Below are 64,384 nucleotides of genomic sequence, written 5' to 3' on the forward strand. Positions count from 1 at the left end.
TAATACTCACTACTGAGTTCCAAACTGCCTCTGGAAGCAACGTCAGCACAATAACTGTTCGTCGGGAGCTTCAAGAAATGGGTTTCCATGGCCGAGCAGCAGCACACAAGCCTAAGATCACCATGCGCAATGCCAAACATTGGCTGGAGTGGTGTAAAGCTTGCTGCCATTGGACTCTGGAGCAGAGGAAACGCGTTCTCTGGAGTGATGAATCACGCTTCACCATCTTGCAGTCCGACTCCGACGGACGAATCTGGGTTTGGCGGATTCCAGGAAAACGCTACCTGCCCCAATGTATAGTGCCAACTGTAAAGTTTGGTGGAGGAAGAATAATGGTCTGGGGCTGTATTTCATGGTTCGGGCTAGGCCCCTTCGTTCCAGTGAAGGGAAATCTTAATAATACAGCATACAATAACATTCTAGAGCAGGCCTGGGCAACTCCAGTCCTCAGGGGCCTGATTGGTGTCACACTTTTGCCCCAGCCCCATCTAACACACCTGACTCAAATAATCAACTATTCATGATCCTCAGTTAATAATGCAATTACTTTCAATCAGGTGTGTTTGCTAGGGATGGGGGAAAAGTGTGACACCAATCAGGCCCCCGAGGACTGGAGTTGCCCAGGCCTGTTCTAGAGGATTCTGTACCTCCAACTTTGTGGCAATAGTTTGGGGAATACCCTTTCCTGTTTCAGCATGACATTGCCCCCATGCACAAAGCGAGGTCCATACAGAAATGGTTTGACGAGACCGGTGTGGAAGAACTTGACTGGCCTGCACAGAGCTCTGACCTCAACCCCATTGAACACATTTGGGATGAATTGAAATGCCAACTGCGAGCCAGGCCTAATCGCCCAACATCAGTGCCCGACCTCACTAATGCTCTTGTGGCTGAATGGAAGCAAGTCCCTGCAGCAATGTTCCAACATCTAGTGGAAAGCCTTCCCAAAAGAGTGTTATAGCAGCAAAGGGGGATCAACTCCATATTAATGCCCATGATTTTGGAAGGAGATGTTCGACAAGCAGGTGTCCACTACTTTTCGTCATGTAGTGTATTTTCTGTTGTGCCACTCCTCCAGAACAATATTGTAGATCTGTTTACTATGAATCATTCAGTAAATCAAATCTAATTGTATTTGTCACATGCGCCGAACACAACAGGTGTAGACTTAACGGTGAAATGCTTACGAGCCCTTAACCAACAAAGCAGTTAAAAAGTAAGAAAAAGTAGGTAAATAAAAAAAGGATATAGTAACACAATAAAATAACGAGGCTATATTTATTTTTTATTTAACTAGGCAAGTCAGGTAAGAACAAATTCTTATTTACAATGACGGCCTACGCAGGCCAAACTCTAACCCGGATGACGCTGGGCCAATTGTGAGCTTCCCAATGGGACTCCCAATCACGGCCGATTGTGATACTGGAATCGAACCAGGGTCTGTAGTGACACCTCTAGCACTGTGATGCAGTGCCTTAGACCGCTGCGCCACTCGGGAGCCAATATACAAGGAGTACCGGTACCTAGTCAATCTGCAGGGGTACGAGGTAGTTGAGGTGATTGATGTCATTTGTACAGTACATATAGGTGGGGGTAAAAGTGACTAGGCAATCAGGATAGATAATAAACAGTGTGAAAGTGTGTTTATGTGCGTGTGGCYTCAATATGCATGTGTGTGTGTTTGTGTGTGTGTTTTGTGTGTGTGTGAGCGAATGTAGTGTGTGTGTGTTGGAGTGTCAGTGTAGTATGTGTATGGGTAGAGTCCAGTGAGTGTGCATAGAGCCAGTGCAAGAGAGTGAAGTATGTGCCTCAGATGAGGGAAACTTGCTTCTGACTTCAACTAGATGATCAGACAGATCCCTTTCTGACAGTTATAATCATTTATGCCCTTCCTCAATGACACTTCACCATTTTTATTTTCAGTACTTAGATGCTGTACATAGATTCCATGCAGGGAAAAAATGACTATATAGAGTTGAAATGAATATATAAAGTTTGAATTGGTCAGCTTCAGCTTCACAGATGTGCACTTAAATGCACTAGGCTACACCAGTATATAATGCTGGGCTTAGAAAAATGCACAATTTCCAGGGTTAGGGAAAGATCGCATGCGACAGACAGGTACTAGAATATTAATGCACAGTGACAGGTATCATTTGACAATTTTTCTTCTTTTGCCACATTTCTGAACTCATCTGACAGTCACAGATATAGACATGATTCGTAATAGGTGATGGTCAGAGGGGGAGGTGGATTTAAAAGAAATGATTACATTAAAATTAAAAAGCAATCTATTTATCTTTGAGAATATAGCTAACCTCTTTGGAAGTATATAAGTATAGTAGAAACATGTCTTTAATCATTTATTTCTCCTTATATTAGCTGGAGTGGGTATACGTGTTGGCGTCATCCCTGTTTATTAGTCAACATCACACATGTAGATTCCCCTCGATGGTATCTCCAAAAGCCCCAACTCACTGCAGAGGGCATCATGCAGCTGGGGTTAGTGCAATGGCCAGGACAGTCCTGTCTAGGTGGGAGGGCTGGAGATCCAACCTCATAACAAGAGGATTTCATTACCAAACTGAACCTGAAGCTCTGCTAACAGACCATGCTGCTGGGCCTTGCCTTTCCAAGTGTATTGTTCCAGGAACACACCAACACACAATTAGCATGGCAGCGTGTAATTAAGACTCTTTTTTCTGAGCCTGTCATTATCACATGGCTTCAGCCCAACATGGTTCCTGCATGCTGCTGCTGGGTTCACAGCTTGGACAGGAGACAGGGATGCATGGGATGACATGAGCATGAGGTGCTGCTGATGGGTTCACAGCTTGGACAGGAGACAGGGATGCATGGGATGACATGAGCATGAGGTGCTGCTGATGGGTTCACAGCTTGGACAGGAGACAGGGATGCATGGGATGACATGAGCATGAGGTGCTGCTGCTGGATACTGTATTTATTTTCTTTGTGCTGCTGTATCCATCAGCAGCACGAAGAAAATAAATACAGTGTTGTTGGAGGATTAGGTATTTCTAAAGATTACTGTATAGTATTATCATATCATAATATTTGGTCTGCTTGATAGAAACCCCGACTTCTCTCTCTGTCAGAAAGTGAAATTCTGGCAGTAAGTGCCCACTGGAACAAATGTTTATGAATATTACTTTCTTTATTTCGTAGAACAATTTGCCTAAAAATAAGATACAACAAAAAGTAGCTACTGCAGGCAGGCTACGTTGAATTTTAAAGATTTAAATTAAAGTATAGACCTATTAGTTGACATTGTCATGGATCTTGGAAGCATTGTTAGTCACATAATAACCATTGATATCTTGCTGATGTTGAAACAACAGGATACTATTTCCATATGAATGGTAACGTTGTAATGTGTAATATGGTCAAACTGTTCCTTTAAGCATACCCGTCTACATGGTGAATGAAGTGTCGTTTTTCAGCGTTAACTCCTCCTTTGCATTCTGAACAAGTTGCGCTGTTTCTTACACTTGAACAACCAAGTAGTTTCTAAGCGCATTCCCCGTTAGCTAATGTGGAGGGAAAGAGGGTTCTTTTTTTACCTACCAGAAAATATKGATTTGGCACCGGATATCATTTGACAGTTAATATAAGAACATACGAAGGTCGGTTATTAAAGGTAAACTTCCTCGAAGTAAATATAGTTTTGATCGAAACTCTTGACTGAACGAGAGTGTCCTGCGAAGAAAGCAATAGCTGTGGTTCGATTTCCATGCTTATAATAAGACTCATCTTTTGCCTGTCGAATTGAAACTCACATATGATATTAGGAAGTGAAATTGGACGTCATCCTTGAATTTAAATTGGTTCGTGCCCAGTTTGTTTGCCTGTGAGCGTCTCGGGAAGAATATCGAAGTTGCATTCTTCAGCACCCATACGGAGGGAGAGTGGGTTGCAACTAACCCACTGGGTAGAGTGAAGAAGACACTTCTGGGAAGTTGCTTTATCCGGCTATTGACGCCGAAATTAAAACAGTTGCATTTGGTGGATTATTGGAGAGTTCATCATCATGGAAAAGTTGGAGATTATTCAGTATATCAAAATGGAGATGTGAAAACGTGGCATTTTGTTTTCACACTGTCAGTTTTGGGTTTATTCTAGTGCACAAACTGGACGGTCCCCCCCTTTGCAAATAGACGATTTATTTCGGTTTGTTGGAGCGATCGTGCATTCTTGTCAACTTTATCAGGGAYAAACTTTTTCATCAGCAAAATGCCACAACTTAACGGAGGTGGTGGTGATGATTTGGGGGCGAACGATGAAATGATATCATTCAAAGATGAAGGCGAGCAAGAGGAAAAAATATCCGAAAATGTATCAGCGGAGAGGGATTTGGATGATCTGAAGTCTTCGTTAGTGAACGAATCGGAAAACAACAGTAGCTCGTCAGACTCCGAGGTAAGGCCGTTATATGCTGATCTGAAGTCTGATCTATTGCAAACGCGTGTCTATAGCCTATAGGCTTTATACTACATGCCCATTAAAAAAAAATATATTTTTTGGTATAGCCTATTGCTGAAGTAGACTACTATTACAAGTTTTCCCCTTTTTGTTCTGTGTGTGCCTCTGTCCTTGTCAGCAAGCAGAGCGGCGCCCTCAACCAAGACCAGACTTGGACAGTTACGAGAAAACCAGGGATTACTTTAGTGAAGGTAAAATCTGTCACTTGCAATGCTACATTGTTACATTTGCTTTACTATTGTTTAATGCATTTCATATGTATGTGATGTCCCTTCTCTTTACTGATATTCATGCTCTGTCCTTGCAGCACTCAGAAGACAGCAAGATGGTGGCTTTTTCAAGAGTCCCCATTATCCTGGGTACCCGTTTCTTATGATCCCAGATCTTACCAACCCCTACCTATCCAATGGGGCCCTCTCCCCTAGCGCAAGAACGGTGAGTGACCATAACAAAATGAATCTACAATGTAGGCTACTCTTCAGTGTTGCCAGTTATCCGCGTTGCTTTCCACTGAAGGCATGTGTAAAAATTGGTTATGCACAACCAGACCGCCATATTCCCTTCGAGTGGCCTCTCAAGGAGTAGGCTAACTAGTTCTTTGTTCTTTTGGGATATTTTTCCTCCTGTCAGCCTTCTGTAGGGTACTAACTGCACATTTTTAGGCTCGATCTCTAATTCAGATGAAGTGCATGATTTATCTATGTGTTGGTCTATTTATTTCGAGGCAGAAGTGATTATGATAAATATGAGCAGTAAAGTGTTTTGTAAATGTGATTCTTCAACGGAAGCTGTGGCATTCGGGTGGTTAACAACTTATTAGGTACTAAGTACATACTACATTGAGGACCATGAATTCCAAAGCCCATCTAATGTTCCATAGAGCCCAAATTCAACAATAAGTATGAAGGAAAACTTTGCAATAATGATAACTTGTGGGTGATAGCCAACATGTACTCTTACAAACAGACACTTTATGCACAGGGCATCATCAGATGTTGCAGTCAAGAGACCTAAGCAAAACATGTAGGTGGCCACAGTAGTGTCCAATAACCTGTCATCCTGAATGTGCTTATTTTCAGGAGTTGACTGTCCTGTCAAAATTTGTTTTCGCCCAGTTATTTACCCAAAATCATATGCCCATGACTTAGAAAGTCATTTTCTTCTTTAAAATTATGCCTACTGTAATTTTCCATATACCACAATGTATTCCAGGTTGTGTGGCATATTATGAAAAAAATACTGAGACCTGCTTGTTCGGGCAAATTAAAGTTTTCTGCATAAAATATATATTTTTATGAAATAATATAACTTGTTACCTTAGATATCTGTATGCTATCCATTGTGTATATAATTCACAATTAAATAATGTGCATCATTATCAACTAAATAATAGTGCAAACGTCATTAAAATACCACCTAATGAAATAATGTTGTTGTTAGGAGCATTTCCATCCCCCAGTCCTTCTCACCCTGAAAAGCGAGTGATTTGGATGGGACCAGTCAAGCATTTCAGTGAAAAGCAATTACTCCCTTTCTTTCTCTGCTTTTCCCTGCCTACTTTGCACTGTTCCAAACCAACTCTCCCTGCCTCCTTTTCACTGTTCCAAACCAACTCTCCCTGCCTCCTTTTCACTGTTCCAAAACCAACTCTCCCTGCCTCCTTTTCCTGTTCCAAACCAACTCTCCTGCCTCCTTTTCACTGTTCCATACCAACTCTCCTGCCTCCTTTTCACTTGTTCCAAACCAACTCTCCCTGCCTCCTTTTCACTGTTCCATACCAAACTCTCCCTGCCTCCTTTTCACTGTTCCATACCAACTCTCCCTGCCTCCTTTTCACTGTTCCAAACCAACTCTCCCTGCCTCCTTTTCACTGTTCCATACCAACTCTCCCTGCCTCCTTTTCACTGTTCAAACCAACTCTCCCTGCCTCGCTTTTCACTGTTCCAAACCAACTCTCCCTGCCTCCTTTTCACTGTTCCATACCAACTCTCCCTGCCTCCTTTTCACTGTTCCAAACCAACTCTCCCTGGCTCCCTGTACCTTCCATTCAATTAGGGAGGCGTTTGTTGACCATTGTTATTCTGAGCAGGCGCTTGATGGCTTCATTGGAGGTCTCCATTGGGGCTCATTAACTAAATGGCTACTCTCTACACACAAGTTGCATACCACTGTGGAGATCCTCTTTTGTTCCTCAAGCCATTTGTAGGGATAGGCAATTAGCATAATTGTTGCATTTAATTAGCATGCCTGTGTTTTTTTCCATGTTTAATTTTCATCCTCATGGACATTATCTAGATCTATTTCAATTCTTGCTTTAATTTCGGTTCCTTCGATCTATGGTTCGAACAATACTCATTTTTTTGTACACTCCTTGCCTGAATTTGGCAATGAGATTTCAAAAAGTTTTTCAAATTAAGATAATTTTCTTTACAAAATGTTGTATGGTCCATGTTTGTGCAAGCAATCCATGCTGCTCTCTCACGTCACAAAAATATTAATTGTGTGGACAAATATACAATATTTTCCTTCTTACTGCTTCCTTCTTGATGTTTTTCATCACTTCCTCTTTTTTTGTGTGTGAGTTGACCAAAATGTAAATCCTATCCAAGGTCAGTGATATCAGAAAAAATCGGGGTATTTTTTGCAAACGTGCCAGGCCCTATTTACTAATAACCTTCCATGTTGTATTCCTTACAGCACTTGGTATTTTAGCAGAACTTGTGATCAAATAGCCTATTTATTATGTTGAGTTAGCGAAATAATAAGTAAGTACATTTTACTTAACCCTGTCTTGAACTCACGTTGTTCCTCATTGACCCCTCACACAAAGCATGCTGGGACCTAGAGCTCCACCGCCGCATGGTTTTGATTTGGTTTAGAAAAACAAACTCTTAAACAAAAAGTTAGTTAGGATAGCTGTCAGTTTTCTTTCTCAATGTTATACGCTTTAGGGAGGGATCCACATTCCTTCTAAGCCTTTCCAATTTGGAGCTATATCCCCTTAATGACATGAGGAGGACAGAATCAGGTCAATGGGATGTATTGAGCCCACTCTGTCAATCAGCACCACCATGGTAGAGAAACTACAGTGAGACAATGGCTGGCTGGAATACTCAGGATATTTACTGAACAAGTAGTCCTAAACTGCACATTTACTGGTATTGCCCCATTGAGCTGAATAAAACTCATTGCCTGGGACCTAACAGAAAATGCTCTGAATTCGAATAATCTGATAATGTATCATCTTTTAAGCCTACAATGACAGTTTTTGAACCGTTATGCCAAGTTGGATACAGCTGCATTTAATAGAGAATACTTGTCACTGGTCTCTGCTCAAACATTGGGTTAACAAGTTTGTTAAACTAATGAGTTCCACAGTAACATTTGCTCTGTACATACCTTCAAGGTTTCCTAATTGGTTAGTTGGCTGGAGAGTGTGACTGAGGTCTCTATACAGGCTCATATAGTAGATAATTAGTCTTGTTGAGTTTGACAGCATTGCTCCAGATTTGGGCAGAAATGAATTAAGGGCAGAAAGATATTATACAGTACTTTTGTATACTTCTTAGCCATTAGTTCTGAAAGTAGCGCCCACAAGCCAAAAGTGATCCCCGAAAATTGGATACTACGTCACAAATGTGCAGATATGTGCACCACATCATTTGTCGCTCTCTCTCTCTCTCTACTGTGTGTGCATCTTACTAGCAGTCACTCAAATTGCGTGGGCTGAAGCTCGTGGGCTGAAGCTCATTGGCTGAAACTCGAATTGCTAGGGGGCAGGCCCATGTTGGGGGAGTAAATGTTGCTTTCAAACTAGGGATTTTGTGGCTAATTGAGGTAAAACTGTAATTCTGCTCATAGATTATGCATGTATGAACTACACATTGGCACATCCCAGCCTAAAGCGGGATGTTTAAAAAAATATTTACTAGTTGCCAAAGTACCGGAGCATGTCTTCAATTTCAAATCAGTTTCATACAGTAGTTTGGTGTTGCAAATATTCTGTTCTCGAGCTCAGTTAAAACAGAGCTCAGAATTAGAATAAGGAATGTAAACACAGATACTGGAGCAGTAAAGGTACATTAACAACACGGTCTCCCTTGCTTTGAACCAACCAATTGATAACAAGCGTAATAGATGTATCATAACTTTAGTAGTAATTAGTGAATGTTTAAATCTCTAACCTTTAGGTGGAATTGTTTGGGAAGTCTTGCTTTTTCTCCCCAAGGTGCATTCTCTCTGTCTCTGGGACAATGTTGTCGACAACTCCCCCTTCTGGCCTCCCCCAGTAATATAGATACTATGATAGTACATGGGCATTTTCAATCAATTGATATGCCATGTTTTAGAAGAAGTAGTGTGATGTCCAGACGAAGAGAGCAGTTACAGAGGCTTCTCAAGAGACCACCATGCTTTCTCAGAATACGCCTTGTTTCTTTTAGTGTTTCTGGTTTAATCTAGTATTGTATGTCAATTGTTTTGAGGGAAAACTTGAGAATGTGGATATGACAACCCTATCGTGAGCAATGGTAAGACACTTTGGCTCAGCACAACACAAATCCCTAGAGGGAGAAGCATAACTGATTTAGTGGCTGTTCTGAGCTGAAATTCCACTGTAATCCGCTGAGGGTTCAGGAGGAACTTTGCTTTTGGAATTCCGTTTTACTAGACTTTTGTCATGGGTGGAGGGCCAAGGAGGCTGTCCCCTGTGAGGTAGAATATCAGACGGTGTTGTTTTTAGGCCTAGTGTAGATGTAATTAAGAACTCTCAGTGACGAGTGCTGGAGGAGTTGTTCCAGACTACAATGTTCATCGGCCCTATTATATTTTAGTCAAGATTGTTTTCTTTTTTAAAGGGACACCCTTTGTACAATGTTGTCAGTAAACAGTGATTTACCTCTTGTGTGAGAGGTGTCCGTCATGTCGGCTAAAGTCAGTTGAATACAACTAAATCAAATGCYTGTATTCTAGTCAATCATGGGCTTTGAAATAGGGGTGTTACTATGTCTGAACATGTCAGTTACTACAATTGCATGCTTCACTGACGTGTTCATTTTTCCAGCCTTGCTGATGGTTTTGGTGTTTTAAAATGGGTAGACAAAGACAAGTAAACAGTGGCATTGTCCTATTGAATAAAAGGACCTCTCCTTGTATAAGCAAACAGTGTTTGTGTGGAGCAGTCTTTTCATCAGGTAGGACACTGCCTTTTCCTCTAACCTTGCAGTCCCAATGGTGGAGGGGTGGTTGAGGGAACGAGCATCAGGGGAGGTTCTGTGGCTGCTCTGCTATAGAGGGAACAGTGTCCACGCTCATTCTGACAAGCCTCGATACTGTGCGACTGCTGAAAGTAATCTCAATGTTAGCTGGCAAATATTTTTTTACAAGGACTGTGTAAACAGAGCTAACATTTTTTTACTAGGTTTATGTTTTAGAAAAGTTTTTTTTCTTCAAAGGCAAACAAATCTACATCAATTTAGTAGCAGCTTTTTGATTAAAAAAAGATTGCACGCGCCCTCAGGGACGTCAAGACCAGCTAACATCTCACAACTAAAATTATTTATTTGTCATAAATGGTCTTATTGTTTGCAATGGGGGAAATTAAATGCTCAAAAAGCCTTATTATTTGGCTAAACTGAAGTAAACTACGAATCTGAAGAACGGTGTTCTACTAACCCTTTAATATACAGCTCTAACCCAGATTAAGTTCTGATATGTCTTAAAGACGGTTTGAAAACATTTCTCTAGTACCCACCCATATTAATTGAATGAATAGAGTATAAACCAAACACTTGTTTTGATTTTGGTTTCTACTGATTACTTCATGCAGTGGTAAAGGTGCTACTTTGCTCTGGATTCTCAGCCCAAATCTCTTCCTGTGTCTCGGGGAGGATGGATATTTCTCTGTATTTCATCTTTCGGACTTAGGGTTGTTCATGTTCGGTTCATAACAGCACTTGTATTGAAGTGTGTGAAATGGTGCCAGTCCTGGTCTCTATTCCTCCCTCTTTGGTCTCTGTGGAAAGCATGAGCTGGCGTCAAATCCTCCCGCCATCCCTCGCCTGCTAGCTCACCACCTACCCACCCTCCCTCCCGCCTGCCATTAGAAATTCTGTTTATAGCACTCGCTGGCTTCTCAAGAGCAGGGCCCATCAGGAGCATCTCGGCACCCTTTGAGGAAAGGATAACCACCCCCTCAGCCGCAGACTCCCTACGTTCTGTGACATCAATGAATCCTTTTGAAGTGCCAATATGAATATGTGTGCAAATGTGTTTTTATCAATTTATCCCAGATATGTGTTTTGGTCTAACCAGAACTACTGCAGAGTTTGAGATGTAGTACAGTACTTGTCTTCATGAAAAAAATTGGGACTACTTTTTGTCAAACCTGATAGATATTTTGCCAACCAAAGCATGGATACCTTTCAAGTCCACTTTGAAAGCATCTGTTTTACTTGATACAGTAAGTAGAAATGTATATGTTATTTGTGAAACAAGTCACCTGGCCTAGTTTTCCAGGTTTAAGTTAGGAGCAGGTTGGAAGGCATCTAAGTAAGTGTTTATGACCATGAGTCAATGGCTTGAGTCAATGTAATGCTGTGCAACATCAAACCCCGGCAGCAGGTTTCAGGAAACCACACGTGGATCATATATACCTGTATATCACTCATTTCACCTAATATCTTCAACATTGTTACTGTGTAGAAAGTTTCCTGACCCTCTCCATGCCTGAAAAGAAAGACAGCACAGCACTGTGTGGTGTACATGGACGTGTTGATATTTGCAGCCCTCTTTTAGCAGATTCTCTTATTTTTCTAGCGTCTTTAGGATAGGCCGTGATGGGGTTCAGAGAGTCAGAGGAGTCAAGGTAGTGGAAATGCAATTTGATTCTCATTGACAAACCTGTCATCTTCGGCATGAAGGTAAGGGCTAAGCCATGACCAGTGTGATATGTGGAATTATCCCACTAAACAATGGAGCTCCCAGCAAGGCCATACAGCTGTTAACTGTATTGAAAGTAAAAAGGTTGCCATGACATGAGCTGGAGGTTGTGGGGGCTGGATCATATATCATATGAATGCCAGCATGTCTCATGCTCACTAATGTCTATGGTCTCCGTTATTAGGAGTAAGCCTCCGTTTAGGAGGGAGTTTTTCTCCCTAGTTTTATCAGGGGATCTGGGTAATCAATCTGCCTCCCAGGTGATTGGGCCAATCGCTGATTGATGGGGAAGGGGGCACAGTGACGACACCACTACTCATGGCTTTGGGGTTCCTTGTACGTGGGCCGCACTTTGCAGAGACTTGTGTATATTACATTAACTAAGGTTAGCTCTCAAAGTGTACACTAAAGTTTTCATTCCATGCTAATAAAACCTGATTGTACAGCAAATAAAATCTAATCTAAATAGGTTTTATCAGTCTGGTATTACAAACAGCTGTTTTTAGTTTAAGTTGTGCATGCAGCAGAAGAGCGAGAGGGGAGCAGAGAAGGTAAGAGGAGAGATTGTTGATGAGATGTGGTGGTGGGAGCATAAACTGGGGCAGATATAGGCCTCACTATTCCTTTGCTTGTTATCCCGAGGTCGGCCAGCTTCCAGACCTTGAGGCTCTCTCTTATTTGAGGGATTCTCTCCCCCACAGAGCTGCACTACTCTGCTATGGACCAGAATGCATTGCCCTTTCCTCACAGGCCAATCAGAGAGCTGCAGGATACTGTCAGATCCTACAGATCTAGATTCCCTGGTACTTAGATTTTAATCTGGTCTCACTTAAGTTCATATAAATGCCATGGAAATAATTTTTTAAGGCTTACTCTGCAACTTTTACTTGTAGGAACGCAGGATAAAGTAAGTATAGTAACTACTGGTAGGTTACCATAGGTTAATTGTGTTTGTGAAGTGTATATACTAGTATGGCCAGATTAGACTCTCCAACCTATACTATATAAAGAAATGGTTGGGTATCTTTCCAGCATGAGTTTAGTTGTCAGTGAGCGGAGCAGCTGTTGTTCATGTTGAAGTTGTAAATCAGTGTGTCTCATTCCAGCACTGCTGGTCCCGGCTTAAGTCTCCTGGTAGAGCCATCACGTTGCACCTGCATGCATTCTAAAGGTCCTAGATACCACCGTGACACAGTAAGATGAGGACATGTTTTCTTGGACATTGGACACAAGTGTCCCTCTGTCATAAGACCTACGTACTTGGTGATTACATGACACTTTGAAAGATTTGTGAGAAACGTGTGTTAATGAACATGCAGTCCATGTAATCAATACAATGTCATACAAGTTCGCTAAAGTGTGAACTGGTGTGCTACTCCCATTTCAACTCTTATTACAATGTCATACATATTGACAGTGTAATAACACTAGTGTTTATAGTACACTGGTGTAATGTAAGCTTGCATACATTTACAAGCAGCAGATGGATGTATTGGAAGGTTTCTTCGAAGAGAGTAGCTGCTACCCATTTTACTGAATGTCAACATTTATTAAATCACTTTAAGCTTCTGGAGATAAGGATTAACTTGTTCAGTGGAGGATGTCTGGGGAAGATGCAAGACTTTCAAACAAGGTTCTTTGGATAAGGCATGTAGGTGGAACATCACTTTTGGACCTGTGACAGAGCTTTCAGTGTAATGCCATAAACTGAAATGGTTATTTAGTTATCATTCAGCTTGTGGATGTGGATGTTGTCCTAACATTTAAATTCCCCATTTGCCTCTGGTCGCCTTTGCTGCCTCCAAGTAACCCCTGTAAACCAATTGTACTTGTTAAGGAGTCACAATGTTCTGCAGAGCATCACATTTGATTAAAGCAAAGACACAAGTCATCTGAAACGTGTAGCTTCGTTGTCTCCACTTGTGGATCTAGTTAGTCAGACGAGATGTAAAATTGTCACAGCTTTTAATTGTTTGATTTGTAGTTTTTATGGCCTTTCATGGAATATTTCAAACCATTATGCAATGTACTTGATTACCATGAATAATACACACTGATGAATTCCAGCTGAGATTGTCAAGCTTTAGTTTCAAGTGATTTTGGGATTTCCCCTTCTCCTGCCTTTTAGCAGGGACATGCACATAGGATTGTCTACCGTTCGCCAGCCACGAATAATTAGCACCTCTGAACAGTGTCGGCAGTCAATCTCTTTTGTGTTCACACAGCAAAGACCTTGGTCGTCAGTCACTCAGCCTGGTTAAAGTACTCCAAACCAGAAGGTGGCTGTAGCGTTGGCAATGCTTGTCCGTTTGTGTTGCTTAGTTTATGGTCTAGATTCCAATGTTAGTTTGCTAGCTGCACTAATATTGCTATTTTGTAGAAAGCCCTTGTTGATACTAGCCAGATAATTACCTACCAAGATGACGAAGAAACAATTTAATTCACTCTCCATAATCACATACTGCCAGTGCCAGCCCATAGCCAAATGTTTAGCTAGCTAATGTTAGCATATTCATTAGTTAGCACAACATAGCTGGTTAGCTAGCTAAGGACATTGCACCAACTCGGCAGCTAACAAAGGCAGTTGTTTCCAGGAAACTAATACACTGTGATTTAATTATAATGGCAATACTAGCTACGGTGGTTATCTAGCTTGGAGGAAGTATTTAGTGTTGTTTGCAATGCATCTGTGCACTTAGCTAGCTACCATCCCATAGCCTACATTTTCATATGGGTAGCCTAGCTGGCCAGTAACCGAAAGGTCGCTGGTTCAAATCCCAGAGCAGACTAGGCGAAAGATCTGTCTGTGCCCTTGAGCAAAGCACTTAACCCGAAATGTAAGCGTCTGCTAAATTACTAAAATGTAAAATATGAAGTGTGACTGGCTCATGACATTTAACCGTGGATGTACTGAGAATTCCCTCTTCTTTTTTGTTGTCACCCCTGTTGGCTCCGCCACGTGGGGGGTTGTGCTCTCTGATTGACTAAAAGTCAAGTTGTTGGCCACTGACTAGCATTGCGATTCTACAAGTGGGAACGGCAGATTCGTCAATACCAGGTCGGCACGCAGCAGGTATCACTTTTGTTCTAGCAAGAGTAGAAACGGCCTCCTACTGTGATAAGTACCTATCGGCAGTGAGATTCTCTGTGTTTTTGATTCTTTAGATTATCCTTGTGATTTGTTCATTTGACGCTTGTCCTTATTTGGCTTAAAGATGTTTTCAAAACTTTGAAACAGTTGTCCCCTAGCATGATCAATAGTATAATAAAAGATAAGACTTCAAATTTAAACATGTTTAAGAGAGGGGTCTCTATAGGTGCAGTTGCAATATGGCGAGTTTGAATGATTAGATGCAAACTCCTCCACACCTTCCATTGGTATAATTTCTCATCCATTTACATGGTTTGATACAAAATCCTTACAAACGTGAATGACTTATTTGCTGCATAGTTAGACCAGTTAGCTACATTAAAAAAGCTCTAATCAAGCCTATATGACATGAAGTAAGCCAAGGAGTCCTTTTGTTTGATTTGTACATGGGCTGGAAAGGCCTGCTATTGGAAATCCCTGAAGCAGGCTTTGGGGGGCAGGTCTGATTCTCGTGTGAAATGGGAAGGATCTATAGCTGTGGGCTGAGTTGACTGGGGCTGTATGGGTGTGTTGGCAGCGAGAGCTCTGGTCATGAATAGGGTCTTTGACTACCTCAGACTTGCCCTAAAAAGCAGGACAAAGACCCCAGGGCAACTACTTCGAGCCTCACAGCTGAGCTACAGAATGCTGCCTTCGCCCAATGTTCCTCTCTCCTTGCCTGATTTAAATACTACAGTGGCTTTAAGCTTTCTGGAGACCAAGGCTTACATTCACTTCTATATGCCACATTTGCAATCAACACTCTCCAGTGTTTTTGTTTACAACATGCTACTGCTTGGAGGCTATTTACGTGAGCTATTGTGTTGAGTCTTTGGAAGAGCAGTGCATATGCCTCAGTGAGTTCCTTATAAACAGACTGGTTATTATTTGTTTGTTTCATCTATTTTTCGATAATGGGTTTTGCCATGTTATTCCATTTTTTTCTCCTTCTTTGCTATAACTCATATTAGTCTGGGCTTCGCAAAGCCCCTCGTTAAACATGTATAACTAGCTCCGTGGAACCTCTCTCTCGCTTGTTGTTGGTAACCACAGCTTTGCTTGGCGTCAGGCGGGTGAAGTTGTTCATTAGGGAACAGTTTTGTTTGCTCTCGGATAATACGGAGGTGTTGGCAAATAAATTAGATTAAATGAGATGAGGACTTTGACCTCAAATTAGTTGTTTGCTTCGTTATTTTGATTGAACTGTGTGCTACCCCATGGTTTAAGATGCGCATAAGAAAAAAAAGACACAATCTTATCAGCAGCGTTAATTAATGGGTCAGTTCAGCCCTGTCCAGATACTCTCTCCCCATAGGGTCTCCTGTTTCAGATGTCACTCAGAGCTTTGTTTGCCCCCCAAAGGTGAAGGGTGAGAGGTCAAGGTTCAGGGCCACTTGGCTGAGTGGGCACCAAACCCCACCAAGCACATCCGTTCCCTTTTTCAGACCAGCTCTAAGCTGTGAAAAGAGAGGGAAAAAGCCACTCTATTGTTAATTTTTTTTTTTCTTTCACAATGATTTATCTCAAATAAATGTTTGGGTTCACTCTAATCCATTGATGTGATTATGGTGGTTAAATACTTTCACATGGATGTAATGACATTGGCTTAGAACTTGAGATATGGATATGGTGTCTTGCAGGCTACGCTAGTGCCATTGTATAACTGTTGTTGGTATTTTTGCTGGAGGCCTACTTTGTGGCTCTCCCTCAATAATTACCCTTCACCTCCATACATAATGGCATTTAGATTGATTGAGCTTTTCATAAACGTCTGACTTATTATTTGCATGTGAAAAGTCATATTGTGAGGTTTACGCAAGGACTCTCCATCTCAAGATCAGCAATCTTGTTTTGCACCTCAGCAAAATTTCACACCACACAAATAAAAGACTCTCAGCCTTTTTGTCCATAACACCTCCAAAGTTTGTGAGCCAAAGACCTCTCTCGTCAGCCCCCACCAACAACTTCAGCCTCTTTCCGTCCCACCACCCCCACCCCCAAAATGTCCTCCAGTCAGGTTTATTATGCAGTTTCACYCAGACCAAAATTGCAGCTGCATGGAGAGCAATCTGGATCACATTAMCTCAGGCGATGTGATTTATAAATTGTTTCTCAGGCCATAAATCCCTACTGTAATTGTGCACAAGCTCCCCTCTCCCTTCTCTCCCCCCRCCCCCTTCTTTCCRCCATCAGCCCCCCCCCCCRCTCTCTCTCTCTTTCTGTCTCTGTCTCACTCTGAGCCACAGCTTACAGTGCTTGGGTCATCTCAATTTTTTTGCAGGAGTGAGCACTTTGGATTTGGAAGAAGTTTGTTACACTGTAAAGTAGGATAGGTTTAGTTTTTTTGGAAAGAATATATCTGGAAATAAATATATTTTCTTCCACTCTCCATCAACAAAACTACTATGTGAGCTAAACAGCATGTGCTGTATTGCTATGGCCAGTGGTGATTGTGGAGAGTGGTCCGTGTTCAGGTCTGTGGCTGCGTGGTCTTGGCTCTACATTCCCGAACACTCTCAGTGTAATTGGTACACTGCCCTGTTCCTGCCTGGGAATCTGATATTTGCTGCAGCCCCTGATCATAATCACCTTGCCCCTCTCATAAGAATGTATACCGATTTGAATTATAGTAATATGCAGCGACTGGAATATTTTAGCAAAATGGCAAGGTCAGCCTTTAGTTGATGTTGGTGTAGTTACAGCATCTTTATGGATTTCAATATCTTTCCATTGGCATTTAGTGGCCCTCCATTCTCCCTGATAAAAGTCTCCATGATATCATTGGCATTCATCAAGACTACTGGGTAACATTGTGCCTTTGGTACTTCCCGTCATTCCTCTCAGATACAGATCATTTTATTTCATTTGACATGGCATTTATTATCTGTAAAGATTTTATTTCTTTAAGATCACTGAATTTCATCCCTCCCTTTTCCTCCAAACCCTCTGAAAAGTATTTGTTCAAGAGGTTTTTCCTAAGTATTGACAGGGACTGAGAGGTTAATGTGTGCTCAGGAAGGTGAAGATTCCCCTGCAAATGTTTACTACTCCATTGTTTTGCTGTCAGGCGACTTGGTGATCCTTGAAGAGGTTTAAGGACCTTATGACCCAGGCTCGTTTTGCTCCGTGTTCCTCCTAAAGGCTGATGTTTCTGGAATTAGGGAACTGGCAAGCAGGAGTATGTGCTGACTGCTTGCTCTGGGTTTAAATGTACTTTCTTAAGAAAGTGTCATTTTATTTACATTGGTACTAGTGAACATTTTAATGATTTTGTATGGTAACCGCTGTTTGACCCATTTTAACATTTTCGTCTTGAAAGGTGAGTCAGCAACACAGTCTAACATTGTTTGATTAATAATTTTTACATGAATACGATTGTTTAAGTCCAAAATGCTGCCATATTAAACTTGAACAATGTGACTTGGATGTATGGGCTGTAGTAACGCAAGAGGAACATAGTGTTCAGGCATGCATACCCGCAGTGTGTGTGTGTGTGTTTCAGAGGGAGAGAGAGTAAGTTAGCAGTGGGGTGAGAGGGATGTCAGGCAGTAAAACTGAGACGAAGCAGGGCTGAGACTTCAGGCCCTGAGATTTGTGCCTGCTTGCAGTGCAAACACTGGAGGCATCTGCAGGCAGCTGTGTGTGTGTGTGTGGTGGTGGGGAGGGTGGGTGGAGCTGGTGGAGGAGGCTGGGTGGCATTGGGGGGTGGCTGCAGAGAGAACACAATCATCCCTCTGTTTTCATAAGACTTGTGGTATGTGAGAGCAGAAACAAATGTGTTTAATTTAGGCCCTTTTTCTCTCTCCCCTTCTCCCCAGCACCCCACCCACTGACCCCACTTTTTCAAACTGACTTTTTCTAAAAGATGCTTCATGGCCTCCTGCCTCTGTCAGCTGCTCTGAGGCAGTTTTAAAAGACTAGACAAAATCGGCCTGGTTTGCTCTGTCAGAAAGCACTTATAGAAAAGTTGACAGACTTATCATCGATTTAAGATCAAATTTACTCTGAGGTGTAAATATTTATCCACTTTTTCTGTAAAAAGTTTATTTGTATGTTTCTCCCTCAGTTTAGAAGTGATTACTGTGTAGTGGTATTTTCCCTGTTGTGTGAGGGTGTATGGTGGACTTATTATTGCGTCTTAATCAGCTTGGCAGGCACCACACTCTCCATTATATTGGTAACCCATGCTGTCCCTTTTAGTCTATGTGTTTTGGTTAAACATGAAAAATGCAGGTTTCAATGATGTGTCTTTTGTTTAGATGTTGCACTTTTATTTCCGTCCCTCGCTCTCGCACACGCACATACACACATACACGCACATGCACACACATGCACACACATGCACACACATGCACATGGAGTTCATTTGATTTCTCTGTTGAGCTTTACAGTAAACATCCAGCCAACCACTGTTAACCACCACATGTTCTGGAGTTAATTACACAGAGGTTTACGGCTGTGCATTTCAATGAAAGTAGGCTGCTCCCAAAACAATAAAATGTTGTGTTACTGGACAAACAATAACAGTAGAAATGATGTGAAAGACAGACAACGTCTTCTTCGTTATTGGTGTAGCATGGTTTGATATTGGACTGCATTAACACTAGGCTTAACAGAGAAGCCTATCACAATTGAAACCAGATACGCCAGGTATGGAAAACCACATAACTGACTGCAACAGCATGGCAGCCTCCTATCCTCTCATGCCAGACGCATGATTATTTTCTTATGGCTCTAATTATACATTCAGTTTTATTCGACCTGCCTGTTGTTGTGTTCTGTAATACAATTGCTCACTTATTCCAAACTTTCACCCCAACAAGGCCTCACAAAGTGCTTATTTTCCTTAACCACATCTTATTGAAATTGCCTTAAAGTCAATTAAATAGAATAAAAACTATACTGTGCTTCCTTTAAAAAGGCTTTCACTCTGCTGCCGTAGCAACACACTTTAAGCTCTGGCTACAGGAAGCAATAATTCAGGGTCACATCAAAACCCCCCAAAAATTAACCCTGAAATAACTGCGTGAGCTGTAAAAATGCATAGTCTCACTAAAGCCATTTTCCTCTCTAGTAAAACCCCCAAGGCACTATTCAGAAAGGCCAAAATAAGAGTAAGCAAAATCCAACATATAACTTGGGCTTGCACTTCATGTTCATGTACAAAGAGATTGTGTATTGAGACTGAAGTCCAAATTCATTAGTGGGTCTTTACAAACAAAACCTAATGTTTGCAGCCTAAATAACTCGGGGCTTGAAGACCAGTTTGGCATTTTTCAAAATATGCATGAGCTAGTCATATGACACGAAAGCTCATTGAGTTCAAGGAAATTGAATCTCTGGTATGTTTGTGTAATATTTAGAAGTATTTTCCCTGTTGAGTATCAAACCAATACCAAAAGTGTGGATGAATTAGCAAGTTTTTTTTCTCCTGTGTCTTAAACCTCTACTTTGTAGCTTGTAGACGACCGTGGCAGTGATGTCAGCTCTGTATTGGACTAAGACTGATAGTTGTGAGAAAGCATCGCTGGATGTTATGTTGGATTTATCTGGGACTCTTTGGCACAGTCTAACTGGTTGAGAATCTTCGAAAAGCCCCTCCACTGTGTTTTTAATACCTCCCTCAGCCTTCCTTCCCTCTTCACTCTCCTCTCTCCCTCTTTGCACTAATAGTTATTTTGTGTACAAGAGCATGTTAAGAGGCAAATGAGCCTGGCCTTCATAGGCCATGTTGCCATAGAAACCAGTGCACTCTGGATGGCTGACCTTTGACCCATTTTCCCCGGCTGTGAATAAGAGAGCAGGGCGACCAACCGGGTCACAATAGAGGCCCAACGAGCGGAGGGAGTGCCCCTGTCACAGTCACTTAACTTCACTCCTCTACTTACTAATGGATACTTCAAATGTGCTAGCCATTAGCAGGATGCTAGTGACACTGCTGGAAACAGCGGCCTTCTCAGGGTTAACCCCACACATAAACTGGATGTTTGCTCTGGGCTGGGGGGCATTGAGAAATATCATTCTGTTATTCACATATCCTACCACACACATCTATAATTTTTGATGTACTCATATTCAAAATGGCCTAGTTGGTATTGTATCCATTTTATGGCATGTGCATTTGGCACACAGTTTTTCCTGAAAGGGGGGGGGGGTGGGGGGGGAATGGTACCAACACTGATAAGGACATTGAAAGTGATTTGATAATGTCTCATTGTATTGCCTTGGAGTAGTTCATACATTGTTTAGTTTAAGAATATAATTGTTCAAGGCAATATTTGTCTTTAATGTGAAGAGCATCTTGTTATTTACTGACAACCCTATAAAGGTGGCCAGTGTATATCTATGTTTAGGTATGACATGATGAATACAGTCTGTGGATATATTCACAGTAAAGAATTGTTATTTCCATCAATTATATAGGCACCATAATATTTTCTCCATGTTTTATTTCTCCTTGTAAGTTCCTTAGTTTTCCTCAGGATTGTTTTCATTGACAACTTCCTCCTAAGGTAATCCACTTTACTACAGAGTCAGACTGGATAATGGGCTGTTTTTCCACTAGGACCGTTCCATGTTATTTCAGCAAGCCATGACACCCACCATCTCCGATTTTTCTGAAATCATTTCTGTAGTTAGAAACAGATATTAGCATTCCCGCAACATTATTTTGTTGAAACATAATTTTATCTCTAACAAGAAGTATACAGTATCCGTTTTCTATGTTAGACAAGTAGTATGTTTACTGAACAGAAATCTAAACGCAACATGCAAAATTGTACGGAGTTACAGTTCATATAAGGAAATCAGTCAATTTAAATAAATCCATTAGGCCCTAATCTATGGATTTCACGACTGGGGAAAAAAGACATGCATATGTTGGTCACAGAAACTTAAAAAAAAAGGTAGGGGTGTGGATCAGAAAACCAGTCCGTATCTGGTGTGACCATGCAATGCAAATAATCTCCTTCACATAGAGTTGATCAGGCTGTGGAATGTTGTCCAACTCCTCTTCAATGGCTGTGTGAAATTGCTGGATATTTGCGGGAACTGGAACACGCTGTCGTACATGTCAACCCAGAGCATTCCAAACATGCTCAATGGGTGACATGTCTTGTATGCAGGCCATGGAAGAACTGGAACATTTTCAGCTTTGTTTCAGAACATTCTATTCTCTGCCAATAGCGCTGGTGGACATTCCTGCAGTCAGCATGCCAATTGTATGCTCCCTCAACTTGAGACATGATCTGTGGCATTGTGTTGTGTGACAACTGCACATTTTAGTGGCCTTTTATTTTGCACCTGTGTAATGATCATGCTGTTTAATTAGCTTCTTGATATGCCACACCTGTCAGGTGGATGGATTATCTTGGCAAAGGAGAAATGCTCACTAACAGGGATGTAAACACATTTGTGAGAGGAATGAGCTTTTTGTGCGTATGACATGGTACCAACACTTTACAAATTGCGTTTATATTTTTGTTCAGTGTAGATGCGTCTCGGAGTATTATGTATTTATCCTATGTAATGTATTTCGTTTTTTTCCCCTGTTCAGAGAATTAGTCATTTAAGTTCTTAGGTTTGTGTCCCATCCTTCATCCTGATGTTACCAGGTTCTGACCACTAGATGGTTTTGTTCCAGGTGATTTTTATTACATTTTTTAATCCCCCCACACCCCAGTGTTTGGTCCAAATGTTAAAGGGATATTTCACCCAAATTCTAAAATGACATATTGGTTTCTATATGCACTCTATGGACAAGGTATGACAGCAACCCATGCTTTGGTTTTGTTTAACTGGCCTTTGTTTCAAATGCTAATACTTAACATTTGTGGCACAAAAAAGTCAATGGTACCTATATTGGCATTTCCACGCTCCATTTCCAAATCCTCTATAAGTAACATTTTTGAGTTACACAATACATTTTTAGATACTTCAGGGTGATTTGGACATGAAGCGTGAAAATTTTTATTTAGGTACAATTTACCTTAATTGGATTTGAAACAGTGGGCAACAAAACCAACGCATGGATTGCTGTCATACCTTGTCCATAGGATGCGTACATGGTATGGAAACCAATGTCATTTTGGGTTTTGGGTGAACTATCCCTTTAACATTGAGGTGTGGGGATTCTTTAAAAAAAGACCTAGAACAGCACCATCTAGTGGTCAGAACCTGGGAATATCAGAATGTAAGATGGGACATAAACCTAACTTAAATGACTAATTCTCTGAACAGGGGAAATAAACATCACCATTCTACTTGTGAGACATAGAGAACTCAGAACTGATACTATATACTCGTTGTTGGGGTGTGGAGGGTCCGTGGGTGGCTTTTGTCCCTTTCTTTGTATTCCTCATGTCTAACTAGTGGTTAGAAAAAGGTTTAGTTCAAATCAGATGTTAGGTACTATATTTAATTAATATGAAATGAATCCTATACATTTAAATGGCCAATTTGGGTGCAATAAATTAGCTTCTCAGATCAAATTATATTTCAACAAAATAATGAAACAATTTCAGAACAATCTGAGATGGTGGGTCCTCTTTGTGCTTTTTGAGGTGGAACGACCCACTAACAACTATTTCTGTGCCCTGTAGCAGCCAAGCTGACCAGCGGAACTGCTTGTCGTTTCCCCATCAATTAACCACTAATTAGCACAATGAGGGCTGGACTTTGCCTATGTCTATGTAATTGCCCGCAATGTCTGCAAACAATGGGTCTTAATTCAAACTCGGTGACAAGGTGGGACTACTTACAGCAATTGTCTTTGCTCTGCAAGCTTATAATTGTATGTCATGCATAGATCAAGTGGAGGTGTCAATGGCTCGCATAAGCAGGTGATTTGAGCGGAGAGAAACGAGGGACTATGGTGTAAGGTTTGACAAGGCAAATGTGTGGAGCTGCTATTCATATGGGTAGAGGATCATTAACACCTCACTCTAACAGCAAGCTGTGTGGCCCATTTGTTTTCTGTTGGAGGGCAAAAGAAAACCATAGGGAGGGGCTCTCCACACAGTAGGTGATTGACATTATCTGCTGGAGCAGTCACTGGAAGCATTCCTCTGGCCCTGCTGTTTGGAGAGGAGAGGGGTGGGAGGGGGCTTGATGCCACAGCGCAAGGCAGCTTTAGGGCAGGTCTGAGCTGGAGTGTCACTGTCAATTAATCTGTTGCCATTGGAATCTTAGAACAGTGTATTAACATTTTAAAGTCATTTGGTTAGTAATTTGTAACCATAATAAATGGGTCTACAATAGGGTTTTTAGACAAGATTGCTCTTTAAAATAGACATTGTAGACACTCCAAAGACACATTTTTGTAGTTTTGTTTGACTAGAACAGAAGACCCCGAGGATGTGTCATGCCATTGACATCAGATTGATAACACTTTTTAAAACACTCCAAAGTCTGCAGATAGTTGGTGGAAAAGTTTGGCCTGTTTTTTTCTCTCTCTGGCAGTGTCTGATTTACTTTGACAACAAATGTCCAGACATCTGCCTCTCCTCTCCTCCATGCTCTGATGTTGTCTGGCCAGCAGTAAGGCACCACACACTTCAGAGATGACAAAGACACTTGGCTATGTTCCCCCCTGCTCTGTGAGAGAAATGTAACAATTAGAACCCAACTCTGGCAGTCAGCATGCCCCAGAGCATATGCTGTATTCTCTCTGTTCGAAAAACCAAAGAGTTAATCTTGGCTTTTTGGAAATTTTCTGTGGCGACTTTGCCACCTTTGTTGCATCTGGGTCCCTGACATGTAGCACAGTATTCTACTGATGTCTATTTTGAGTTCTGGAGGCTGGAAGACAGAGAGGCATGGAAATGGATCAGATATTTGCAGAAGTTGACTATTTGCACAGCTCTCACAGCTTTTTATCTGACACTCTTCTCTAGAGCAGTCTCTACAGTGAAACCAGCGTCTCGATGGAGGCCAACCATAGGCCTGCTCAAATTGTTTCTAATGAAATTAAGGACATCTGTGAAGCATTACAGGACTGCCTGAAGTTTACTGTAAAATGTAATTGCTGATTTTAGTTAATCAGTGTTTTCAATCTTTTACAGACTATTCAATAAGACTGCAGCCATGGGAACCTCCTTTTCAGTAGTATCTTCCTATTTACCGTGCCTTCCTTTCTGGGTTTTTAAGTACCTTTTTTATTTGGGGGGGATTTAATGAAGTCTCCTAACCAGGTTTCTGTGTTATAGTCCAAAACACCATTTGGATTTGATTTTGATTGAATGGGGGGAGGGGCTCGATTCTTAGGCTAAATCGGGTACGTACTAGATTCAGCCGCGGGCTGATTTTCTTCAGAGCGGATGGTCAGGGGCAGGAACATAATTCTAATAATTTGTTCACGGCAAATTGACCACACCTTAGTCCAAAAATAGATAGTTTTGAACATAAGAATCATTTCATAACTAGATTACATTGAGACATGATCACTTGTCTCTTTTTATTTTTTTTCGTGGGAATACTTGGAGAACAAATTTTCTAAATGAAACGCATTTTTAACAGAATTCCTGGTAATTTTAGCAACCTCTGGCCTAAATGTTCTGTTATTTTGCAGAGAGAACATGTCATTCCCATTTGGATTTGAAGCTTCCTCCCCGTACTTAGAGTAATGTAAAGTTCTTCATGAGGAACACTGATCTTTTGCCAATATACAGCTCATTTGGAAAGTATTCAGACCCCTTTCCCTTTTCCACATTTTGTTACGTTACAGCCTTATTCTAAAAGTGATTACATTACACATAATCTACACACAATACCTCAAAATGACAAAGCGAAAACAGGTTTTTAGAAATGTTTGCAACAAATAAAAATGTACGGAAATACTTTATTTACATAAGTATTCAGACCCTTTGCTATGAGACTCGAAATTGAGCTCAGGTGCATCCTGTTTCCATTGATCATCCTAGATGTTTCTACAACTTTATTCTAGTCCACCTGTGGTACATTCAAATGATTGTACATGATTTGGAAAGGCACACACCTGTCTATATAAGGTCCCACAGTTGACAGTGCAAGTCAGAGCAAAAACAAAAAAATAAATACAAATAAAATAAAACACATGAGGTCGAAGGAATTGTCCGTAGAACACAGAGACAGGCTTGTGTTGAGGCACAGATCTGGGGAAGGGTACCAAAAAATATCTGCAGCATTGAAGGTCCCCAAGAACACAGTGGCCTCCGTCATTTTTAAATGGAAGAAGTTTGTAACCACCAAGACTTTCCCTAAGCTGGCCGCCCGTCCAAACCAAGCAATCGGGGGAGAAGGGCCTTGGTCAGGGAGGTGACCAAGAACCCGATGAGAGCTCCAGAGTTCCTCTGTGGAGATGGGAAAACCTTCCAGAAGGACAACCATCTCTGCAGTACTCCACCAATCAGGCCTTTAAGGTAGAGTGGTCAGACGGAAGCCACTCCTCAGTAAAAGGCACATGACGGCCCGCTTGGAGTTTGCCAAAAGGCATCTAAAGAACTCTCAGACCATGAGAAACAAGATTCTCTGGTTTGACCAAGATTGAATTCTTTGGCCTGAATGCCAAGTGTCATGTCTAGAGGAAACCTGGCACCATCCCTATGGTGGTGGCAGCATCATGCTGTGGGAATGTTTTTCAGCAGCAGGTACTGGGAGACTAGTCAGGATCAAGGGAAATATGAATGGAGCAAAGTACAGAGATTCTTGATAAAAACCTGCTCCAGAGTGCTCAGGACCTCAGACTGGGGCGAAGGTTTCCCTTCCAACATGATAACGACACTAAGCACACAGCCAAGACAATGCAGGAATGGCTTCAGGACAAATCTCTGAATGTCCTTGAGTGGCCCAGCCATAGCCCTGACTTGAACCCGATCAAACCTCTCTGGAGAGACCTGAAAATAGCTGTGTATTAACGCTCCCCATCCAACCTGATTGAACTTGAGAGGATCTGCAGAGAAGAATGGGAGAAACTCCCCAAATACAGGTGTGCCAAGCTTGAAGCGTAATACCCAGGAAGAATCGAGTCTGTAATCACTGGCAAAGGTGCTTCGACAAAGTACAGGGGGTCTAAATACTTATGTAAATGTGATATTTGATTTTTTTCATTTTAATCCATTTTCAAATAAGGCTGTAACGTAACAAAATGTGGAAAAAGTTAAGCGGTCTGAATACTTTCCGAATGTACTGTATTTGTGTGTGTGTGAGAGTGTGTCAGGAAAGATTTATAAGAAGCATTTGAATAACTTAGGCTCCTCTGAGTTGATCCCTGAGTTGTTTTTCTCCCTCTTGTTCTCCTTGTCTCCTCTACCACAGCCCACTGGACTGTTCTCGCTCTCTTGTTAGTGAGTGAGTGAGTGAGTTGTGTGTAGTTGACTACAGTGAGGTAGGGTGTGTAAGGTTGAGTAGACATTTGTAGGGAGGGTAGTGGAAGATGGTAGTTTGAGGGTTTCTTTCTCTAACCAGCCGCTCCATAGTGTACAGTGGCAATTATTTAAAGGAGGCTGACTCTTCTGAATATAAAAGTGCCTTAGGGCATGTTCCCCAGTCCTGGCAGAAGCTGTCAAATAAGGGAAGGGGGGGGGGAGCTGGGGGTAGGCATGGTCAGGGTAGACCAAATGCTCACAATAGGGCTTGTTTCATTTATGGAGGGACTCGTGAATGACATAGATTAGACAGTGAAAACTGTATTGTTTTGTTTTTTTCCCCCCAGAAAGCAGCATTCTTTAGGCAGTATGCACAGCGCATAATACATTTTCAATGGGGAGCTAGCAGCCTCTAAAAGCAAGGGCCTTCTGACAGTTGTATGGACTTGGGCCCATTAGTTGGAACCTGCGATTCAGCCTTGAGCAGTGTGGTGAAAATGAAAAGGGCTGATGTCAACTCCAAGAATTCCCCCCCCCTTTAGATGGGAATAAGGGTCCCCCTCCCTCCTCCCTCAGTACTCTATTGGACCCCAGCTGTCAGGAAACAATACCCTCTGCCTGCTCCGACAAACTAATTCCTGAATCGTTTTTTTTCCCCTCTCCTCCTTTATCCACCCTGCTGCTATAATGTCTTTTTCCATTTTTAACTACCGCAGTCATCCAGTTCCCTTCCTCTCTACAAACTCTGAGTGATGAATTGAAGTTTAAAATCAAATCCTGCACAGTTGATTGATAAGTCTTTTAAGCCTTATCAATGCGTGCAGTGAGTTTTCCCACCATATATAACATCACTTTGTGCACAGTATAATTTATTAATGAAAGTGCACAGCTTGTTTATGTAATATGAGGAAACGTGCAATGTCTTATTGTACAATATGGCTTTTCCCATGCAAAATACTCTTTAACTTGGTTTGATTCTGGGATGTGGGTTTTAAGAAGTTAAACAGCAGGACACGATGACGTTATGAGTCGAAGAGAGAGAGAGAGAGAGAGAGAGAGAGAGAGAGAGAGAGAGAGAGAGAGAGAGAGAGAAGAGAGAGAGAGAGAGAGAGAGAAGAGAGAGAGAGAGAGAGAGAGAGAGAGAGAGAGAGAGAGAGAGAAGAAGAAGAGAGAGAGAGAGAGAGAGAGAGAGAGAGAGAGAGAGAGAGAGAGAGAGAGAGAGAAGAGAGAGAGAGAGAGAGAGAGAGAGAGAGAGAGAGAGAGAAGAGAGAGAGAGAGAGAGAGAGAGAGAAGAAGAGAGAAGAGAGAGAGAGAGAGAGAGAGAGAGAGAGAGAGAGGAGAGAGAGAGAGAGAGGAGAGGAGGAGAGAGAGAAGAGAGACGAGAGAGAGAGAGAGAGAGAGAGAGGAGAGAGAGAGAGAGGAGAGAGAGAAGAGTAGAGAGAGAGAGAGAGAGAGAGAGAGAGAGAGAGAGAGAGAGAGAGAGAGGAAGAGAGGGGGGAAGAGAGAGAAAGAGAGAGGGGGAAGATGGGGAGGAAAGAGGAAAGGGGGAAGAGGAAGAAGAAGAGAAGAGAGGGAAGAGGAAGAGGAGGTAAAACGAAAGGAGTAAGAGAGAGGAGTGTGGTAGGGGTGGGAGAGAGGAGGTAGAGAAGAGAGAGAAAAAAGTATAGTATGTTTTAGTGCACTAGCCCCTGAAACAGCTGAGCTGTCAAAATGGTCTTAACCTTTAGATCAGGGCAGTGAAACAGTCAAAGGTCCACTGATAAGGCCTAGGTGGCTGAGGTTGGTTACAGGAACCATCATTCTCTATGTAGCCTGCTTCTGACCTAGCCATTTTGGGGAGTGCCATACTCAACATAAATTAAACTACTGAGTAATGTGCTAAACTTCTCGCAACTAGAGGATCCATTACTAAACAGCAATTTTGTTACATTACAAATGACACATGCAGAGGTGTTGGAAACATGTTGGTATTCAGATGAACTTTGATACCACATGTCTATGTGTGCTCGCACAAATGCAGCATAAGCTGAAATGAAAACCCTTTTCATGAATTTGAAGTCGTTGGATACCATGGAGAAAATCCACATGCATGACAATCTGCTGTATCCGGTATTTAAACTGATTCACAAACCAGATGGTGGAGCTATGCATCGAACAGATCACCAGCTCCACACAGCACCAAGGCTGACAGGGAAAATGTATTTGAAACATGTTGCTTTCAGGCTGAGATAGAACAACTCCTGTATACATGATCCTGTTCCAAAGCGAGGATGCATGGGCTGGGCTGCCATAAAATAACAATTAGTGTTTTCCTTTCCCCCCAAAATTAAAGGAAAACACTAATGCTCCATATAATGATAACTATGATAACAAGATGAAAAATGCTAACAAGGAGAGTGGATTAGTTTGGTTTGGGTCAAAAGGCCAAAACAATTCACCAGGATGCCATAGGCTTAGTGTTGAGACCCCACCCCTGCCTTTCCCTCCCGTTCTGATGGAGCTTCCTTCCAGCTGTCCCTTCCCACCCGCTAGTCGATGGGCGCCCACAGCTGGACTCTTGTTTTTTCTCTGACAAACGGAGATTTCACAGTCTCCCTCCAGTCTGCTGTGTTCACTTCCCTCTCCCCCGCTCTGCCAAAAGCCGGTGTCTGACTCCAACAACATATGAGTCTCATACAGGTGTCTGTCAGAGTTCTGTCTCTCTGCTGGCTCCCACACCATTTATGACATGGTCTGCTCTGGAATAGCTCAACCATATTTCATGCAATTCAGTCTCAACAAGGATTAGCGAGTTGGTCTAAACACATTATAGCAAGTTCGATAATGGCATGTGGTGTAAAATTGTGTGAGTGGTAAATTTGAGTGTGCACCAAGCAGATTTGGTATTATTGTATAAGAAATACATTCCTTTTCACTCTTCACCCCCCCTACATGTTTTTGTATGCTTGTCCTTACTGTATTATTTCAGTGTCCAGACATGTGTGTTTCATGTTACCTATTCTTCACCCCACAGTACCTGCAGATGAAATGGCCTCTACTGGATGTCCCTGGAGCTGCCGGACTCAAAGACCCCCGCTCTCCCACCCCAGGACACCTCGTGAGATACCACCATTACCATCCATCCAGCCACCCCACTCTCCCACCCCAGGACACCTAGTGAGCTACACCATACCATCCATCCAGCCACCCCCGCTCTCCCACCCCAGGACACCTTGTGAGTACACCATCCATCCATCCAGCCACCCCCGCTCCCCCACCCCAGGACACCTAGTGAGGTACACCATACCATTCATCCAGGCCACCCCCTCTCTACCCACCCCAGGACACCCTTTTAGTGAGTACAACCATCCATCCATCCAGCCACCCCCACTCTCCCACCCCAGGACACCTAGTGATTACCACCACATCACGAATCCAGCCACCCCCACTCTTCCCACCCCCAGGACACCTAGTGAGTACACCACACATCCATCCAGCCACCCCCGCCTCCCCCACCCCAGGACACCTTGTGAGTACACCACACCATCCATCCAGCCACCCCCTCTCTCCCCACCCAGGACACCTAGTGAGTACACCACACCATCCATCCAAGCCACCCCCGCTCTCCACCCCAGGACACCTCGTGAGTACACCACACCATCCATCCAGCCACCCCGCTTCCCCACCCAGGACACCTAGTGAGTACACCATCATCCATCCAGCCACCCCCGCTCTCCCACCCCAGGACACCTTAGTGAGTACACCTACACCATCCATCCAGCCACCCCCGCTTCTCCACCCAGGACACCTTGTGAGTACACCAATCCATCCATCCAGCCACCCCCGCTCCCTCACCCCAGGACACCTAGTGAGTACACCACCACCATCCATCCAGCCACCCCCGCCTCCCCCACACCCAGGACACCTAGTGAGTACACCACTTCCATACCATCTCAGCCACCCCCGCTCTCCACCCCAGGGACACCTAGTTGAAGTACAACCAATCCATCCATCCAGCCACCCCCGCTCTCCCACCCCAGCCGACACCTAGTGGTAACACCATACCATCCATCCAGCCACCCCCTCTTCTCCCACCCCAGGACACCTAGATGAGTATACCATACCATCCATCCAGACGCCACCCCCGTCCCCCACCCCAGGACACCTAGTGAGAATATACCATACCATTACCAATTCCAGCCACCCCCGCTCTCCCACCCCAGGACACCTAGTGAGGTACACCATACCATCCATCCAGCCACCCCCTCTCTCCCACCCAAGGAACACCTAGTGAAGGTACACCATTACCATCCCATTCCAGCCACCCCCTCTCTCCCACCCCAGAGACACCTAGGTGAGTTATACCATACCATCCATCCAAGCCACCCCCTCTCTCCCACCCCAGGACAACCTAGTGAGTTACCACCATTTACCATCCATCCAGCCACCCCCTCTCTCCCACCCCAGGACACCTAGTGAGTATACCATACCATCCATTCCAGCCACCCCCCTCTCTTGCCCACCCCAGGACACCTAGTGAGTATACCATACCATCCATCCAGCCACCCCCTCTCTCCCACCCCAGGACACCTAGTGAGTATACCATACCATCCATCCAGCCACTCACTGTGTCTAGTAACGGCTCCCAGCACCCTCTGCTGCTACTACTACTACAACTACTACTACTACTACTACTACATCATTGCAACAGTCATCTAGTCATTCCATACCATGAAGTGGGGAGGAAGTAGAGCAGCGTATTGTACCTCATATCTGGGTGATCTGGGGTTAGGGAAGTGATTTGTATTTGTGCTCAGCGAGCCACCCATGGTTACCACACTGTGGTTAAATAATCACAGTGACTCAGCCTGTGACCTTAGTGATTCCGGCTAGACGGGTCTGTTTAGTTTGTGGTGTGTTTGTCGGATCGCTTAAACACAATGATGCACTTGACAAAGTCTTCATTGAGTGGCGTCAATGGGAAGCTGTTGTCAGTGGGAGCAGTGCAGGCCTTGGCCTGGGGAATCCAGAGCTTCTCTGTGGCTGACTTCCCTCTCAATTGGAAGCCAATTAAATATATTTTATTACAGTGCTGACCTGTCAGTGACTCTCTGTGAGTATGCCTCGTTTGTCTGCGGGACACAGGGCTCGCTGTGCCCTGTTTTGTTCCTGCCAATGGATTTTATTTTATTTACTTAATATATGACATTATGAAATGCATGGGCCTGTATTTTAGGGCAGCAAAAAAATGTGAATAAGGAGCAGAGTAATTGCAATTGAATTAGGAGGAAATGAAAGGGGCTATTGAAGACTTGACGAGGAACCTGAGGTCTTTGGCTTGGTTCCATGCTGCCCTACCTTGGCCAAACTCAAGATTCGCATAAAAGAAATGTACGAATGTTTCTCTGTGACGAGCCTTCTATATTTGTGTGACCTTCATCTTTATTGAATGTCCATTGAACCAGGAAGGTTGATAGAGAGAGACTTATGAGGACCAGGACTTTGAGATTCAGACGTGAAGGATTTAGTTGATTTTGAAGGAGAATATTTTACTTATTTTAATTGCCTAACTTTAGATTTTGTAGTGGACAGTTTGCTTGTTCCCATTTCAAGTCACGGTCTCCTTTCTCGTTTATATTTTCTTGCCCTTCAGCTAAATCTCTTCGGTCCACAGAGTATTTTAGAGTGGTCATGTTAACCAGAAGAGGATATAGCCAAGATAAAATCAGGTGATCTGAGAGACAAGGTCATCAGATGTGTGAGCAGAAGCGTCCTCTGATACCCAGGCCATTCAGACTGAAACACCCCACTGTGCCCTTACCCCCACCATCCACCACCTCCCACCCACACACACACCATGGCCATAAGCCCACATGCCCCTCTGGTGAGCTGCTGCCAGGGAGCCAGGCTGATTATGTGCTCATTACCCTAGCAGCAGAGAGGGGGAGCAGGAGGCAGGCTCCCCAGGCCTGCAGGGCCCCAGCACTGCACTAATGAGAGCAGGGGGAGCGGATGGGGTCCGTGGGGGTCCAGGGATTACTGCCCAGGAGCCAGGGCCAGCCAGCCAGAGGGACCTGAGGAGAGAGGGGAACAGCAGCATCTTTATGTATTCCTGCTCTCTTCTGGAAGCACTCATTACATGTTATAATTGTATATTCATGACGGCTGGTGTGGAGATGAGTTTTTGTCTGGTATTGATTATGTGGGACTTCTGGGGATGACCGTCAAGTATCTTCCACTGTTCATGCACATATGGCTCTTAATTGATATGACTTATCTGCCCTCCAATGTGTTTGTTGAAAGGCCTTCTCCCCCCTTAGTGTCTTTGCTGATTTAATATTTAGCTGCAGCACTACAGCAGTAATGAGATGATGATGCCATTGGTTATGATCAGATTCCTGGTGCCTCAGATCATCAATTGTCCCTCACGGTGCCTGGTCTGCAGCAGACAACAATGTGCATTGTAATGAATGATGGAGCTGGTCTCACTAGGACTCCTCTCGCTGTGTTAGTGGACCAGGAGTGAGAGGAGTCTGAAATAGAAATGAAACCCTTCTGTGCATTTGAGAAGCCCGGGAACAGGGAAGGCTGTCTGTCCTGTCACTGCTGTGCAGATTGGGTCCATAAGGCCCGTATGCTAATCAGAGCCTGCTCTGGCCGAGATCCTCAATTATTCACGAGACAGGTTTATTTAGCATTCAGTTGGTATTGCTTTTGGTAGTATGGGGGCGGGGTTTGGAGTTGGGGTGGGGGGCTGGATATGGAGAAGGGAACAAGCTTGTCTGTGAATACCACACCATCGCCCCAATATCACACCCTGTGTTCAGAGAGCTGCCTATTCATGCATTATACATCAAAGGCGATGCAAGGCCAGGTGATGCATTGTGGGTGTCAGCCTCAGCCTTGTCAGTCACCAGTAGCGGTATGCCAGCCGGACTAGACTGGACAGGGAGAGAGCTGCCTGCGTTCTGGCTCCTCAGATCACAGCAGCAATAACACACTCCTCAGACTAGACTAACTCTGCCTAATCATCACCATGGTGATCAAGCTGTGTCAATAGCACACACTTCCGCTGATTCAAGTCATTCTACCATTCCTACTGATTTTTCCATGTTAGACATGTCATTGGTAACAAGTGACTCACTGTTAAGCAAGTTTACGAAGTAATGTGACTTCCTAACGAGGTCGGTCTTAGACACTGAAGTCAGGACTATATCTGCCCAGTTCAGTCATCAGATGATCAGTACTCACAGCTCAAATATGGCCTCCTGTTCTGAATTTGACAAAGATAGAATCATTATTTTCTCTGTGTTTCAATACCCCATTACAGCGCAATCATGATGACAGGAGCGCTGTCTTGGTCCCCGTGTGTCAGTAGCATGTCATAATTCATTTAGTGGAGTATGGCGGTCACCTGGTTGCTTGTTAATTGAATTGAAGTGGTAAGACCTCAGCATTGACATGGATTTCCATTCCAAAGATGGCTTCTCCATGAAGTGGAGTGCATCTTTCAGCACATTAAACTGAGTAGAAGTTTTTGTAAAGACGTCGACAGAGAATGGTACAGGTTGGGTTTGCCAAAGATACTTTCTGCTAGCTCGCAGTCCAAAATAGTTTGAAAGACCTTTGGCTGGGTGTCCTCTGAGATTTGCCAGTGTTGCATTACGCATTGAACAACCAGAGTCCATCATGAAATCAAAGGCTTTGGGAAGCCTGAACTGAATACTGATGGGAAGGCTGCAGTCCTTTCATGGCTCTGCAGAAACACTGCTTTTATAGACACACACTGATAGGAATCAGGTCTCAATATCCAAGTACATAGCCACTAATAAACAAGAAAGTGCACTTGTTCCCTCAATTTTTGGGGGCACTGAGCAAATTTCAGGTCTGCTGAGTGCAAACTTGAACGTTGTGAAAATTCTGTGCAATTTCTGGGATGCATTTATTGTGAAGACTGAGGCTGTACTTGCTTTAAGTTACAGTTATAACAGTGGCCAAGTAGTTACTGTGGTCATAATGTAGGCCTATCAAGTGGCCTACCATCAAAAACAATAGAGAAAATGCATCCCATAACATGTTAACATGGAAATAGCTGTTCTATCATTCAGCCTACAGTAGCAGCCAATGTGGGGTGTTCATTGTAGGCAAACATTCCGTAAGACTTTTGGAAAAAATATGCAGGGCTTGACATTAACCTGTTTATCCACTTGTCCTTCAGACAAGGAGATGACTGAAAATGTGCTGTTTTATGGAAGAAACCACTTTACAAAATGAAGTTAATTATTATTCCCATACCATTTTTACAGATAATCAGACAAATTATGCTACCTTCTGCCTATTGGCTACTTTAGTCTCAAAGTACAACACTGTCCCTTTAAGACAGAAAAAATGCTCTTTACCTGACTCGCTTTTCAAAGATGGATAGAAATGCATACTTTTTGTGCTTTTGTAGGAAACAACCACTCCCCCATGGCTGATTTAGAAATGAGCTATAACTGGGATAATAACTCAATTACTAGCAAAGTATATGAACAAATGTGCACGCGTGGCTACATGCTGCTCTCAAGTGATCTCAAAACAAGCGCATATACTCACCACCATTAATGCTGTAAACACAGTCCAGTTAAAAGTGAATTGCACACATCCATATATGGCAATGGTCTATTTGCATATAGGGAGAGTGCAGCTCTGATTGGTTATGCATCACTGGTCTGTAGAGTATGGGCTGAGTCGTGCCTGTCAATGCAATAGAATCCTACTCCGGTGCGTTCTGCCTACAAGAAAATCTCTTGCATAGTTGTTTTTGTTTCTGTATGTTTCATTGAAAGTGGCTAATATTCACAATACCCACAGTAGAGGGAGACGTTGATAGTGTTAAAGGGGAAAAATAGAAAGTTGAGTGAAGTTCAACCTTGTGCTTCTCTGCGCGTGCTGATATTTCTTCTGCAAGGCAGTCCCAGGGGAGCTGCATGCCCTCCCGCAGATTAGAGGGAACATTGCCTAGAAGGTATCTTTATCAAAAGGTCAAACATATAGGAATTTGATTATATAATTATATATTATTTGTTTATATACCATGTTAATGATTTAGACGTTGATGAATAATTATTCTCTGCTACCTCTTTTAATAAATTCACTATGTTTTTAGCTTGCCCTCTCAGTTCTTCACGTGACCTAGGTGAAACACTAAATGATTTATTGGTGTCTAGCCACTGCAAAGTGACACAGCCATTTTCTTAACCTTAAACATTATTGCAATTGACCCTTTCAGAGGGGATGACTGGTCAGACAAAGTGGCGTAGCTTCTCTGGGATTAATGTCATAGTTTTTGGTGGGTTGATTCTAAAATCATGTGACACGGTCAGTCAACTTACGTCTGTTTCCTTTTGTCATTGACAAACAAGGCTTGGATTTCTCAGCATGCTATGCAATCTTTTCACTCTTTCTTTCCTGGAGTTTTGAAAGGCCTCTGAGCCTCCCACCCTGAAGTGATTGCGTAGTAGAAAAGCATACACAAAGTTTGTTCTGCCCTCTCTTCCCCATCGGCTGTTTGCGTAGTAATTCAATTCAGATGTGCAGGATCCAAAAACATGTTTGCTTGAATGAAATCCACCCCTACACCCACATTGACTAAGGACTGTGGTTTTCTTAGCAGTGCTCCAAGTTTAATGGCCCAGTGAGGTACTGCCACCTCGGTCTACTTCGCCTCAAACCGCTTAACAGACAGCGACCTTGTCTCTGCACTGGCTCAGCAACTTTTCTTCCTGTTACCGTGTCGACTCAGATCTAATATCATTAGTCAGTGTTGCCACACGACATTTGTGAAGGCATTGTGTTTTGGTACATGTTTATATTTGAAACATAGCTTATGTTCCATGTGGTTTACTTAATACACCTTGCCCATGTGATCATGAAGCCAAGCATGTGAAGCTGTCATGGGTAGGAGGGTTATTAGAGGATGAATAGAGGTATTGATGGGCTAGAGTCTATTGACCTAGAGTCTATTGACACACCTGGAATCTAATGCTGCGTTTAGACGAGGGACGCAAAAACCACCTGTTGGCAAAGCGGGACAAGAAAGCAAGAAAGAGGGTGACAGCAAAAGCAAGCCAGCACGACAGTATGTGTTGCTATGGAGATTTCAGTAAACAAACAGTGCAAATCAACATCCGGTAGAAAACAATGCTGCAGCAGACGGCAAAACTTTAAATATTTTAACTCTGGCGGCAAGTCTCGTCTTCCGCCGCCATCCTCTACAGCATTTACATTCTCATTGAAAAGAATGACATCTGGTTTGCTGTCTACCTCGTACCATCTAAACGCAGCATAAGAAAAAAAAATCCCCATCAAAATCTGTCAGTTTAAGCTAGAAATACAGTATCTAGCTTTTTGAATGGGCTGCATCTCAATCCACTACATCCCCATATGTCGCCCTTCCACACCTGCGGTGGAAAGTGGCAGAGCTACAGCGCTGTTTGTCAGACGAGGAGACTTCTTGGTCTTCTCACAAAAAGCACTGTAGCATCTAAACGGTTTGGTCTTCAAACTGATATGACCACTCTATAGAAAGGGAAGACTCTCACAAACACGGTGGTGTTCTCCGTTTTGCTCTTACAAGCCCCACGGGACTCATCTGAAGTTGGTCATTTGATGTCCCAACATTTGTCTGTTGCGTCCGAACCGTTTGGGCTACAAACTAATATGACCCCACTGTAGAAAGGGGAGACACTCTTGAACACAATGGTGTAGTAATAGTAACCAAAACCACGTTAAACAATTCAAAATATATTTTCAATTTGAGATTCTTCAAAGTAGCCACCTTTTGCCTTGATGACAGCTTTGCACACTCTTGGCATTCTCTCAACCAGCTTCATGAGGTAGTCACCTGGAATGCATTTCAATTAACAGGTGTGCCTTGTTAAAAGTTAATGCGTTTGAGCTAGAGGTCGACCGATTATGATTTTTCAACACCGATACCGATTATTGGAATACAAAAAAAAGCCGATACCGATTAATCGGTCGAATTTTATTTATTTGTAATAATGACAATTACAACAATACTGAATGAACACTTATTTTAACTTAATATAATATATCGATAAAATCAATTTAGCCTCAAATAAATAATGAAACATGTTCAATATGGTTTAAATAATGCAAAAACAAAGTGTTGGAGAAGAAAGTAAAAGTGCAATATGTGCCATGTAAAAAAGCTAACGTTTAAGTTCCTTGCTCAGAACATGAGAACATATAAAAACTGGTGGTTCCTTTTAACATGAGTCTTCAATATTCCCAGGTAAGAAGTTTTAGGTTGTAGTTATTATAGGAATTATAGGACTATTTCTCTCTATACGATTTGTATTTCACATACCTTTGACTATTGGATGTTCTTATAGGCACTTTAGTATTGCCAGTGTAACAGTATAGCTTCCGTCCCTCTCTCGTCTGTCTGCTCCTACCTGGGCTCTGAACCAGGAACACATCGACAACAGCCACCCTCGAAGCACGCGTTACCCATGCAGAGCAAGGGAACAACTACTCCAAGTCTCAGAGCGATTGATGTCACTGATGAAACGCTATTACCCCGACCGACTACACGTCATGCTAACGTAGCTATCCATTTCACATTGGTTACCGCAGCCTAACTCAGGAGTTGATAGGTCTGAAGTCATAACAGTCGGCAATGCTTGAAGCATTGCGAAGAGCTTGTGGCAAACACGAAGATGCTGGTTTGAATGAATGTCTACGGCCTGCTGGTGCCTACTCCGTCAGTATCAGACTGCTCTATCAAATCATAGCGCTATTAAACATAATACAACAGAAATACGAGCTTTTGGTCATTAAAATGGTAGAATCCGGAACAGATCATTTCGAAAACAAAAACATTTATTCTTTCAGTGAAATACGGAACCGTCCGTATTTTATCTAACGGATGGCATCCCTAAGTCTAAATATTGCTGTTACATTGCACAACCTTCAATGTTATGTCATAATTATGTACAATTCTGGCAAATTAATTACGGCCTTTGTTGAGAAAATGGACTTCACACATGTTCGCAATGAGCCAGCGGCCCAAACTGCTGCATATACCCTGACTGCTTGCACGGAACCAGAAGAAGTGACACAATTGCCCTAAGTTATAAGACATTCATGTTAGCAGGCAATATTAACTAAATATGCAGTTTAAAAATATATACTTGTGTATTGATTTTAAACATTTACATTACATTAAGTCATTTAGCAGACGCTCTTATCCAGAGCGACTTACAAATTGGTGCATTCACCTTATGATATCCAGTGGAACAACCACTTTACAATAGTGCATCTAATCTTTTAAGGGGGGGTGGGGTTAGAAGATTACTTTATCCTACTAGGTATTCCTTAAAAGAGTGGGGTTCAGAGTCCCGGAGGTGGTGATTGACTCCGCTGACCTGGCGTCGTGAGGAGTTTGTTCCACCATTGGGGTGCCAGAGCAGCGAACAGTTTTGACTGGCTGACGGGAACTGTACTTCTCAGAGGTAGGGAGCGAGCAGCCGCAGAGGTGAGATGAACGCAGTGCCCTTGTTTGGGTGTAGGGCCTGACAGCCGGTGAAGGTACGGAGGTGCCGTTCCCTCCAAGCTCCGTAGGCAAGCACCATGTCTTGTAACGGATGCGAGCTTCAACTGGAAGCCAGTGGAGAGAGCGGAGAGCGGGTGACGTGAGAGAACTTGGAAAGTTGAACACCAGAGCGGGCTGCGGCGTTCTGGATGAGTTGTAGGGTTTAATGGCAGCAGGGAGCCCAGCCAACAGCGAGTTGCAGTAATCCAGACGGGAGATGACAAGTGCCTGGATAGGACCTGCGCCGCTTCTCGCGTGAGGCAGGTCGTACTCTGCGAATGTTGTAGAGCATGACCTACAGGAACGGTCACGCCTTGATAGTTGAGAAAGACAGGGTGTTGTCCAGGATCACGCCAAGGTTCTTAGCACTCGGGAGGAGGACACATGAGTTGTCAACCGATGGCGAGATCATGGAACGGGCAGTCCTTCCCCGGGAGAAGACAGCTCCGTCTTGCCGAGGTTCAGCTTGAGGTGGTGATCCGTCATCCACACTGATATTTCTGCCAGACATGCAGAGATGCGATTCACCACCTGTTTTTCAGAGGGGGAAAGGAGAAGATTAATTGTGTGTGGTCTGCATAGCAAATGAAGGAGAGACCATGTAGGAGTATGACAGAGCAAGACTTGTGTATATGAGAATAGGAAGGCCTAGAACAGAGCCCTGGGGACACATGGGTGAGAGCACGTGGTGCGGAGACAGATTCTCGCCACGCCACCTGTAGGAGCGACCTGTCAGTAGGACGCAATCCAAGCGTGGGCCGCGCCGGAGATGCCAGCTCGGAAGGGTGGAGAGGAGGATCTGATGGTTACAGTATCAAAGGCAGCCGATAGGTCAGAAGGATGAGAGCAGAGGAGAGAGTTAGCTTTAGCATGGCGAGCGCTCCGTGACACAGAGAAGAGCAGTCTCAGTTGAATGACTAGTCTTGAACTGACTGATTGGATCAAGAAGGTCATTCTGAGAGAGATAGCAGGAGAGCTGCCAAGGACGGCACGTTCAAGTATTTTGAGAGAAAAAGAAAGAAGGAATACGTCTGTAGTTGTTGACATCGGAGGATCGAGTGTAGGTTTTTTCAGAAGGGGTGCAACTCTCGCTCTCTTGAAGACGGAAGGGACGTAGCCAGCGGTCAAGGATGAGTTGATGAGCGAGGTGAGGTAAGGGAGAAGGTCTCCGGAAATGTCTGGAGAAAGGAGGAGGGGATAGGTCAAGCGGGCAGGTTGTTGGGCGGCCCGTCACAAAGACGCGAGATTTCATCTGGAGAGAGAGGGGAGAAAGAGGTCAAAGCACAGGGTAGGGCAGTGGTGACAGAACCAGCGGTGTCGTTTGACTTAGCAAACGGGGATCGGATGTCGTCGACCTTCTTTCAAAATGGTTGACGAAGTCATCAGCAGAGAGGAGGAGGGGGAGGGAGGGGAGGAGGATTCAGGAGGGAGGAGAGGTGGCAAAGAGCTTCCTAGGGTTAGAGGCAGATGCTTGAATTTAGAGTGGTAGAAATTGCTTTAGCACAGAGACAAAGAGGAGAATGATGAGAGAGGGATGAAAAGGATGCCAGGGTCCGCAGGAGGCGAGTTTTCCTCCATTTCCGCTCGGCTGCCCGGAGCCCTGTCTGTGAGCTCGCATGAGTCGTCGAGCCACGGAGCAGGAGGGAGAGACGCGAGCGCGCCTGGAGGATAGGGGACATAGAGAGTCAAAGATGAGAAGGGGAAGGAGGTTGAGGAGGCAGAATAAGGAGATAGGTCTGGAGAAGGTTTCAGCAGAGGGAAGAGATGATAGGATGGAAGAGAGAAGGAGTAGCGGGGAGGAGAGAGCGAAGTGTGGGACGCGCGATATCCATCCGATGTAGGGCAGTGTGGGAAAGTGTTGGATGAGGCAGAGGGAAAGAAAGCGGTAAGTGTGTCGGGAGACTTGGAGGGTGATGCAATGAGATTAGTGGAAGAACAGCATCTAGTAAAGATGAGGTCAAGCGTATTGCCTCCTTGTGAGTAGGGGGGGAAGGTGAGGGTGAGGTCAAAGAGGAGAGGAGGGAAAAGGAGGCAGAGAGGAATGAGTCAAAGGTAGACGTGGGGAGGTTAACGTCACCAGAATGAGAGGTGAGCCATCCTCGAAAGGAACTTATCAGGGCGTCAAGCTCCATTGATGATACTCTCAAAGGGAACCTGGAGGGGCGATAAATGATAAGGATGCTAAGCTTGAAAGGCTGGTACACTGTGACAGCATGGAATTCAAAGGAGGCGATAGACAGATGGGTCAGGAGAAAGAGAGAATGTCCACTTGGAGAGATGAGGATCCCCAGTGCCACACCCGCTGACCAGAAGCTCTCGGGGTGTGCGAGAACACGTGGGCAACGAGGAAGAAGCAGTAGGAGTAGCAGTGTTATCAGTGGTAATCCAGTTTCCGTCAGTGCCAAGAGTCGAGACTGAAGGAAGCATAGGCTGAGATAAACTCTGCCTTGTGGCCGCAGATCGGCAGTTCATAGCTGCCATTGTAGAGCTGGACTCCACGTGGTCGTGCCGTGCGGACCACCAGGTTAAGAGTAGCAGCGGCCACGCGGTGTGAAGCGTTTATGTGTCTGTGCAGTAGAGGAGAGAATCAGGGATAGAACAGAACACATAGTTGGACAGGGCTACAGAAAGCTACGCAATGCTAGCGAATTGGACATGACCAACGTGCGAGCCCGGCGCGGAGCACGGTTCTTGAATGTTTCCAGACTAGACACGCTTAAGACTATACGCTTGCAAGAACCACTTAATTGGGACTTAAAATTCGATATAGGCTAACCCGGCTGGCTGGTAATAATTGGGCTAGCGCTAAGCAAGATAGCCCGCGTTGCTTGACTACGTTCAGTTTGAAAGAGTGTAGAGTCTGCTAGGCAACCTCCTAACTGGCTAGGTAACCTCGACAATTACTCTAGACTACACAATTATCTTGGATACAAAGACGGCTATGTAGCCAGCTAAGATCAAACAAATCAAACTGTTGTACTGTAATGAAATGAAATGTAATACTACCTGTAATACTACCTGTGGAGCAAAGCGGAATGCAACTACTCGCTCCAAACCAAACCGGGAGTGCGTATCGTAGAGGGAGAGGCAATAGAAGTGTTGTTTCTTGTATTATTGTCTTTTGTGTCTTCCTTTAAAGAAAGGCATTGATGTTTATGGTTAGGTACATTGGTGCAACGACAGTGCTTTTTTCGCAAATGCGCTTGTTAAATCATCACCCGTTTGGCGAAGTAGGCTGTGATTCAATTAGAAATTAACAGGCACCTCATCGATTATATGCAACGCAGGACATGCTAAATAAATTAGTAATATCATAAACCATGTGTAGTTAACTAGTGATTATGTTAAGATTGATTGTTTTTTATAAGATAAGTTTAATGCTAGCTAGCAACTTTACCTTGGCTTCTTGCTGCCCTCGCGTAACAGGAAGTCAGCCTGCCACACAGGCTCCTCGTGGAGTGCAATGTAAGGCAGGTGGTTAGAGCGTTGGACAAGTAACCGGAAGGTTGCAAAAACGAATCCCCGAGCTGACAAGGTAAAAATCTGTCATTCTGCCCCTGAACAAGGCAGTTAACCCACCGTTCCTAGGCCGTCATTGAAAATAAGAATGTGTTCTTAACTGACTTGCCTAGTTAAGTAAAAAAAAATACAGATTACCGATTGTTATGAAAACTTGAAATAGGCCATTCCGATTAATCGGTCGACCTCTAGTTTGAGTCAATCAGTTGTGTTGTGACATGGTAGGGGTGGTATACAGAAGATAGTCCTATTTGGTAAAATACCAAGTCCATATTATGGCAAGAACAGCTCAAATTTTTTTTATATATTTTTTTATTTTACCGTTATTTTACCAGGTAAGTTGACTGAGAACACGTTCTCATTTGCAGCAACGACCTGGGGAATAGTTACAGGGGAGAGGAGGGGGATGAATGAGCCAATTGTAAACTGGGGATTATTAGGTGACCATGATGGTTTGAGGGCCAGATTGGGAATTTAAATAAGCAAAGAGAAATAACAGTCCATCATTACCTTAGACATGAAGGTCAGTCAATATGTAAAATGTCAAGAACTTTGAAAGTTTCTTCAAGTGCAGTCGCAAAAACTATCAAGTGCTATGATGAAACTGGCTCTCATGAGGACTGCCACAGGAAAAGAAGACCCAGTTACATCTGCTGCAGAGGATAAGTTCATTAGAGTTAACTGCACCTCAGATTGCAGCCCAAATAAATGCTTCACAGAGTTCAAGTAACAGACACATCTCAGCATCAACTGTTCAGAGGAGACTACATGAATAAGGTCTTCATGGCTGAATTTCTGCAAAGAAACCACTACTAAAGGACACCAATTAAAAGAAGAGACTTGCTTGGACCAAGAAACACGTGCAGTGGACATTAGACCGGTGGAAATCTGTCCTTTGGTCTGATGAGTCCAAATTTGAGATTTTTGGTTCCAACCGCCGTGTCTTTGTGAGACGCAGAGTAGGTGAATGGATTATCTCGGCATGTGTGGTTTCCACCGTGAAGCATGGAGGAGGAGGAGGAGGTGTGATGGTGTGGGGGTGCTTTGCTGGTGACACTGTCTGTGATTTATTTAGAATTCAAGGCACACTTAACCAGCATGGCTACCACAGCATTCTACAGCGATACGCCATCCCATCTGGTTTGCGCTTCGTGGGGCTAATCATTTCTTTTTCAACAGCACAATGACCCAAAACAGGCTGTGTAAGGACTATTTGATTCAAGAAGGAGAGTGATGGAATGCTGCATCAGATGACCTGGCATTCACAATCACCCGACCTCAACCCAATTGAGATGGTTTGGGATGAGTTGGACTGCAGAGTGAAGGAAAAGCAGCCAACAAGTGCTCCGCATATGTGGGAACTCCTTCAAGACTGTTGGAAAAGCATCCCTCATGAAGCTGGTTGAGAGAATGCCAAGAGTGTGCAAAGCTGTCATCAAGGCAAAGGGTGGCTACTTTGAAGAATCTCAAATATAAATATATTTTGATTTGTTTAACACTTTTTTGGTTACTACATGAATCCATATGTGTTATTTCACAGCTTTGATCTCTTCTATTATTCTACAATGTATAAACTAGTAAAAATAAAGAAAAACCCTTGAATGAGTAGGTGTGTCCAAACCTCTGACCGGTACTGTATATTTCCTGAGTTTTATAATATCTCCAAGATAGAGGACAGACACTTCAAAACCTTTTTCTTTATGATGTATTTTTATGACTGTCTATTTTGCAATTCATGAATGTATTATTCTGTGGGCTATAGTAGTAAAGGCCAAATTCAATATTTTATCAAATTAATGTTTTTGAGGCCTACCTAAAGAGGTCCTAAAATTCAAAATGAAATGGCTAAATGATCCATGGTATGACCTTCATAAAACAATTCCATGTTCCATATTCCCCCCCCCCCCCCCGAAACGTCTTAAACTAACTTAATCAATTTTTTTTATGTTAAGACGACTTGTTGTTGTGGGAAATTCACATTTACTAACTGGTAATTACTGTTGAACTGCATTCCAGCTGAATGTTCAGGTGACAGACTGAAGAAGTGTAATACCATTGCCTTCATTTTTAAAAGTATTTTTATTTAATTGTAGCCACTCATAATATTCAGATCTAGTGGAAGGGACTTACTTACTTTTCAGTCAATACCTAATAAGCCAGTAGAAGTTGATGAGGTAACCATCTATGTCCCTTAAGGTAGACCACAGAGGGACCTCTCCTCTGGAGATGGTTTAAGCAGGTAGGCCGCTGGCCAAAATGGTTTTGCATGTGAACAGCCCACACCTACAGTACATATTTCTGTTCCACACTTTTTTTGGCAACGCTTTACTAAAATGCAGAGTCTGGTATCCATGTTGAAGTTGGCGCTGTTAAACTTAAAAATCCGTTCGAAGTGAACACGCGATTGGTGTATTCCAAAGTACAAATTATTAATGCCGATCATTTCCAATTCTCACTGAAGTGCTTCCCAAAATGTGTTGGCACTCAGGTCCAGAGGTTTCAAACAGCATCCACAATATAGGAGAAATTTTATCACATTGTACATGAAGTAGAACAACAAAGCCTGCCTAAAGTATACATGACATTTGAGCACTGGATTTTCTACATAATGCAATAATGCTTTATGCAACCATCATATAATATGAAAGCTTTATCCGTATCATGGGTTCTTTGGTTGTTTACACCAAATGTGCACTTTGAACAAATGTATACTTCACGTTTTACAAGGCGTTAAACATTTTAAGTTAATTTTATCTCACTTTGCATTTGTAAATATTATCCTCGTCACAACTGGCATTTCTGAAATCAAAGCAGGCTTTCGAAGCAGGATAAACAAGTTTGCTAAGACTTAAAAAGGGGGAAAGGTTGGAACTGATATAAAAAAAGGGCAGAAAAAGCATGCCTGATATTTGGAACAATTCTAAGCAGCGTGAAGTAAGAGAGCGTACAGCCGTCTCAATGCAAACCTTGTTCCCTCCTGGACCTCATTGGTTAGATGAGAGGTTGAGAAGGAGTTGGGGAGGGATACTGAAGAAAGGTTAGGTTGGAGGAACAAGATTCCTTTCTCCCCCCCACCCCTGACCCTCCCATGTGACGAGTTGGGCCAACAAGCGTTCCATTGAGCGGGGCAGCCAGGGGAAATGACTGAGGCTGAACGCTGCCTAATGAAAGTAGAGACGCTGGTTATTATTATCATCATCATCGTCCTCCTGGCTGTCCTGGCCAGCTCTAGTGCAGTTAGCTAGCAGACTATGGGGATCTGGAGTTTCTCTGGCACCACACAGCTCTATTAAAAAAGCTGAAATAACAATGAGTCTGCTCCAACAAACTTCTTGAAGTGTATATCCCAACTCCCATTGTGATTTATGCTGTATTGTGAGTGCTTTGAGTGTATATAGGATTTTTTTCCCCCGTAGACCATATAGATAGATCTAATACCAGTGTAGTGTACTCAGACCAAATCAATGAGAGATCCTAAAAATGTGTATAGGGGTAACGTCATCCTACACTCTGATCAACTGAGGGCTGAATATTGTGTGGGTGAGTTAGCGGCATGAAATAAGGGATCCAGTCATGTGTATGGGCATTGAGGTACCTAGAGTACTTACAGGTGTGACTTTTGGATCATGGGCCCTGTTGTTTTGCCTGTTAGGCTGAACAAACAGTTCTCTCCGCCACTAAATGGCCGTAATGGTGTTGGCATGTATCCGCAGGCTTTTACTGTGCCTTGGTGGGGATCCAGATTGCATCATAGGGCCCGTCACACGCACAGCCACAGCCTGCTTTGTTTACCAGGGAGGAAGAGCGACAGCCAAACAGGCAGGCACAGACATAGGGGCTAACCATCACCTTTACACACATGACTTAGTGACACGGTGACTACCAACAACATACAGTGCATTCGGAAAGTATTCAGACCCATTGACCTTTTTCAACATTTTGTTACGTTACAGCATTATTCTAAAATTGATGAAATTATTTATTTTCCTCATCAATCTACACACAATACCCCATAATAACAATGCGAAAACAACACAAGTGTCTGTCCTATATCTAGGAGATATTATACAACTCAGGAAATATACAGTACCGGTCAGAAGTTTGGACACACATACTCATTCAAGGGTTTTTCTTTATTTTTTTTACTATTTTATACATTGTAGATTAATAGTGAAGAAATCAAAGCTATGAAATAACACATATGGAATCTTGTAGTAACTAAAAAAGTGTTAAACAAATCATAATATATTTTCTATTTGAGTTTTCAAACTAGCCACCCTTTGCCTTGATGACAGCTTTGCACACTCTTGGCATTCTCTCAACCAGCTTCATCTGGAATTCATTTCCAACAGTCTGGAAGGAGTACCCACATATTCTGAGCACTTGTTGGCTGCTTTTCCTTTACTCTGCAGTCCAACTCATCCCAAACCATCTCAATTGGGTTGAGGTCGGGTGATTGTGGAGGCCAGGTCATCTGATGCAGCACTCCTCACTCTCCTTCTTGGTCAAATAGCCCTTACACAGCCTGAAGGTGTGTTGGATCATTGTCCTGTTGAAAAACAAATGATAGTCCCATGAAGCGCAAACTAGATGGGATGGTGTATCGCTGCAGAATGCTGTGGTAGCCATGCTGGTTAAGTGTGCCCTGAATTCTAAATAAATCACAGATGGGGTCACCAGCAAAGCACCCCCACACCATCACTCCACCTCCATGCTTCACGGTGGAAACCACTCATGCAGAGATCATCTATTCACCTACTCGGTGTCTCACAAAGAAATGGTGGTTAGAACTAAAAAATCTCAAATTTGGACTCATCAGACCAAAGGACAGATTCCCACCGGTCTAATGTCCATTGCGCGTGTTTCTTAGTCCAAGCCAGTCTCTTCTTCTAATTGGTGTCCTTTGGTAGTGGTTTCTTTGCAGAAATTCAACCATGAAGGCCTTATACATGTAGTCTCCTGAACAGTTGATGTTGAGATGTGTCTGTTACTTGAACTCTGTGAAGAATTTATTTGGGCTGCAGTCTGAGGTGCAGTTAACTCTAATGAACTTATCCTCTGCAGCAGAGCTAACTCTGGGTCTACCTTTCCTGTGGCGGTCCTCATGAGAGCCAGTTTCGTCATAACACTTGATGAAACTTTCAAAGTTCTTGACATTTTCCTGATTGTCTGACCTTCATGTCTTAAGGTAATGATGGACTGTTATTTCTCTTTGCTTATTTGAGCTGTTCTTGCCATAATATGGACATGGTCTTTTACCAAATAGGGCTATCTTCTGTAAACCACCCCTACTTTGACACAACACAACTGATTAGCTCAAACGCATTAACCTTTAACAAGGCACACCTGTTAATTGAAATGCATTCCAGGTGAATACCTAATGAAGCTGGTTGAGAGAATGCCAAGAGTGTGCAAAGCTGTCATCAAGGCAAATGGTGGCTACTTTAAAGAACCTCAAATAGAAAATATATTTAGAATTTTTTAACACTAATTTGGTTACTACATAATTCCATATGTGTTATTTCATAGCTTTGATGTCTTCTATTATTCTACAATGTAGAAAATAGTAAATAAAGAAAAACCCTTGAATGAGTAGGTGTGTTCAAACTTTTGACCGGTACTGTATGCAAGGTCCCACAGTGCTCCGAGACAGGATTGTGTCGAGGCACAGATTTGTGGAAGGGTACCACAAAAAGGCAGTTGAATGTCCCCAAGAACACTGTGACCTCCGTCATTCTTAATTGGAAGAAGTGTGGAACTACCAACACTCTTACTAGAGCTGGGCACCTAGCCAAACAGAGCAATCGGAGGAGAAGGACCTTGGTCAGGGAGGTGACCAAGAACCCGATGGTCACTCTGACATAGCTCCAGAGTTCCTCTGTGGAGATGGGAGAACATCCCAGAAGCACAACCATTTCTACAGCACTCCACCATGCAGGCCTTTATGGTAGAGTGGTCAGACTGAAACCACTCCCCTGTAAAAGGCACATGACAGCCCACTTGGAGTTTGCCAAAACGCACCTAAAGGACTCTTAGACCATTAGAAACAAGGTTCTCTGGTCTGATGAAACCAAGATTGAATTCTTTGGCCTGAATGCCAAGTGTCACGTCTGGAGGAAACCTGGCACCATTCCTACGGTGAAGCATGGTGGTGGCAGCATCATGCTTTGGGGATGTTTTTCAGCGGTAGGGAATGGGAGACTAGTCAGGATCGAGGGAAAGATGAACGGAGCAAAGTACAGAGAGATCCTTGATGAACACCTGCTCCAGAGTGCTCAGAACCTCAGACTGGGGTGAAGGTTCATCTTCCAACAGGACAACGACTCTAAGCACACAGCCAAGACAACGCAGGAGTGGCTTCGGGACAAGTCTCTGAATGTCCTTGAGGGGCCCAGCCATAGCCCTGACTTGAACCTGATCGAACATCTCTGGAGAGACCTAAAAATAGCTGTGCAGCAATGCTCCCCATCCAACCTGACAGATCTTGAGAGGATCTGCAGAGAAGAATGGGAGAATCTCCCAAATACTGGTGTGCCAAGCTTGTAGCTTCATACCCAAGAAGACTCGAGGCTGTAATAGCTTTCAAAGGTGCTTCAACAAAGGGTCTGAATACCTATGTAAATGTGATATTTACGATTTTTTTATAATTATTTTTTAGATATTCGCAAACATTTCTTAACCTGTTTTGCTTTGTCATTATGGGGTATTGTGTGTAGATTGAGGGGGGGAAACAATTTAATCCATTTTAGAATAAGGCTGTAACTCAACAAAATATGGAAAAAGTCAAGGGGTGTGAATACTTTCCGAATGCACTGTACCTTCATGCTCGTTGGCTCCATGGTGGATTTGGAACATTATGATGCAGAAGGCTATACATGTTTGTCAATGAAAATGTCAAACATCATGCACAACGTGTTACAAWTGCCAGACTGTGTTATCTGTAAGTTATGAATGAGCCTATTTCTGTGAGAGTGTTTGGAGACCCAGGAATACCAGTAAACCCCTGCTCTAACCTATCCTGTCTCTCCCATGTCTAAAGTCCCTCTGTGTGTTCCTCTCGTCTCTCCTACAGTCCAACAAGGTCCCAGTGGTGCAGCATGCTCACCATGTCCACCCGCTGACCCCCCTCATCACCTACAGCAACGAACACTTCTCCCCCGGAACCCCTCCCTCACACCTCTCCCCGGAGATCCTTGACCCAAAGACAGGTACACACACAAACCTCATGGAATATCATGTTGCTGCCTAGTACAGCCTCTGATCCAAAAGRATTGCATGGCTTGCATTCAACTTTAACAGAGGTATGTCTGACTTAATCATTGGCTAATTTCTTAGAGATAATGACRTTGACTGTGACTAGTAAAATGACCTAAATGCTTAAACTGTKCCCTTTTGTMTTCCCTTCAGGCATTCCTCGGACTCCCCACCCATCAGAGCTCTCTCCGTACTACCCCCTGTCTCCGGGTGCAGTGGGACAGATCCCTCATCCTCTGGGCTGGCTGGTGCCACAGTGAGTAACACACAGCYTTAAATCTTACAGTCCAAATCTCATATTGAAGTTGAAGTCGGAAGTTTACATACATTAAAACTCATTTTTCAACCACTCCACAAATTTCTTGTTAATAAACTATAGTTTTGGCAAGTCGGTTAGGACATCTACTTTGTGCATGACACAAGTCATTTTTCCAACAATTGTTACCAGACAGATTATTTCACTGTATCACAATTCCAGTGGGTCAGAAGTTTACATACACTAAGTTGACTGTGCCTTTAAACAGCTTGGAAAATTCCAGAAAATGATGGCATGGCTTTAGAAGCTTCTGATAGGCTAATTGACATAATTTGAGTCAATTGGAGGTGTACCTGTGGATGTATTTCAAGGGCTACCTTCACACTCAGTGCCTCTTTGCTTGACATCATGGGTAAATCAAAAGAAATCAGCCAAGACCTCAGAAAAATAATTGTAGACCTCCACAAGTCTGGTTCATCCTTGGGAGCAATTTCCAAACGCCTGAAGGTACCACGTTKATCTMTACAAACAATAGTACGCAAGTATAAACACCATGGGACCACGTAGCCGTCATACCGCTCAGGAAYGAGACYCGTTCTMTCTCSTAGAGATGAACGTACMTTGGTGCGAAAAGTGCAAATCAATCCCAGAACAACAGCAAAGYACCTTGTGAAGATGCTGGAGGAAACAGGTACAAAAGTATCTATATCCACAGTAAAATGAGTCCTATATCAACACAACCTGAAAGGCCGCTCAGCAAGGAAGAAGCCACTGCTCCAAAACCGCCATAAAAAAAGCCAGACTGCGGTTTGCAACTGGCATAAAAAAAGCCAGACTGCGGTTTGCAACTGCACATGGGGACAAAGATGATTATTTTTGGAGAAATGTCCTCTGGTCTGATGAAACAAAAATAGAACTGTTTGGCCATAATGACCATCGTTATGTTTAGAGGAAAAAGGGGGAGACTTGCAAGCTGAAAACACCATCCCAACCGTGAAGCACATGGTGGCAGCATCATGTTGTGGGGGTGCTTTGCTGTAGGAGGGGCTGCTGCACTTCACAAAATCAATGGCATCATGAGTAGGAAAAATATGTGGATATATTGAAGCAACATCCCAAGACATCAGTCAGGAAGTTTAAGCTTGGTGGCAAATGGGTCTTCCAAATGGACAATGACCCCAAGCATACTTCCAAAGTTGTGGCAAAATTGCTTAAGTACAACAAAGTCAAGGTAGTGGAGTGGCCATCAGAAAGCCCTGACCTCAATCCTATAGAAAATTTGTGGGCAGAACTGAACAAGCGTGTGCGAGCAAAGAGGCCTACAAACCTGACTCAGTTACACTAGCTCTGTAAGGAGGAATGGGCTACAATTCACCCTACTTATTTTGGGAAGCTTGTGGAAGACTACCCAAAACGTTTGACCCCAAGTTAAACAATTTAAAGGCAATGCTACCAAATACTAATTGAGTGTATGTAAACTTCTGACCCACTGGGAATGTGATGAAAGAAATAAAAGCTGAAATAAATAATTCTCTGTACTATTATTCTGACATTTGACATTCTTAAAATACAGTGGTGATCCTAACAGACCTAAGACAGGGAATTTTTACTAGGATTAAATGTCAGGAATTGTGAAAAAKKGAGTTTTTAAATGTATTTCGCTAAGGTGTATGTTAACTTCCGACTTCAACTATAGTATAGGAGAAACATTGACTACAGTCTGATGCATTTCTTAAACGTTAAAGCACGTTCTGATATTCAAATATTAAAACTCTGTCATATTTGAGATATTTACGATAAATACTTCACATTCGATGGGTTTTGCCATGGGTCTTGTAATCAATTTGAATGGTGCTGTTCCTCACGCAGGGGATTGCAGTTGATGAGGGCTGGATTAGTGCTGCTGCGTTCTCTCTCAGTTGTGTCTGATCCTCTTCTCACTGTTGCCTCCCTCTCCTTCTCTCATTCTCAGACAGGGCCAGCACATGTACTCTATCCCCCCAGGGGGGTTCCGGCACCCCTATCCCGCCCTCGCAATGAATGCATCCATGTCCAGGTGAGTGTATCTCTGCTTTTTGTCACCCAGTCTCAGGAACGTCCACRAGCCCCTAACCCTCCCTAAAAATGTAGATATTCAATATCTAGTGGTTACATTACACTCTGTAGTCATGTTTCTGATCTTGTCATTGCTCATTAGTTTATAACAGTATTAGGACAGGGGTATCCAACCATATACAGCCAGTGGGGTAGGGACTACAAAGGAATGTGGGGGCTAAGTCTTCTAAAGATGAGATCAGCCTTCCTTCCAAAGAGAAAGCGAACAGACTATTGGCATTCAAAACCRTACCCGGTAGACAGCACTGTCTTTTCTCGCTCAGGCCAATGTTCTGAGTTGCTCTGCTACACACACACACAAAGATGAAAGGCCTAAGAATCGATTAGGACAAATCAAAGCTAATCTGAACCGACAACTCCCATCTGATTTAACTCTCTGCCCACTGTCAAATTTGAAAGATTTGTAGCGAGCCTTCCGGTGCTAGTATGGGATGAAATATTCATCAGGGTCTCAATGGGATCAATAGTYCTCTCAGTTCCTGCCACATTGTTACAAAGTTTGTCTTACCGTCCGCCCCCCTTYAACAAGACTTGATACGTGTGTCAGGTAATACTTGACAGTTTRGTCATAAATATATTACTTTATGTACTGRATCTCATACAGTATGTAGCAAAATGTCTGCTTGACTTTTTATGTTTTATATTTTTCTTTTCCTCATTGTTTTTTTGGGCTGCTGGGATGGTAATGGTTGAAAGAGGCCCGCCCCTCTTACGTATGAGATTATAGTTTAAATCAKAAAATATTGGAGAGATTATTTTCATAAAATTTACCCTATTGGGTAATCCTCAATTTGACTTGTTACTGTTAAAGGGATACTTCAGGATTTTGGCAATGAAGCCCTTTATCTACTTCCCTGGAGACAGATGAACTTGTGGATYCCATATTTGTCTGGGTGCAGTTTGATAGAAGTTGCTAACTACCGTTTGCGCAATTGCTAACTAGCATTATCGCAATGACTGGAGTCTATGGGAACAGCTCGCAAAACTACCTCGAACGTCCTTCATACTGGACTCCGAGACATAAAAATGGTATCCACAAGTTCACCTGACTCTGGGGAAGTAAAGCAAGGAAAGTGTCTGTGCACACTCACAAACRTACAGTACAATGCTATAGTAAATCATGGACCATATCTGTCTTAAATGTTATGAGATTTTTATGAAGCATTGAAGGATTTTCCATTCAATCATGTATTTAACAGGAATGTGTGGCAGAGGAGCACGGACCTTAATTTCCCCCTTTGTCCATGTACAATGTACCATTGTGTTGTGTTAGCACCACTCTCGTTTTCCGACAGTTATCTGAATGTTCTGTTCTGGTAGCTGTGGAAGTCCCTCCATGGTTTGGAACACAGGGAGGAAAGTGGTTTCAGGTGTCAGGGCCCCTTGGTCACCATGGTTACCACACACTCCACTTTTCTCCAGGCATGGTCGGATAAAGGGGCTTTTGAGCCTTTATTTGAAGAAGAAAAAAAATATGTAGCTAATTTTGGACATTACTTTAGTCTAGACTCCAGACAGACGGTCAAAGCGGTCGAAGTTGACTTGACAGGGCAGACAGAAAGTGCCTGTGAAAAGTTTAACAGGTGTTTGTCTTTTGTTGTTTTCCAGCTTGGTGTCTAGCCGTTTCTCCCCCCACATGATGCCCCACCACCCCCACGGCATGCACCAGACTGGCATCCCTCATCCTGCTATCGTATCACCAGCCATCAAGCAGGAGCCCAACAGTCATGACCACATGAGCCCCTCCATGCATTCGTAAGGACCATTAACTAACAGATTCTTCACATTTACTTACAGCCAAACATATAAACACTTTATACTGTGATCTTATTCAAATGGATTATTGACTGAGTATCCAGTCTCTATTCATAATTCCATTTAAAGGGCCAGGATTCAAGAATATCCTGACTCTTTGTAATGGGTCAGCCAGGTCTTCTGGAAGGGAATCAGACCTCACACAAAAMGACTATTTTAAGGGACATTTGAATGTGTGTTTTGTTGTCTCAGCAGGAAGTCTCCTGGCCCGGCGAAGAAGGAGGAGGACAAGAAGCCCCACATCAAGAAGCCTCTGAATGCCTTCATGCTGTACATGAAGGAGATGAGGGCCAAGGTGGTGGCTGAGTGCACCCTGAAGGAGAGCGCTGCCATCAACCAGATACTGGGCCGAAGGGTGAGCACAGCACACTGCCTGACCACACAAACACACACACAACAGGTTGGGAATGTGTTTGTGGATGTAAATTCTGTACATTCTTCGACTAGTTCTCTGACTTTTGTCATGTTTGTGTTCACAGTGGCACTCACTTTCGAGAGAAGAGCAAGCGAAATACTATGAGCTGGCAAGGAAAGAGAGGCAACTCCACTCCCAACTCTACCCAGGCTGGTCAGCACGAGATAACTATGTGAGTAGGACATCTTTCCATGGATCTTTTAACAATGAGGGACATGTGGGTTGCTTAAGCGCCCCCTCATTTCCACTTGGTTTAAAAACGATTCAATACTGTATCTGTAATAATAACTGTACTGTTGTTCTCATACACTGAAGTTGTATGAGGTAGTGTTGAAGCATGTCGCTGTCACTTGGATAGAGACCAGTTTTTTTCTAAATACATTGTTTTGTTTATCTGCTCAGGGAAAGCGGAAAAAGAGGAAGAGAGATAATAAGCCAGACTCAACACCAGAGGGTAAGGGGCCCTTTTCTCTCTGTCCTTCTCTTGGACCGTTCTTCTCGATTTAGGGCAGAAAGAACTCCATCWGTAGGCCTGTGTGAAATAGTACCCCAAGCTTCACTTTGCTGGTCATGTGACTTGGCAGTGGTCCAATACAACATGCAATATGCAAAATAACACCTTTTTAAGTTTTTGACTTCAGTTTTTTCCTTCTTTACTAACTCCTCTCTTCCCTCTATACTTTGACAAGCAGCATATGAGGTTCAGTGCTAATAGTGACGTTGTGGCAGGTATGTCTGCTGTTATGAACCAGTGTGGCTGAACTGCAGGCCACTGCTCTCCACTCCACCCGCAGTGGTTTGGTCTGTTGCAGCACAACGCTCAAACCTCATTTACATGCAGGCATTTAACGTGTCATCGACTTTGTTTATATGATCACAGACGTTTTTCTGCCTGATTTGTTTAATTTATAAAAGCATATGCCATTTTGTTGTTAATTTCACTTCTGCAACTTCACCTTTTTTTAATAAATTAATTCAAAGTTTATCTGTTTGTCCCAGACCTTTTGGTTTTCCATGTTCTGTACATTGTCTGTGAATGTTTTGTATTTTTTGGCCAGCTATCATGTGTACAAGAGAACGTGCACTGTTGAAGGACACGATTGTCGGCTTCTTTAACAGCAATATTGACGAAGKCCCTTCCTTTTGTTTACCCAGACTTCTCAATCAGGAACAAGAATCAGTGTGTGCAGTACCTACCCTCAGAGAAGATGTGTGACAGCCCTGCCTCGTCTCARGGCAGCATGCTGGATTCTCCAGCCACACCCTCTGCAGCTCTGGCCTCCCCGGCTGCGCCCGCTGCCACCCACTCAGAGCAGGCCCAGCCCCTGTCCCTCACCACCAAACCAGAGGGACGCCTGCACCATCATTTCCTAACTGGCAAGCCCTCTGGATCTGCTTCTTCTTCGTCATCTTCATCCTCTTCCTCTTCCTCCTCGTCCCACCCAAGCATCTCTATCCCTATTGGTACTTCAGGCAGCCACTCCAGCCACTCTGCACCAATTTTCTCTCGGCCAATCCCATTCAGCTCCCTACACCACTCGATGCTCTCCCCGCCCTCTCCTTTCCATCAAGCAGCCCTGCATTCCCATCATGCCCTGTTCCAGTCACAGCCCCTCTCCTTGGTAACCAAATCGTCTGACTAAATCTACAAAAYCAATTCCTTTCTCTTTTATTGTGCTGTATATTGCTTWTACTTTTCAAAAAATAGATATTAGAACAACTTTTTTTAAATGATGAAAAGGAAGAAATATTATTGGTCAATATTTGATCCCGTCCTTTTCTACTCTCAATGAAACAAAATGTATTTTTTTGTAAAGTTTACTACAGAACTGGTTTCTCTTTTTGATGCATTTATCCAATGAACCAGTTGTATAAAATAACCCATGTATAAAATGTTTCTTTAAGAAAAAACAAGGAAAAGAAAAAACACCCTCTCCTTTTAACCAAAACCTGATTTAATGTTAATATTGAGTTTAATTCATAGTTTTTGCCAATTATTTCAGTAATTTCAATGATCCCTTTTAAATTCCCAAGTGTGTGACCTTCCTTTTGACATGTTAAATAAACCTTTGAGATTGTTTCTTAGAAATGCCTGCTTCTCATTTCTTCCATGCACTCTGCAAGACGAGTGTTATTTTCATCACTCTCTGATCATGCACATTCATTTGAATATGAATCAATAACATAGTTGTTACATTATATGAATTTTGAAGCAATGTACACATTTCCTACAGATTCAAACTGGGTAGATGTAAATACAGATGCAGATGCTAAGTTGGAAGGGGCCTATTTGCTGGGAGTTTTAAAACTTATCAACAGCTGATGGAGGCACTGTGAAGTTCTTCAAGATAAATATTGGAAGTGGTCATTCATCGGTTAGTAACAGATATGTTGTATTTTGGGCACTTTGGTTGTGGATAATAAATATATAATCACGATAGTGGGGGAAGAATCACTAGTTTATCTTTAATAGGGTGAATTTAGGCTAACCACGCTGGAAAATGACAACCTGTGCCAAGGTAACATTTTAAGCCAAATATAAATACAAATAAAAAATAAAAGACATCCTGGAATGTAGAGTTCCATAACAACGACAAACAAGCAGGTCAGCCTCCTCCCCAGCACACCAAACCCCTTTCCCTCGCACAGTTCTACTGCATCTTTATTCACCATTTGGCACAGTGCTGAGGCTTAATTAACTCCGAGGTAATGGGATGGAGCTCCTGGGACCTAATTAGGATATTCAGTTAGTCAAAAATACACAAGGTAGGTTACAGTTTTTGGTGGCTTTGGAGATGAGGACCAGTGCCAGGGATGGTCCAATTAGCCTCTAGCTGTGGTACTAGCCTGGAAGAGCACATTGAAGTTCCTTCGCCCTGTGACTCTATGTTTTAGACCTTACCTGGTCCTTACCCACACTTCCCACAAAGAAGAGAGAGAGGAGAGCTACAGTTAGATTGCCATTGAGATAATTGGTAGTTTGGGTATTCTAAAAATCAAATAGAAGAAGRAAGAAATGAGTCAATGTATTCCTGCAACATCCAGATGGTAGGAGGCTGACCAGCCTTCCTGTCCCAAATCCACTCCTCTTTGGTTTCCCCAGGGTATCCCCTCCTGTGTAACACTAACAATGGTTGACAACATGCACACTGATTTGCTTACCATGCTCAGCATCCTTATCAGCTCTGATTGAGAGGCTYTGAACATACAGATTAGCCTAGTTCTGATGGAGCAGAGTAAAATAATATGGCTCTGTACACAAAATGATGAGTTTTATTCTAATTCTATATGTATGCAAACAATACCAATAGCTGTCATTCATTAGTYTTGTCCATAATCGATAACTTGAACCATTTCCTCAACACAGCTGTAGGACAATGCCCTCAGACAAGGGTGTCTCGCTCTCTCTTAGACTGGGTTCTTTATGGCCTGAACTGCGAGCGACAGACTGACGGACGTGTGCACACAGAGGATTTGTTTCCATTTTTGCCCTGCGGTGAGATACTGAGATGTCAGTCTCCCAGCAATGTTTTAACTAATTATTAGTCTCTGCTTGTTTTCCTCTGTCTTATGTCATCACAGGCAGAGGCCGTGGTCTCTGGTGCCACGCCTGCCTACCCTCAGCTACTTCTCCAATCCATCACTGATATGACAGGTAATGAGTTGTCAACAACAYCCGATAAAACTGTCTCCTCAAGGCTATACATCTATTGTAATGTTACATTCTCTATAGTTAGTAACACATAAAACTGAGAGACTCCAGGTGAATGACTTAAAATATGCTGGCTATCCCAGGCTGGCTTCAAGCCATGTTATACTGCTTCAAAACATGGCTGCATCAAGCAATGTCAATGAATTTCAGTCAATATCCATCACTGCATTCTTGTTTCAAAATTATCATAGGAATACAGGTGCAGAATTTGTGATGAGGCAATAGTATTAGATGTACCTTGTTTCATACACTATATATACAAAGGTATGTGGACACCCCTTTAAATTTGTGGATTCGGCTATTTCAGCCACACCCATTGCTGACAGGTGTATAAAATCGAGCACACAGCCATGCAATCTCCATGGACAAACATTGGCAGTAGAATGGCCTTACTGAAGAGCTCAGTGACTTTCAACGTGGAACTGTCAGAGGATGCCACCTTTCCAACAAGTCAGTTTGTCACATTTCTGCCCTGCTAAAACTGCCCAGGTCAACTGAAAGTGCTGTTATTGTGAAGTGGAAACGTCAAAGTGCAACAATGGCTCAGCCGCGAAGTGGTAGGCCACACAAGCTCACAGAAAGGGACCAGCGAGTAGCGCGTAAAAATCGRGTGTCCTCCGTTGCAGCACTCACTACTGAGTTCCATACTGCCTCTGGAAGCAACGTCAACACAAGAACAGTTCGTCGGGAGCTTCATGAAATGGGTTCCTTGGCCGAGCAGCCACACACTAGCCAAAGATCACCATGAGCAATGCCCAGCGTCTGCTAGAGTGGTGTAAAGCTCACCGCCTTTGGACTCTGGAACAGTGGAAACGCGTTCTCTGGAGTAATGAATCACGCTTCACTATTTGGCATTCCGACAGGCTAATCTGAGTTTGGCGGATGCCAGGAGAACGCTACCTGCCCGAATGCCTAGTGCCAACTGTAAAGTTTGGTGGAGGAGGAATAATGGTCTGGGGCTGTTTTCCATGGTTCGGGCTAGGCCCCTTAGTTTCAGTGAAGAGAAATCTTAATGCTACAGCATACAATGACATTCTAGAGGATTCTGTGCTTCCATTTTTGTGGGAACAATTTGGGGAAGGCCTTTTTCTGTTTCAGTATGACATTGCCCCRGTGCACAAAGCGAGATCCATACAGAAATGGTTTGTCGAGATTGGTGTGGAAGAACTTGACTGGCCTGCACAGAGCCCTGACCTCAACCCCATCCAACACCTTTGGGATGAATTGGAACACTGACTGTGAGCCAGGCCTAATTGCCCAACATCAGTTCCCGACCTCACTAATGCTCTTGTGGCTGAATCCCCACAGCAATGTTCCAACATCTAGTGGAAAGCCTTCCCAGAAGAGTGGAGGCTGTTATAGCAGCAAAGGAGGGACCAACTCCATATTAATGCCCATGATTTTGGAATGAGATGTTCGACGAGCAGCTGTCCACATACTTTTGGTCATGTAGTGTATGTAGCTGCAATGTATAAAATTCATATTTGAACAAATGCTATCCTATTTGTTGCTTCATACATACAGGCTAGAAACTACATTTATTTTTCTTGATATTAGTATTTTAGGTTTTATTTGCACAACATTGTAGAGTCTGAATCCMTAGCCCCTCGTTGATTAACTATAATAGAGTGACAATTAAATCTTATGATGGAACTAAAAATGTASCAACAGCATTCTACCTATAAACATTTTCCTGATCCCATTTGAAAATAACAGATATTAGTACTGTATATTTATTGAAAGAGGGGGGGTTATTGTCACCCATTGTAAGTGTGCATCCCTAGCCCTTACTCGTCACTGTTGATCCAATAATAAGTATTGTATTTGGTTGCCTCTACTAGATATCTGCCATGTGCACAAGGTCAGATTTAATACATGTTAATTTTGCTCATTAAATTCTTGCAGTCTCTTGTCATGTTTCTTTTTTGGGCCCTCCTTTGATCTCAAATTCATTCCAGGTTAACCCTTTGATATTTCAAATGCATGACACTGTAGAGATCCAAATAAGTACCCCATTAGACAGAGGAGTTAATACGATTCCTCTCAGGTTAGAATATCAGTGGTTAATTCTTGAATTAAATAAATAATACTATTGGATTATAGAGAAGGATCCATTCAGATTGGCATTCAGGAGACACTGTAACATCCTGTTATTTTATGCAGGTAGCATGCTGTCAAAAGGACATAAAATCCTAGTAGTGGCTTATAGGCTACAATATTCAGGTCTGGCTAGCACATTGACACATTGACTCTGTACCGGCACCCCCTGAATATAGCCCCGCTATTGTTATTTACTGCTGCTCTTTAATGATTTGATATTCTTATCTCTTACTTTTTTTGTTGTTGTATTTTTWAAAAACTGCATTGTTGGTTAAGGGCTTGTAAGTAAGCATCTCACTGTAAGGTCTACACCTGTTGTATTCGGCGCATGTGACAAATAAAATMTGATATATGAGCCATAATAACAGTCAGAATGAGTAAGTAATCCACATTCTACATGGACTGTCTAGGAGGGGTAGGGCTGCAAAAAATAAATGTAGTGTTGCTTATCTCAAATTTCAATTATGTTATTGTCTACAGACAGAACGGAAGAGTCTACCAGATTATCAACTAAAGTAATACATGCATACAGGGTTCAAATATGGGTTCAAATATGTCATTATTTCTGTACTTATACAATCACGCCTGCTTTTTCCTTTGTTATCATTATCTTGGTGCCCATATCGATAGATATCAGGATGTTGGAAGTGTCTGGAAGGTTCCAGTGTGTTTGCTTCTACCCTGCTTTCTCAACGTGATATTAATTGATTGTTTCCCCCCAGTTTGACAAGACTCAGCTGGCACCTCTATGAAGACAGGTATRGCTTGCTGTGAGCTTAAGAACCCCCTGCTTAATGTATTATTCATACCCATTTGACCTTAAAGAAGGGAATGCAAATGTAKCTCAAGAATGAGATAGATGATATAACTTTCTAAATGTCAAACACCATAATGAAGACACATTCATGACAAGAATCCACAGGTCTCTCGTTTCCAGCTGAGATGTAAAATACCTCTCATTAACATTTGGATGATTATCACTCCCACGATCTCAGGTCATGTGCTCAAACAAGTTGCATTTTATTGATGATTCCGTAAGGAGGATTATCTCAAGGCTTTTGCACATATTGAAATATGTTTACTTCTAGAGATCTAGAGATTTTTATCGCACAACTTGACAAACAGCTCCATGGTAGTAGTCAGACCTCACTGAATCTCTCTGCATTTGCATATGAATGTGTTCACAGTAAGATCGGCATGGATCCCAATGTAATTTATTATGACACCATAAAATAATAATTATATTTGTCCTATTTCACGCAACTAGCAACTTTTCGTTCACTGGCCCAACACTCCAACCGCTAGGCTCTGCTGACAAAATACATAAGAAACCTTTACTTAATAAAAACATTGAATTTCTTAAACCAAACCACCTTGAAGGATAAAAKAAATGCTCCTTATGGGATTTGAACCAACAACACTGTGCAACCTGGTCTCAGCACATTTCGTATTATTCTGTAGGTAAATCCGGGACACTCCATTTAGTATGATATTTACATTTCGTATGGTATGTATTAAATTGTATGATATGTTGCGAATTACAATTTGTGTTATATGTTATGAATTTTCAAAACTTGATATACACTGAACAAAAATGTAAAACGCAACATGGGAAATGTTGGTCACATGTTTCATGAGCTGAAATAAAAGATCCCAGAGAATGTTTAATACACACAAAAAGCTGCTCTCAAATTGTGTGCACAAATTTGTTTACATCCCTGTTAGTGASCATTTCTCCTTTGCCAAGATAATCCATCCACCTGACAGGTGTGGCATATCAAGAAGCTAATTAAACAGCGTGATCATTACACAGGTGCACCTTGTGCTGGGGACAATAAAAGGCTACTCTAAAATGTGCAGTTTTGTCATACAATACAATGCCACAGATGTCTCAAGTTTTCAGGAAACATGCAATTGGCATGCTGACTTCAGAAATGTCCACCAGAGCTGTTGTCAGATGATTGAATGTTCATTTTTCTACCATAAGCCACCTCCAACATCATTTTATGGAATTTGGCAGTACGTCCAATCGGCCTCACAACTGCAGACCACATGTATGGCATCGTGTGGGCAAACGGTTTGTTGATGTCAACGTTGTGAACAGGGTGCCCCATGGTTGTGGTGGGGTCATGGTATGGGCAGGCAGGCATAAGCTACGGACATCGAACACAATTGCATTTTATCAATGGCAATTTGAATGCACAGAGATACCGTGATGAGATCCTGAGGTCCATTGCTGTGCCATTCATCCGCTGCCATCACCTCATGTTTCAGCATGARAATCCAAGGCTCCATGTCACAAGGATATGTACACAATTCCTGGAAGTTGAAAATGTACCAGTTCTTCCATGGCCTGCATACTCACCAAATATGTCAATCATTACGCATGTTTGGGATGTTCAGGATAAACGTGTACAACAACGTGTTCCAGTTCCCACCAAAATCCAGCAACTAATGCACAGCCATTGGAGAGGAGTGGGACAACATTCCACAGGCCAAAATCAACAGCCTGATCAACTCTATGAGAAGGAGATGTCGCGCTGCATGAGGCAAATGGTGGTCACACCAGATACTGTTGTTCTGATCCACACCCCTACCTTTTTTTAAGGTATCTGTGGCTAACAGGTGCARATCCGTATTCTCAGTCATGTGAAATCTATAGATATAGGGCCTAATTAATTTATTTCAATTGACTGATTTCCTTATACGCATGTTTGTTTATATTTTTGATCACTATAGATTTGTACAATATTTTACGAATTTGTTAAATGTATGGTATGTWAAAAATTCTAGCTTGTTAACGTTAGCTAGGGTTTAGAGTTAGTGGTTAGGGTTACATTTAGGAGTTAGGTTAAAGGGTTAGGGGTAGGGTTAGGTTTTGGGCTCCCGAGTGGCGCAGCAGTCTAAGGCACTGCATCTCAGTGCAAGAGGTGTCACTACAGTCCCTGGTTTGAATCCAGGCTGTATCACATCCGGCCGTAATTGGGAGTACCATAGAACGCACAATTGGTCCAGCGTCGTTCAGGTTTGGCCGGGGTAGGCTGTCATTGTAAATAATAATTTGTTCTTAACTGACTTGCCTAGTTAAATAAAGGTTACATAAAAAAATWAAAAGTGAAGGGTTAGCTAAAAGGGTTAGGGTTAGCTAACTTGCAAAGTACTTGCGAAAGTTGTTTGTGATGAAATTTGAACTCACAACCTTTGGGTTACTAGACGTTTGCGTTATACACCCACCCATCCATCCACGCTGACCAAGTAACCATCTGTCTTATGTAACATATCATACTAAATGGAGTGTCTCGGATTTACATACAGAATAATACGAAATGCTCTGAGACCAGGTAGCATTTTGGTCTGTAAACATCTCCCATCAGACCTTAGCTGCAAACTGGCCTTTCTCCTATACAGATTGTGACAGGCTCTAGTAGCTAGCAGGCCTATGCTGATTGGAAATGTATCACAAATGTAATATGAATCTGTATATATACGCGTCTAAACAGACCGGTATAAATATAAACCACTTCTAAGACATATTGGATAATATGGTTTAATGTGATATTCTGTGATACTGGTGATCAACTTCAAGGTTTATCACATCATCAGTAGGCCTGTACTGATCTCTGCTGGATTCCTTTAAATATTGCAATTGGCAGACAAAAAAATCTACATTTTGGAGCGATTGGAGTTGTGTGAACGCACATCACATTCAGT

General features: G+C 42.9%; 1 protein-coding gene across 3 annotated transcripts; it reads left to right on the forward strand.

The window, feature by feature from the left end:
* The first annotated feature begins 3,514 nt into the window (after positions 1 to 3,514).
* On the forward strand, positions 3,515 to 56,944 carry LOC111974657 (transcription factor 7-like 1-A). Of its 3 annotated transcripts, XM_024002561.2 has the most exons (13): positions 3,515 to 4,437; positions 4,619 to 4,691; positions 4,808 to 4,935; positions 29,924 to 30,007; positions 50,079 to 50,214; positions 50,414 to 50,516; positions 52,489 to 52,572; positions 54,240 to 54,386; positions 54,639 to 54,801; positions 54,926 to 55,033; positions 55,264 to 55,315; positions 55,554 to 55,590; positions 56,017 to 56,091. In XM_024002561.2, the coding sequence occupies exons 1-12, from the start codon at positions 4,252 to 4,254 to the stop codon at positions 55,571 to 55,573; spliced, it is 1,284 nt and encodes a 427-aa protein (XP_023858329.1). In that variant the 5' UTR covers positions 3,515 to 4,251; the 3' UTR covers positions 55,574 to 55,590; positions 56,017 to 56,091. The 3 variants fall into 3 exon arrangements, with proteins under 3 accessions (XP_023858329.1, XP_023858327.1, XP_023858328.1); XM_024002559.2 differs by lacking the exon at positions 55,554 to 55,590 and having other exon boundaries at positions 3,516 to 4,437; positions 56,017 to 56,944; XM_024002560.2 differs by lacking the exon at positions 55,554 to 55,590 and having other exon boundaries at positions 3,516 to 4,437; positions 54,642 to 54,801; positions 56,017 to 56,944.
* The last annotated feature ends 7,440 nt before the right edge of the window (positions 56,945 to 64,384 follow it).

This window comes from Salvelinus sp. IW2-2015, linkage group LG15 (genome assembly GCF_002910315.2).
Source record: "Salvelinus sp. IW2-2015 linkage group LG15, ASM291031v2, whole genome shotgun sequence".
Taxonomy (NCBI): Eukaryota; Metazoa; Chordata; class Actinopteri; order Salmoniformes; family Salmonidae; genus Salvelinus; species Salvelinus sp. IW2-2015.